The sequence below is a fragment of the Vidua chalybeata genome, chromosome 16, assembly GCF_026979565.1.
Source record: "Vidua chalybeata isolate OUT-0048 chromosome 16, bVidCha1 merged haplotype, whole genome shotgun sequence".
NCBI lineage: Eukaryota > Metazoa > Chordata > Aves > Passeriformes > Viduidae > Vidua > Vidua chalybeata.
In genome coordinates this window covers 14,638,390-14,707,287 of record NC_071545.1, presented here as the reverse complement: position 1 = coordinate 14,707,287, position 68,898 = coordinate 14,638,390, and the positions used below count along the sequence as shown (strand labels likewise).

The window sequence follows — 68,898 nt, the reverse complement described above, 5'->3', positions numbered from 1 at the left end:
CCTTGGATTTCTCAGACTTGTCAGTGGGTGGAGGCTCCGGAGGGAATTTCCCAGGATGGGGACTGGGGAATGGAGGGGCTGTGGGTGACCCCTGCCATGGCCATGGGAATGTCAAGATCATCCAGTGCCACCCCTGCCGTGGCAGGGACACCTCCCACTGTCCCAGGCTGCTCCAAGCCCCATCCAGCCTGGCCTGGGGCACTGCCAGGGATCCAGGGGCAGCCCCAGCTTCCCTGGGAATCTGTGCCAGGGCTCCCCACCCTCCCAGGGAACAATTCCTGCCCCACATCCCATCCAGCCCTGCTCTCTGGCAGTGGGAAGCCATTCCCTGTGTCCTGTCCCTCCATGCGTTGTCCCCAGTCCCTCTCCAGCTCTCCTGGAGCCCCTTTAGGCTCTGGAAAAGGGGCTCTGAGGTGTCCCTGGAGCCTTCCCTTCTCCAGGCTGGATAATCCCAGTTTTCCCAGCCTGGCTCTGGAGCAGAGGGGCTCCAATCCTCTCACCCCCTTCCCAGCTCCCACAGGGACTTTCCAGTGATGGAAGTGTTTCCATTTCCAGGGAAACGGCACCAATTCCTTAATTATTACTGCTCAGAGCTGGTTTCCACAGAAACATTTTGAACTCTGAACCTGGAGGATTTTCTTCCCTCAGCTCTCCCTTAGCCCATTCCTGATGGGAATTATCCCAACCCAGAGCAGCTCAGACCTTCCCAGTGTCCTGAACATTTCCCAACCAGGTAAATCAGGCTGGGAGAAGGCTCAGGATTTAAACCAAGAGGACACTTGTGCTTATTCCTCATCATTTTTTGTTGGAAAACCTCTCTGTGGTTGTCTGGGAAGGGAGAGACAACTGGAGATCAGGAAAAAACAACTTTCCTTTTCTCGGAGTGCCTGCAGCTGTCAGCTGAACCCATTCCTGTCCTCTCCAGAACAACAGCTGGAGCAGCCAAAAATGGGATGCTGGGCATGAAGCAGAGCTCCTGCAGGGATCATTTACAGCCAGCACCTCGCAGATGCCACTTCCGTTAAAAAACATAAACTGGGCAGGAAAAAAAACACCCCGCAGATGGAAAAATTATTTGCCTGACATTGGGAATTCTTGTTGTTACATGACCCCCACCATGTGTTGTGCTGGAAAAGGCGGGAGGGGAAGAAAAGGGAAACTGGAGGAAGGAAAAATTCTCCGTGAATTCGCTTTTCACCTGTTGTCTCAGGCTGGGGTGTCTGGGGATGTCTGCGCTGGTGGGGGCAAGATGGGGCCACTGGTTTGGCTCCAGGGATTCTCTTCCCCAGAAATATTTCCAAAAGGATGGAAATTTCTCGCCAGCAATTGGGGTTTTTTAATTGCTGCCTTGTGGAGTGATGAAACTGGGTGTTCTTCCCTAGAAAATCCCATTCCAGCTCAAGTTGGAGGGAAGGAAAATTTTGATAATGGGCTCTGATGTGTTTTCTCCTGGTTACCCAAGGAATGTGTGGCTGGAGAATGGGATGGAATAGAGGGATGGAACAGAAACCCTGGCACAGGGAGGTTCCTGTGGGCCACGCACACCTCACTCCATCCTTGCTGCATCCAAACCTGTGGAAGCACGGCGGGATCCCAAAATCCTGACACACGCAGAGCCGTGGAGCTGGGACAAGGATGTGGGGAGCCTGCATGGGTGAAGCATCAGGAAAAGCTTGGATATCAGGGAAAAGCTCTGTGGTGGGGCACTGAACACGGTTCCAGGGAATGGTCACATTCCCAAGGCTCCTGGAGCCTTTGGACAACACTCTCAGGCACAGGGTGGGATTGTTGGGATGTCCTGGGCAGGGCCAGGAGTTGGATTTGATTATTCCGATCCCTTCCAGCTCAGGATATTCTGTGATTCCATGAAAACATCCCTTCCACCAAAGGAATCATCAGCCTTTTTCCCTGCTGTGGAGATATCCATAAGATTTGGGGACATATCAATGTAATTTGTGAAGATATCAACACAATCTGTGAAAACATCGATGTAATTTGTGAATATATCAATGTATTTTGGAAAGATATCAATAGAATCTGTGAAAACATCGATGTAATTTGTGAATATATCAATGTACTTTGGGAAGATATCAATAGAATTGTGAAAATACCACTATGAATTGTCAATATCCTGGAGAAAACATTCCCAGGATTTCTCCTCCGATGCTTCCCAGGTCCAAAGTTCCTGCAAACACTGATTAGTTCCAGCCCTGCAGCTGATTAATCACTGCCTCCCCTCAGTGCTGCAGCTCTTGTCAACATTTCAGGCCTTTGTCCGGGGCTGATTTCCAGCATCATCCACTTAATCCGAGCCCTTCCCGCACACGGCTCATCCCCGGAGCTCCACCTTGGGCTGGAGCCTCTCCCAGCTCCAGGAGTGAGAACAGAGTGGCCAAAAAGTGGGGACAAAGCGGGGACAGGAGCACGGGTGGGACAGAGATGGGGAGGAAATGGGGGGGGGCTTTGAGGGGAGATGGAGGCAGACCCTTCCCAGGTAGGGTGAAATGGGAAGAGAGAGGGGAAAAGAGGGGGGAGGAAGGGAAAAGAGGGGAAAATAAGGGGAAAAGGGGGAAAATAAGGGTAAAGAGGGGAAAAGGGGGGAAAAGAAGGGTTAAGAGGGAAAATAGAGGTAAAGAGGGGGAAAGAAGGGAAAATAAGAGAAAAAAAGGGAAAAGAGGGGAAAATAAGAGGAAAGAAGGGAAAAGAGGGGGAAAGTCCTGGCACAGGAAAAGTGTGGATCCTCATCCTTGGTGCTTTTTGCTGCTTATCCAGGTGAAGCCCTGGAATTTCCTCCTCAGCTTGTGCCTCATTTGGGGCTGGATTAGGGAGCTGCGAGGTCTCTTCAGACCTGTCCTAGTGTGACACAGGGCTTTTCAATTTCCCACAACATTCCAAAACTCTGGGAGCTCCACAATGTGCATCCGAGCCACCAGGACCAGGATGACAACCCTGGAACAGGCGAGACTTCCCTCACCTCCTCCTTGTCCTCCCCTTCCATCCACAGGAGCCTGGCATCAACCCCCCTCCAATCTGGGGCTTTGTGGAATGAAATTTCAGCATCACAGACCTGGATTCACTCCCCAGATCCCATCCATCCCGTCTCCTCCTCACTCTGAATTTGGGAAGAAGCTGCACAGCCCCACATCCCCTCCCTCCAGAGCTTCCCGGAGCTCTGGGAAAAGGCGGCGAGCGCGAGGGAGGAGGGAGCTTCTGCTTGGAACTTCAGCCTCCCCGTTAGGAGCGAGCGGGAAGCATTTGCTGGTGGGAGAATGTTCCCGGTGACAGGTCCTAAAATAATTGTGGAGGTGACATGAGTGAGCGACACCGATAATGAACGCGAGTTGGTGGAGCTGCCATCATTTGCTGCACAGCTCTGTGGTCCCCAAGGAGGCTCTGCCGCCCCCGCCGCGCCTAATTTAAGGGAAAGTTTGGGAGTTCGACTTCACCCTGAGCGGAGCCGCGGTGCTCCAACTTTTCCCGTTCCTCTGGTGGGAGATAAACATTAACTCTTGGCTGCTTGAGGGTTGGGATTTGATTTCCAACTATTTTTCAGCCCTCCGTGGCGACTCAGCGTCCCAAAAAACAGTGCCCAGTGCGGTGTCCTCACCCATCGGGATGATCCCAAAGGAGTTCAGCCCTTTTTTAGCAGGAGATCAGGGATCATTTCCAGCACTGGAAGGAGCAAATGCCACTTCCAAAGGGTCCTTTTGCCTGTGGCTTTCAGGCAGTTATGGTACAAAGGTTGGGAAAAGGATTTAGGATCAGGACAGCTGATCGTGCCTGCAGGGCTGGAGTTTTGTCAGGATCTGGAGGCGTGTTTGCATACCCTTGGATTTTTTTTTCCAGCTCTGGAAATTTAGATTAAATGCTTCGGGAGGGACAAATCCCTCTGGATTTGGAGCAGAGCTGGACCCTCTCTGTGAATAAATGGAGACCTTTGGGGTGTGATGGTTTCATTTAGAGGTGGCATCTGACGTTGGGCTGAGATGATCCCAACCTCATCCAGTCTGGGAATGGCCCAGATTTTGGGCTGGGTGCTATGAAGGATTTGGGCTGTGGGTCCAAACTTCCACCCTGGAGCCTTTGGGAAGCTCAGGATACCAAGGGATGATTTGCTGCTTTATCACAAACCAAGGAGAGAGGAATTCAGCTCCAAGTTCCTCTTGCACCAAATCCAGGTGATCATTCTTGTTCCTCCCTTCAAATCTCCCAGCAAACTTCCACTTGTGCCTCCAGCAACAAGGATTTCCCATGATCCTGGGGAAAAAAAAAGCTGACATTTTGCTGGAGAAATCAGCTGGATCTTCAGGAGCATCCCTTTGGGGTTTTTCCATGATTTTTATATCCAGACAAGCACAGGGAGCTCCTGTTTGTGCCAATCCAGCAAGGACACCCCATTCCCTCCCTCCTGACATTCCATGGAGCAGGTTAAAGAGAGGAGGAAAAGTTGGGACGAAGGGTTGGGAAGCAGCTGGAGGAGGGACACCAGAATTGCAGGATTTGGAGAACATTTCTCCTGAGTTTTTCCTCTTCAATCCCTGAGATCCCTCGAACTCCAAATCCATTCCATGGGATGTATCCTCCCCTCTCCATACCCAAAATCTTCCCACCCATCACTCAAATCCCTGCCAAATCCCAATTTCTGCTGGGATTACCCATATTCCAACCGCTCCAGAAGTATTAAAACTTCCCAACATTATCATTCCAGATAATTTAAATCACGGATTTTCTGACCCTTTCCTTTTCATCTGGGAACTCACGTTCTGGAGACAATTCCAAACTCCCTCCTACTTTTCTTTCCTGCATGTTTCCTCCAGAGCATCCTTATTAATGATCGTCAGCTTCGACGCCTCCAGATTATTGCAAATGAGTGATGCTTCCCTAATTAATAACGTCTTAATCACGTTATCAACCTTTGCCTTTGCCAGACAGACTGCACGGAGAGGATTCCTCCATTTGGGAAGCTCTCCACGGAAATGATGGATGGTTTGGAAGGAATCCCTCTGTGTTTGACACGTGTTTTCCCCATGTTTATCCCAAACACCCCATTCCGAGATAATGTTATCAGCAAAGGCGTTATCAGGGCAGATTTCCTTCGTTTATCACCTGCTCTGGGTGTCAGGGTTAACAGGGTTGGGAATCCTTGGATTTGCTCTCCTTCACCTGGGATAATTGCAATTAAAACACTGATTGTTTTAATTCTGCTGCAGATAAAGAGCGACATCCACATGGGGCTGGCATCTCCAGGCCCCGCATTCCAGAAGGTTTTTTTCAGTGCAAATCTGGGAAATATTACAGATCTTTATTCCCCTCTAGTGGCACATCCACAAAAATCCAGCTGAATATCCAAACTGCTCCTTCCTCAGGGATCAGGTTTTTTTTATTGCTTTGCTTCCCAGTCCAAACATCCAGGTGGTGTTTGGTTATGAAATTGATTTTTGATACATCGAGGGAGGAGGAGGCATTTCCAGCTGCTGCTTTTTCCAGGATGGGAATGGGGATCACAACATGTTTTCCTGGAAGAGATTCACCTGTCACTCACCACAGGAGAAAATCAGGAATAATTTGGAGCTTGAGAAGAAGAATTGATGGGAAGAGGAGCATCTTGGGAGAGTCAGCATCACCTGCCTCGAAGGTGCTGGGAGAACAGCTCGATCCCAATCCCTGCATGGAAAAATGGGATTGAGGGGCTCCCGGGGAGGAATTTGGTAGAGGGGAACTACTCTGGGGTTGATGTGACTTTTTATCCTGCAGGAGAATGAGGCTGAGCCCATCTGGGTGTCCACACGGTGAGACTGGGATCCAGGGCTGGGAACACTCCTGGAATGCCCAGCTGGGCCACTTTGGATGGGTTCACCCTCTAAAGCAAACCTGGAAAATGAGAGAGATCTGTGAAATGTAAAATGTTCCTCTTTTTTAAGCTTTTGTGGCAATTTTTGTTGACTCCAGAATTCCCCAATTTCCAGCTTTGGATTTGATTCCTCCAGGCAAAGTGGAAGAGGGAATCTCATGACACCTCAATTGCCTTGGGAAGAAAAAAACCAAATAAAATCCACTTTTTCAGCTCCAGCACTCACTGAAAACTTCCTTTTAAAAATTAATAAACGATGGAATTAACGATAGAATTGCCTTCGGAATTGTTTTCCTAAAATGCAAGGGTGGCCTCTAGTGGTGTCATCTCCTGAGCTGGCCTTCCCAGGATATGAAAAAACAGTGATTTGACTTATTAATTAGTAGTAAATAATTAGCATCAGGCTTACTAATTAGTAACAAAACATAATTAGAAAATTTAAGAAATCTTTTGGGAACTCAGCCCTCTTTTCCCAATAGTTTTTCTGCTCCTTATCAATCCTGATCTTCCCAAGCCAACCTTATATCAAAAATTAGACTGAAATGAGGTGAATTTTAAATTGGTATTTTTTGAGACATTTGATGCTCTTACAGTGGGACATAAAGATAATGATGAATACTTTTTATAATAAATTAAGACTTGGAATAAAGTTTTTGTTTGGGGCCTGGTTTTGGCATGGTTTGGGGCCTGGTTTTGGGTTTGATTTGGGGTCTGGTTTTGGCCTGGTTTGGGGTTTGATTTGGGATTTGGTTTAGGGCCTGGTTTGGGGCCTGGTTTTGACCAGGTTTGGGTCTGGTTTTGGCCTGGTTTGGGGTTTGGTTTGGGGTCTGGTTTTGGCCTGGTTTGGGGTTTGGTTTTGGCCAGGTTTGGGGTTTGATTTGGGGTTTGGTTTGGGGTCTGGTTTTGGCCTGGTTTGGGGTTTGGTTTTGGCCAGGTTTGGGGTTTGATTTGGGGTCTAGTTTGGGGCCTGGTTTTGGCCTGGCTTTGGCCTCATTTGGGCCTGGTTAGGGGCCTGGTTTTGGCCTGGTTTGGGGTTTGGTTTGGGGCCTGGTTTTGGCCTGGTTTGGGGTCTGGCTTTGGCCTGGTTTGGGGTTTGGTTTGGGGTCTGGTTTTGGCCTGGTTTGGGGTTTGGTTTGGGGCCTGGTTTTGGTCTCGTTTGGGGTTTGGTTTGTGATCTGCTTTGGGGTCTGGATTGGGGCCTGGTTTAGGGCTTCGTTTGGGGCCTGATTTGGGGCTTGGTTTGAGATCTGGTTTAGGGTCTGGTTTTGGTCTGGTTTAGGGTTTGGTTTGGGGCCTGGTTTGGGATCATCTCCAGGGCCCTGCTGCAGAATTTTCATGCAGCACTTACTGAGAACAAAGTAAAACCATTTTTTCCCAGGTTAAATCCACACATCCCACATTTGCTGCCCCCTCAGGAACATTCCGAGCTGGGCTCTCCTTCACTCACCAGTGGCTTTTGATTCCCACCTGATCAGACAATGAATAAATGATTTTAAAGCATTGAGAAACCACTTTTGGGGGTGGTGATCAACACCAGCTCTCTCCAAAGCTGTGCCAATCACTCCGGGAGATTATTTGGATTATTCCAGGTTTATTTCCCTCTTTTTGCTGCCAACTTCAGCCCCTGCTTTGTGCAACTGCCTGGCAATTCTCAGGTTCAGCAGGAAGGGAAATGATGATAAATAACTGTGCCAAAAAACAAAAATGGTTTTGAGCTGCTCTGGAGGTTTGGGTAAAGCAGCAAATCCCACAAATTCCCTTTCAAAACTGAGGGGAAAGGGTTGGGTGAGGATGGTGCTTCCTGGCAAGGGTTTATCAGGAATAGACATTGCACAAAAAGCATCACTTATTTCCAGTGAGAGTCCTTCAATCACGGGGGAAAAAAATGTGGGAAGAGGAGTTGCATAGAAATCCTTTCTGGATTTCTGGAAATGTTTGGATCTGGCTTTCGGGGCTGAAAATTGGAACTTTTTGCCCTGAGGATGGATCTGTACAACGGAAAATCCAGTGGTTATGTTGTGCTGCTCCTTGTTCCTTGCATATTCCCGTGTCACAGGGAATTGCTCTGCCCAAAAGAGGGAAAAACTCCCCTTTCCCTCCTGGTGTTCCCAGGCTGATCCAAGATTCCCTTTTCCTTCTCATCCCTGCCAAAGGAATGATGCTGGAGCTGCCATGGGAAACCTGAATCTCTTCCACCCTGGCTGCAATTTATGGGAAAGTCAGGAAAAGGAAAAAGAAAGCCCAGCCATCTTCAGGAGAATCCTGGGAATGATGGCAAAACCTCCTGGGAATGATGGCAAAAACTTCCTGGGAGTTATGGCAAACACATCCTGGGAATGATGGCAAAATCCTTCTGGGAATGATGGCCAAAACCTCCTGAGAATTATGGCAAACACATCCTGGGAGTTATGGTAAAAATCTACTGAGAGTTTTGGTAAAAACCTACTGAGAGTTATGGTAAAAATCCTCCTGGGAATTACAGTAAAAATCCTCCTGAGAGTTATGGCAAAAACCTCCTGGAAATTATGCCAAAAACCTCCTGGGAGTGATGGTAAAAAACCTAAAAAACCCTGGGAATTATGACCAAAACCTCCCTAAACTGGTGGGGCTGAGGGAAGAGCAGTGGGAATTCATGGCCAAGCCCTGCTCCGGACCAGGCAGGAGGAGGAATTTCCCTTAGGAAAGCACAAGATTCCATTTTATATGGAATGGGAATGGTTTGGGTTGGGAGGGACCTTAAAGCCCATCCAGTTCCAACCCCAACACCTCCCAGGCTGCTCCAAGCCCCATCCAACCTGGCCTTGAACACTTCCAGGGATGAGGCAGCCACAGCTTCGCTGGGAATCTGTGCCAGGGCCTGCCCACCTCACTGTAAAAAAAAAAATCTCTTAATATCTCATCTAAATCAACCCATTTGAAGGTCAAACGCTGTTGTCCTGTCAAGAATTCCTATTTTTGGAGCTGCAGGACAAGGTGTCCGTGGCTGCCCGGCAGTGACTCGTGGCAGGGCAAGCTGTGCCCTCCCCGTGCTCCTCCAGGCGTGGCCCAGCTCCTTTTCCTCGGGAGCACAATGATCTTCCCTGACCTTCCAGCTCAAGCTGTTCCCACAAAAAAAAAAAAAAAAAAAAAAAAAAAGGAGCTCCAGCTGCTCCACAAAATCCCTTTTGCACCAAGCCTTGCAGTTGGTTTGGGAAACTTGCCCGGGAAAAGTTCCTTCACGAGCTCAGCTCAGAGTCTTCCAGAATTCTCGGTCCTCTCAGGAATTTCAAATAGCAAAAAATTAAATGTGAAATCCTTGGATTCTTGGTCCTTTCAGGAATTTAATGTAAAATCCTTGGGTTCTTGGTCCTCCCAGGAATTTAAAATAGCAAAAAATTAAATGTGAAATCCTTGGGTTCTTGGTCCTTTCAGGAATTTAATGTAAAATCCTTGGATTCTTGGTCCTTTCAGGAATTTAATCTAAAATCCTTGGGTTCTTGGTCCTCCCAGGAATTTAAAATAGCAAAAAATTAAATGTGAAATCCTTGGGTTCTTGGTCCTCTCAGGAATTTAAAATAGCAAAAAATTAAATGTGAAATCCTTGGGTTCTTGGTCCTTTCAGGAATTTAATCTAAAATCCTTGGATTCTTGGTCCTCTCAGGAATTTAAAATAGCAAAAAATGAAATGTAAAATCCAAGGATCTTTTGGGATGCTGGTGAAGGTCCTGTTTCAAACCTCCTTGAGATGGTGAAATCACATCAAAGTATTCCCAATAATTTTGAGGATCCAGGAGGCTGGATGGGAATGCAGCTCCTTGGGAATGAACCCAGCCTTGGGTGTGCCCGTCTGGAGGGACAGGGAATGAGGGACACAATTCCAACAGGACCAGTGGGATTATCCCAGGGAATGAGGGACACAATTCCAACAGGACCAGTGGGATTATCCCAGGGAATGAGGGACACAATTCCAACGGGAGCTGTGGGATTATCCCAAAGAATGAGGGAGACAATTCCAACGGGAGCTGTGGGATTCTCCCAAAGAATGAGGGACACAATTCCAGCCAGGAATTGTGGGATTTTCCCAAGGAATGAGAGACACAATTCCAACGGGAGCTGTGGGATTCTCCCAAGGAATGAGAGACACAATTCCAACGGGACCAGTGGGATTATCCCAGGGAATGAGGGACACAATTCCAATGGGAGCTGTGGGATTTTCCCAAGGAATGAGGGACACAATTCCAGCTGTGAACTGTGGGATTTTCCCAAAGAATGAGGGACACAATTCCAGCTGTGAGCTGTGGGATTTTCCCAAAGAATGAGGGACACAATTCCAGCTGTGAACTGTGGGATTTTCCCAGGGCACCTCCCGTGCTGCTGCCTGGCACTGAGCATCCAACAGCGCTCCAAATCCAGTTTGCAGGAATTCACTGGGATTCCAGGCTTTGGAAAGCACAAATATAAAGTCAGCCCCGTTGTTTTGTTGGGAACAGTGGGGATTGGAATATTTTAAATCCGTATGAAGCACGACCGGTGGTGCCCCCAATTCCGTATGAGGCTCAGCTCGGATAAAAAACTCCCATGGATTAAATCAAGCATTCCAAGAAACAACAGCAAATCCCACATTCCCATTGTTTGTGTTACAAATTTAGACCACGAGCTCCTTGGAGAAGCTCCTTGGTTAACCCTTTGTTTGCCTGGATTTCCCCTGGTTTTCCAAAGGCTGGGAAATCATGAGGAGGTTTTACAGCTGTGAAGCCATTCCCACTTTTCCTGCCTCTCCAGCTTCCCAAACCTTCCTTTCTCCAGGGGAACATTCCCAATTTTCTCAGCCTCTTCTCTCCTACCTGGATATTGTTGGATTCCCTCTTTTTTGACTCCCTATTCTTCATTTTCTGCTGATTTTTGTCTTTTTTTCTCCCATGTGGACAAAATCCAAGCTCTATAAATCCACTGTGTAAACAGGAATATCCTTCCCTGAATGGGATTATTATTCCCAAAAAGCAAGTTGTCATTCCAAGAGGCCAAATCCTGTTTATTCTGGAGACACCAGCACTGCTTACATAAAATCCAGACTAAATTAAAAGCTCCCATTTGGACCATCCCCGGACAGTTTGGGACCAGTTTTCCAGGTTTTCAGACCCCCAAATCCTCTTTTTTTCTCCAGTTTAGTCCCTGTTTTCCTGTCCACGTGTGGAAACTCCCAGCAGCAGCCTCAATCCCTGTGGAAGCAGAGCTGTGCCCACTGGAATTCCAGATTTTTTTGGCCTTGGAGAGCTTGGAAGAGCTGGGATCCAGAGGGTGCCCCGTGGAGAGCTGGATCCTGCTCGGGATCACACCAGGACAGCGGGAAAACTTTTTTTTAAATAAAAATATTTTCATTAATAAAAACCGTATTCTTTATAAAAATACTTTATTTATAAAACTATTCTATTCATAAAATATTTCACGCATAAAATATTTTCCTTGTAAAAATATTTTCCTTTTCAATTTTTGAATTTATTTCTACTCAGAAATCCTTTATTTAATTGAAAATATCATCACTTGCTCATTTCATTAAACTCCACCAATTCCAAACCATTCCTGACAAAACTCATCCACCAAGGATTTTTTTTTTCCCTTATTTATCCCAGCTCCACCCACGGATTTCAAGGTTGTTTTCCTTCTTTTATTTGGAAAAGCTGTTCCAGAGCTGTGTCAGCTTTTCCATGGAAACAGCCTCGCCTCTGCTGCAGGGCTCAGAGCTGTGGGAGCACTGGGAGCGCTGGGAATTGGGGCAGAACAGGAATTTTGGGGAGCTCTGATGGATCAGGAAAACTCCATGGAAGGGAATATTTAAACCTGGAACGGGAAAGGCAGAGAGGGAAAAACTCCCCTTTCCCTCCTGGTGTTCCCAGGCTGATCCAAGATTCCCTTTTCCTTCTCATCCCTGCTGAAGGAATGATGCTGGAGCTGCCATGGGAAACCTGGATCTTCCACCCTGGCTGCAATTTATGGGAAGCAGTCAGGAAAAGGAAAAGGAAAAGGAACAGGAAAAGGAAAAGGAAAAGGAAAAGGAAAAGGAAAAGGAAAAGGAAAAGGAAAAAGAAAAGGAAAAGGAAAAGGAAAAAGAAAAGGAAAAGGAAAAGAAAAAGAAAAGGAAAAGGAAAAGGAAACGAATGGGAAAGGAAAACAAATGGGAAAATTAAATTCAGAGCCCAAAGCGACTTTAAATAAATCCCCAAAGTGTTTTTCCCAAGGAAGTGACCAAGGGTAAAACAGTGTGGGCATGAAAATCATGGAATTCTGGAATAGTTTGGGTTGGGAGGGACCTTCAAGATGATCCAGGTCCATGGGCAGGGACAATTCCCACCATCCCAGGCTGCTCCAAACCCAATCCAGCCTGGCCTTGGACACTCCCAGGGATCCAGGGGCAGCCACAGCTTCTCTGGGAAACCCATTCCAGCCCCTCCCAGGGAAGAATTCCTTCCCAATATCCCATCTACATCTCCCCTCTTTCACCTCAAAGCCATTCCTGCTTTTCCAGCTCAGGCACAAATCCCAGAGATTTTATTGTGGCTTCGTTGTTTCCCTTTTTTCCTTTCTCCTGCTTAAAAAGATGCCGAAAACTCCCAAAGAAAAATTCTTTCCATGTGATCCCAGCACTTTCCCTCTTGGCTGGAACTCTGGATGTGGTTTTGGGTTCTGTGGTGGAGTTTTTTTCATCCTTTTTTTTTTTTTTTTTTCCTAAATCCCAATTTTTTTTCACTTTTTATTTCCATCCCTGGGAGAGGCCCTGCGGAATTCCAGACTGGCAGCGAATCCCGAGGAAACCGGAGCGGGACAAAGGCGCGGGAGCCCGGCACAAGTTGGTGCAAGCAAAGAAAACCAAGGAAAAAATTCCTTTTGCCAAGGTTTCCTAAGGATCCAGCCTGACTTTCCGTGTTTCTCTTGGATCCCAGCACGGAAGCTGCAGCCTGCCCGGAGAAGTGCAGCAGCAGCAGCAGCTGAGGAACAGCAGGGGAAGGAAAATCCAGGGATTCTGAGGGACCAGGTGAGTCACAGGGATCGGGATAAAGGGACGGGATCCCCTGTGGGAACACAGCATTCCCGCTCTGAGCAGATTCCTTGGGAAAAGCAGGAATGAGCGGCTTTGGAAGTGCTGGGCTGGCTTTAATTTGTCCCAGTTCAAATTCCCTGTCCCGTTTTCCACCCTGCACAGCCCAGGACGGAGCTTTTCCCAGCGGGATGCTGCTCCCAGCGGGATGGGGATGGATCCGCTGTGCCCGCGGGACGCGGGGCAGGAAGGAGCCGCTTCCCGGAGTCTCCACAGGCGTGGAAACTTCCAGGGAATTGCTCTTCTCCAGCCCTTTGGAATGTGCTGCTCGCTCCGGGATGGGAGCGTGGCCGGGCGGGATCCAGGCACCGCATCCTGGGGGGGGAAATCCCAAATTCTCGCTGAATTCCCAGCATTGGCAAACCCCGGGAAAGCCGCTTTTCCATCGGGAAGGGTGAAGGAGGGATCGGTGCCCGCCGCTTCCATCAGGGGCGTTTGTCCTGCGGGAGAAGCTGCCCTGGGAATGACTTTTACAGTAATTCCTGCTGAATCACCGCCTGGGCTGGCTCGGGAGCCGGGAATTCTGCCAGGGAGCCGCCCAGCCTGGAGCAGGGACAATTCCAGGACGCTGCAGGAGTCAGAGGTGCCGGCAGGGACACGGAGAAGGAGAGAGGGAAGAGCTGTTCCTTGGGAATGAGGAACATCCTCCTGCTCCCTGTCCCAGTGCAGGGTGGAATCCTGGGATAAAGAGAAGGAAAAAGGGAAAATCACGAACATCCTCCTGCTAGGGCAGGATGGAACCATGGGAATTTGCAGGAATCCAGGTGCACGGGAGCGTTTCCACCCAGGCACAGCCTCTCCTCCCGCAGCACCCCCATGGAATTGTGTTAAATCCATCCAATCCCCCACGGGTGCAGGGGTATTTTCCTTGGGAACCTCGTCTCTTCCCATTCCTGCTGAATTCCTGGTGAATTCCCAGCAGGTGAGCACCCCAGTGGTTGCTGCTCAGGGCTGGCTCCTCCCAGGATGGAGGAATTCAGGGAATCACCCCCACTGGAAGCAGACCCAGGCTCAAAAAAAAAAGCAGCAGAAAATGAAAAATAAACTGGATGATTGGAAAAGGAGCTGCACATTCCCAGACAAATGTTCACCCAGGCACTGCAAATCCAGCTGCAGCTCCACTCCTGGATCTCTCCATGGCTGGATCCTGTTTTTCCCTCCATTCCTGCCTCTCTCACAGCTCCAGCAGCACGTCCAGCCCCTCTTCTCCATCACCCCAGGGTTGGAAAAACACCCCGGACAAGGACCTTGCTCATCCTCCAACCACAGCACACAGTGGGAATTCCTAACCCACTTCCTTTTTGGGATGCAAATATTCCTGCCTGGGAGTTCTCAAACCCCTTCTGCCACAGCCCAGCTCCTGAAGGATCTCCGGGATATTTTGTCCGACAGGAGCTGCTGGATCTCGCCGCCGTAATCCCGCAGCATTTTCCTTGGAAAACGCACAAAATCCTCCAGTGGTTTGGGCTTTTCCACAAGGAGCTGCCCACTAAGAAATTTTAGATCCTCCTGGGGGAGAAGATAAAACAAATCCTGGGGAAATCCTTTCCAAGAGGAAGCGCAGTGTTGGACAATCCCAGCCCTGAGGATTCCTCGTTTCCTGCGGCTCCCGATCCAAGGAGCTCCGGAGCCGTGAGGAGCTTCAGGCTGGAGAGAAAATCAAAGGTAAAAAGGCACAGCTGGAATATTTTCCATATTTCTGGAATGGTGCCGAGCTTCGGGGCTGGCACACCCCTGAGTTTTCCATCGAGGTTTTGGGTTTAATTGTGGGGTTTTAATCAAGGTTTGTCCACAATTAAAAGGGGCGATGCCTGGTGTTGTCCATGAATTTAAAGCAAGGATATTCATGGATTTCTTTTCCAAGTGAAGCCCTAGGAATAACAGGAAGGAAAATATCAGCAGGAATTCAGAGCGTGGCTCAGGGTGCCCCAAAATTCCTGAGGTTGGAAAAGCCCTCCAAGAGCATCAAGTCCACCCTGGGCTGGTTTTTAGGATTTTCTGCCCATTTAATCTTCCTGTGTTTCCATTCCCGGCTGGAAACTCAAAGATGGCTTTAAAAAATGAATGGAAATTTAAAAGGATTTAATTACGTGGAATTCAAGCCATGAATGCTGATGGAAAAGGGGGATTGATCCCTCCTCCAGCTGCCACTGGAATGAGGTACAATTACAAATCCAAAGGTATTTCCAGTCCTGACGGATTTCAGGAAAGAACATTCCCCGCTTTCAGAGGGAAGTCATGATTTTCCTGCTAATAGGGATTTCTTGGATTTCCAGGAAGCTGGAAAGGTGTGACCGACACTTCTTTTGCAGCAGGGAAGAATGGGAAGAAAACATTTCCCAGGAATGCTGGTCCAATCCCACCCCTGACAGGTTTTTCCTCCTTTTTCCCCCCGCCCCCGGCTCATTTTGTTCCCAGGGAAGCAGCTCCAAGGCTGGAAGTTCTCCCTGTGGGTGTCCATGGAATGAAATCCATGAATCCTGGATTTCCAATGGAATCCAGGCCATCCAGCACCCCCTTCCCGACCTATTCCAGGAATTCCAGCTGGTGGAAGAGGAGCCATTCCCAGCCCAGGGTCAGCCCGAGTCCATCTCACTAATTGGACTTTGGAGAAGATCCACGGAGGCATCGATCCAAGAAATCTGTCCTGGATGAGGCTCCACGGCAATCAGGGGAATGACACTAATTACACATGGAATGGGAATGAGTGGCCAATCTCCAGCCCCAGTCCTTCCCTGGGAACAGGTCCGTGAGGAGCCAGAGAAAATTCCTCTTCTTTTCACCTGTTCCTACGGAGGAAACAAATTGGATTGGAGCTGGATTCTGGGAGAAATCCAGGGGAAAAATGCCTTAGATATGGAAAATAGAGGAATTTTCTCTGGCTCCTCACTGACCTGTTCCTAGGGAATGATTGAGCTGAATCTGGGAGAAATCCAGGGGAAAAAAAAATGCCTCAGATGGAGAAAAAAGAGGAATTTTCTCCCTGGATTTGTCCCAGAATCAGCTCAAATTTTCGTTAGGAACAGGTAAATGAGGAGCCAGAGAAAATTCCTCTTTTTTCCCCATGCAAGGCATTTTTTCCCCCCTGGATTTCTCCCAGTATCCGATGAAAATCAGACAGATGAAACTCTAACAAGGATTCCCAAACCCCAGGGTTTGTGCCAAGCAAATCCAGTTTGGTGCAGCTCTTTGGGTTTCAATTCCACACATGGAAAAATCAAAATGGAAAACACACACAGGAATTCCGACTGGAAGAGAATATGGGAATGGATAAAACATGGAAAGAAGTCCAAGCAAGAGGTTGCTGGATAACATTTAAAGATAAAAATGCTTTTGATTTCTTTTGGTTTTGTTTTTCTTCTGGGCTTTTCCTCCCTCCCCCCCTCCCAAAAAAAAAAAAAAATCAGGTTTTGGCTCCATACTTAAATAAAATTCCATATTTTACCCTTCATTTTGAATTTTTTTGGGATACTGAGGCACCAAACAAACCAACAGAGCATCACTTTTGTCTTTCCCCCAGAAATTTCCCGTGGCGGTTGTTCCAAGAACTTCTCCAGCAGAGCTTCTGCTCCCAGCAGGTTTTGTTTGGCTTGGGATTTTTTTTTTCCCCCATCCCTTTGTTGACCTGGTGTCTCTCGGCAGCTGTCACAGGTAACGCCAGCCAGGAATCGCCTTTTCCAGCGCTCCGAGGGGCACCATTCCCACCCGGAGTCTCCCGGAGCCGCTCCGGGATCCGTTAATAATTAACCCCAAGGAAAGCACTCGCCAGGTGGCCCTGATTGGGATCGCCCCGTTAATGGTTTGTGTTCCCTGTCCTCTCCAGCTGCTCCCGAGGATGAGCGCCGCGATCCTGCTGCTCCTGCTTTCCGCCGGGAACGCCGGATCCCAGCCGGAGAAGGCGCTGCCCAGGCGGCGCCTGGCGTGCGTGAGGTGCTGCGGGCCCTCGGAGCAGCCCGTCTCCATCCTCTCCCAAAGGTCGGCCAGGATGAGCGGCCACCCCGAATATTCCGTGCCCAAAATCCAGCCCACCATCGACATCACCATCCTCAAAGGTGGGTGCGGCTCGCTCCCGGCCTTCTCCTCGCCGCTCTTCCTTTGGTGCTTCCCTACAGCAAAGTTCAGCTCAAAATTCAGAACAATTGGTGCCCGAAAGTGCCCAAAATCAGCTCAAGGGGTGCCCGAAATGTGCTGGTGCCCAAAACGACGCCAAGGGGTGCCCAAAATGTGGTGGTGCCCAAAGGTGTGCAAAATAAGGTCAAGGGGTGCCCAAATGTGCCCCAAAGTGCCAAAACAAGGTCAAGGGGTGTCCAAAAATGTGCCCAAGCAAAGGTGGAGGGGTGCCCAAAATGTGTTTGTGCCCAAAATAAAATCAAGGGGTCCACATAATGTGGTCATGCCCAAAACAAGGTTAAGGGGTGCCACAAAGCTGGTTGTTCCCAAAACAGGGTCAAGGGGCACCCAAAACAAGGTCAAGATGTGCCCAAAATGTGCCCAAGGGTCAAAGGGTGTCCAGAAGGTTGTCATGGCCAAAATGTGTCCAAAACAAGGTCAAGGGGTGCCCAAAATGTGATGGTGCCCAAACATGGCCCCAAGTTAATCCTTCTGGGAATTGGGGAGCTGCTGATATCTGATTGATATTCCCGATTAATCCTTCTGGGAATTGGGAAACTGCTGATATCTGATAGATATTCCCAGATTAATCCTTCTGGGAATTGGGGCGCTGCTGATATCTGATTGATATTCCCAGATTAATCCTTCAGAGGAATGGGAAGCTGCTGATTTCTGATTGATATTCCCAGATTAATCCTTCTGGGAATTGGGAAACTGCTGATATCTGATAGATATTCCAGATTAATCCTTCTGGGAATTGGGGCACTGCTATTTGATATATATTCCCAGATTAATCCTTCTGGGAATTGGGGCGCTGCTGATATCTGATTGATATTCCCAGATTAATCCTTCTGGGAATTGGGAAGCTGCTGATATCTGATAGATATTCCAGATTAATCCTTCTGGGAATTGAGAAACTGCTGCTATCTGGTTGATATTCCCAGATTAATCCTTCTGGGAATTGGGAAGCTGCTGCTATCTGATCGATATTCCCAGATTAATCCTTCTTGGAATTGGGAAACTGCTGCTATCTGATTGATATTCCCAGATTAATCCTTCAGAGGAATGGGAAAGTGCTGATTTCTGATCGATATTCCCAGATTAATCCTTCTGGGAATTGGGAAGCTGCTGCTATCTGATAGATATTCCCAGATTAATCCTTCAGAGGAATGGGAAGCTGCTGCTATCTGATCGATATTCCCAGATTAATCCTTCTTGGAATTGGGAAACTGCTGCTATCTGATCGATATTCCCAGATTAATCCTTCAGAGGAATGGGAAGCTGCTGATTTCTGATCGATATTCCCAGATTAATCCTTCAGAGGAACGGGAAGCTGCTGATTTCTGATCGATATTCCCAGGCTGGGCAATCAGCAGCTCCTCTGCTGCTCGTCTCCAGGCCATTCCCGGAAGCTGAGCTTCCCATCCTTGCGTTTGACACGCTTCTCCCTCACCCCGGCAGGCGAGAAGGGCGAGATGGGCGAGAGGGGATTCCCTGGAGCCGCCGGGAAGGCGGGAGAGCGAGGATCCCGCGGCCTGAGTGGCCGGAAGGGCCAGAAGGGCCAGCCCGGCCCCCAGGGCCACTCCTGCAAGCAGCTCTTCGCCGCCTTCTCCGTGGGCCGCCGGAAGCCCCTGCACAGCTCCGACTACTTCCAGCACGTCACCTTCGACACGGAATTCGTCAACCTCTACCAGCACTTCAACATGTTCTCCGGGAAGTTCTTCTGCTACGTCCCGGGGATTTACTACTTCAGCCTCAACGTGCACACCTGGAATTTCAAGGAGACCTACGTGCACCTGATGAGGAACGAGCAGGCCGCGGCCATCCTGTACGCCCAGCCCAGCGACAGGAGCATCATGCAGAGCCAGAGCCTGATGCTGGATCTGCAGGAAGGCGACGAGGTCTGGATCCGGATGTTCAAGAGGGAGAGGGAAAACGCCATTTACAGCGAGGAGTCGGATGTTTACGTCATCTTCAACGGGCACCTGGTCAAACCCGCCCTGGAGTAGGAGCTCCTCAGCTCCAGGGCAAAGCTTTGGGCCATCCAGCAGTGTCTTCCCTCTAGAAGTGCATCTTGAATTCCCATCTGGAATGGTTGTAGCCCTGGAAGAGCTGTTTCGCCGCATCTGTGCGGATCCAAGCTGCGCAAGAATTCCGGAAGGTTCCCAGCTCCCTTTGTGGCCCCTCGGGAGCATCCCTGGGGTTTGTCCGTTTGACAGCAAAAAATTCCCCCTCTTTCCCTGCGTCTCCCGTTCCATTTGGGATATTTGCAGCCCTTGGAAGGGTGGTTTTTCCACTCATTTATGGATGGAGGGAACTGTTCCAACTGCACAAGAATTCCACAAGTTTTCCAACTCTCTGCGTAGCCCCTCAGGAACATCCCTGAAGAGTTGCCAAGTTGGCAACAAAAAATTTCCCTTCTTTCCCTGCATCTCCCATTCCGTGTGGAATATTTGTAGCCCTTGGAAGGGTGGTTTTCCACCCCCGTGTGGACAAAGGTGATTGTTCCACCTGCACAAAAATTCCAGAAGGTTCCCAGGTCCCTGTAAAGACCCTCAGGAACGTCCCGGAAGAGTTTGCCAAAAATTCCACCTTGCTGTGCATCTCCTGTCCCATTTGGAATATTTGAAGGGTGGTTTTCCACCCCTGTGTGGATGGAGGGAACTGTTCCACCTGCACAAAAATTCCAGAAGATTCCCAGCTCCCTGTGTAGCCCCTCAGGAACATCCCCAAAAATTTGCCAGCTTGGCAGAAGAATTTCCCTCCTTTGCTGTGCTTTAGAGAAGGAATTGTAATAATGAGGATATAATTATGATAAAATAATTATCCCTAAGGACCAGAGCAGTTATCCAGGTGCTAATTAAGGAATTTTGTTATTCCTGCAAAAAATCTCGGCTAATTAGAGCCACGCCCCTCAGCACCACTGGGCTGGCTCCTCTCAGGCAGGAATTTTGGCATTAAAATCAATATTTTGCACAGGAATGAATCCCAAATTCCGGTTTGGTTCCATTCTGTGTCCTATTCCATGATTCCAGCAGAATGGTGGAATTAGAGAAATAACAGCAGATGGATTCGGGAAAGCTTTTCCAGGGAAACAGAGCTCGGTACAACCACAAGCTCCGGAGAAAAACATCCCAGAAGAACATCCAAGGGATTGTGCTTCCCAGCTGAACAAAAGGGTGGGAATTTGGGATTTGCCCAGCTGGGATTTCGGGCTGTGCCCCCATCTGGACATTCCCGTTTTGGAGCACCATCATTTCTGGAAAATGCAGGAAAAACTGGAAAGAAAAAGGTTTTGCTTTTTTATTTTTAGGGATTTGGGTTTGTTTTTTTTTTTTTTTTTTTATCCCACAGAAATTGCCGTCTTGGAGCACCTTCATTTCTGGAAAATGGAGGAAAAATGGGAAAGAAAGATGAGGTTTTCTTCAAGCAGTGATTGTTAGGGATTTGGGGGTGTTTTTCCCAGAAATTTCCATCTTATGGCACCATCATTTATGGAAAGTGGAGGAAAAACTGGAAAGAAAAAAGAGCTTTTCTTCAAGCAGTGATTTTTAGGGATTTGGGGTTTTTTTCCTTAAAAAATTTTGGATAGAACCATGGTGCATGCAGCAAAACCCCATCACTTTATCCCATCCCTTCTTTTCCTTTCTCCCAGTCTCTCGTTTGCTTCCCAAACCTTTTGTACAAAGAATCCAGGGAAATTCTTGCCAGGAAAACGCTTCCATGGATTTCACCTTCCCCGGCTTTGGGAAAAGTAGCTGAAATAAAGATTTTGCTTTCAGTACCTGGGGTTGTTTCTCTCTTTTTCCAGAAGTTTTTCCAGAAGTTTTTCTGCATTCCCTAGCTAAAAGCACCACACTGACCCTGGAAAAAAATCTCTGGGGCAATTTTAGCTCCTTTAATCCAAAGAATTCCCAAAAGGAAGCTGCCACCCACTCCTTTTCCTCTAAATCAATGCCAGATCTTCAAGATCTCCCGATTCTCCTGAAAACTGGGAATTTTAAGTAGAAAATTCCACATAAAAATGGATCCCAAGCCTTGAAACCATGAGCGTGCTCCTGCTTCCCTCAACCTGCACCCTGAAAGGGAAACCTGGGAAATTTCCATGGTTTTAAAGCCACATTGGAGAGCTCCACATCTTTTCCTACTTCTAAATCCTCCCTGTCCCATCCCGAGGTCGGAAAAAGAATTCCCAGGCTGGCAGGAGCTCTGTGGTGGAGCAGAGCATCCCCAGCTGGTCTGGAATTCCTCATTCCTCACAGATCCAGCAGGTTTCCCACAATTTTGGTTCATTCCCATCTCCCGTTTGCTTCACTGATTAAAATTACAATTAAAAATTCCCTGATTATTGCCAGGGCTGGGACAAACCACCCCCAGAACTTTTTCAATCCGCAGAATTCCGGAGAAGTCTCTTTCTCCTGGAAAGCAGCAAAAATCCATCATTTTTATCCCTGAATAAACCCATCTCCAGAAGAGATATTTGGATTTTGGAGCTCTCATGACTCATCCCAGTGCCAGGAGCAGGGAAATCATGAAATCCACATCGATTCCTGGGGCACAACGACCTTCCCAAGCATCCAAAGGGATCCACAAGATCCAAATTGCCCCTGATGGCCTAAAAACCACCGGGAATCTCAACCTGCCGAGGTTTTGGGGGAAAAACTGGAATATGTCAAAGCTGAATGTTCCCACTGCCACATTTTAAAACACTTTTCCAGGGCTGGAAATTTCCTTTTGGGAAGGAAATTCCCCTAAAATCCAACTTAAACCTCCCCTGCTCTGCTTGTTGAGCTCCCTCTATCCCGGGAATTCCACAGCCCCTCATTCCCATCTCCTCCCAGCCTCTTTTGGGGATAAAGAGGGAAATAATGAAATCTGCATCAATTACAGGGGCAAAATCCAGAGGGTGCCCACAGGATCCAGCTGGTCTAAAACCCACCAGGAATCTCAGCCTGCTGAGGTTTTTTGGGAATTAATGGGAATCTCTCTAAAAGCTGAATGTCCAAAGATTTTTTCGCTGCCACCTTTTAAAATCCCCTTCCCAGGCTGGAATCCCTAAAATCCAAGTTAAACCTCCTCTGCTCTGTGCCGTTCCACTCCCTCTATCCCAGGAACGCCACAGCCCCTCACTCCCATCTCCTCCCAGCCTGTTTTGGGGATAAAGGGCCTGTTTGGGCGTGGTTCCATCCCTGTGGGGGGATTTTTCTCGGGAATAACAACAGGCACTGGTTTGCCTTGGGCAAACTCTCCCCTTCCTCTCCAGGAGGAAACTTTGGATTTACGACAGGAACGAGATAACATCGAGGCCGATAAGGAAACCAGGCAACAGCTCAGGCTAATGGATTGCCTCTGGATGCGTGGAATGGGATTTAATGACTCCAGCAGGGATCTATCCCACCCCAAGGATTGGGAGAAAATGCAGGAGATGGGAGGGGAAAGAGGGAAAACAAACAGAGAGGCTTCCAAGCCAGGGAGCAATCCTGGCTAAAAGCTCGGATGAGACTTTGGCCTTCCACACCCTCCCTGCAGGCTGGGAATGGCAATTCCCAATCCCTGCAGACTGGGAATGGCAATTCCCAAACCCTGCACAGGCTGGGAATGGCAATTCCCAAACCCAGGACAGGCTGGGAATGGCAATTCCCAAATCCTGCACAGGCTGGGAATGGCAATTCCCAAATCCTGCACAGGCTGGGAATGGCAATTTCCAAATCCTGCACAGGCTGGGAATGGCAATTCCCAAACCTTGGACAGCTGGGAATGGCAATTCCCAAACCCAGGATAGGCTGGGAATGGCAATTCCCAAACCCTGCACAGGCTGGGAATGGCAATTCCCAGACCCTGCACAGACTGGGAATGGCAATTCCCAAACCCTGCACAGGCTGAGAACCTCAATTCCCAATCCCAATTCCCAATTCCCTGGGAATCTCCATCCTTCCCTGGAATGAGAGGTGGGATTCATTTGGGTGTTCCCTGTTCTTGCTCCCTGCTCTGTTCCTGTAAATCCTGAGGATTCCTCATTCTCCTGATTTTCCTGAGTGGTTTTATTTTTCCTGGCAAGATCCAGGCAGCAGCACCCGGAAAATCCGTGTGTGCTCTCTGCCCTCAGCACCTTTCCCTTGCTTAATTTTGGGAGATTTCCTGTTCTCTCCCAGGTTTTCCAGGAAAAATCCCTGGGATTCTGATGGGGCAGGGCCTTCCTGTGGGGAAAACTCAGGATTTGTGTCCTTGCAGGGCTGGATTTGGCCCCAGCAGAGATGTGGGAAGAGATTCATCCCCTCAGGAATGGGCAAACAGGGAGGATGAGCTGGATCCCTGGGACGAGGAGGGATTTGCTTCCCTATTCCCAAACCTGTGGATGTTTCCTCCCCAGCTGCATTTGTATTCCAGCCAAAAGCTGCTGCAGAGATTTGGGCACCCAACAATTCCTGCCAGATATTGGGAACGACAGCCTAATGCTATTTCCAGGGAAAATCACATTTAAATCAGCTCTCCAGGGAATTGCTTCCTCTCTGGATCGTTCTGGAAGCAAATCCCTCTCTGCTGGCTCCAGGCTGGAATGCTGCAATCCCAAGGCCATTTCAGGAGTGAAATTCCATGTGCAGGAAACTGAGGAATTGCCACCGGATTTAGGGTTTTGCTGATCCAAAACCCTGCACAGAGCCTGTGAATTCCCAGGGGATCACACTGGAATTGTCTCCCTTTTTCCATGCAAGGAAGAATCCGAAACAATTCCTCCAGCAGATCATTTCCCCCTGTTTTTCTGTGTTTTCATCCCTTTTAAGTCAGAATCCTGAATTTTTCCAGGATGGAAAAGACACCTGGACAGGGATGGGCTCAGTGCTGTCAGAGATCTTTTCCCACCTCGGTGATCCTGTGATTCCAGGGATGCAGAGCCCTCCATTCCCATCTCCTGCCTCTGTGTGGCCCAGCTCAGCTCCCAGGTTTTCATCAGGTCAGAAATCCACGGATCTGCTTTTCCCTCCCTGAAAACGTGCTGGAAAAATCCAAACACCATCGAGTGCCACGAATTAATTCCATGGAAATGCCTCTGATTCCTGTCAGGAGCCAGGCACAGACACGTCAGGAAATAAAAGAACTCCAAGTGAGGGATGTGGGGCCGTCAGCCCTGTCTGGCACCCGGCATATGGGGCTGGAATCTGTGGAAAAACGGGACAGGGATGCAAACAGGATGCTCTCATTAATTCTGGGAATGCATAATTAATTAATTACCCTGCCCAGGGGAGCTGCTGTCACCACGGCTCCCGGAGCCAACGCTTCTCCTCCGGTGGAGCAGGAATTGTGTATGGGATTTGTGCTGCCTGGCCCTTGGAAGCAGGAATTGTGCAGGAATTGTGTATGGGATTTGTGCTGCCTGGCCCTTGGAAGCAGGATTTGTGCAGGAATTGTGTATGGGATTTGTGCTGCCTGGCCCTTGGAAGCAGGAATTGTGTATGGGATTGTGTATGGGATTTGTGCTGCCTGGCCCTTGGAAGCAGGAATTGTGTATGGGATTTGTGCTGCCTGGCCCTTGGAAGCAGGAATTGTGTATGGGATTTGTGCTGCCTGGCCCTTGGAATCAGGAATTGTGCAGGAATTGTGTATGGGATTTGTGGTGCCTGGCCCTTGGAAGCAGGAATTGTGCAGGAATTGTGTATGGGATTTGTGCTGCCTGGCTCTTGGAATCAGGAATTGTGTATGGGATTTGTGCTGCCTGGCCCTTGGAAGCAGGAATTGTGCAGGAATTGTGTATGGGATTTGTGCTGCCTGGCCCTTGGAAGCAGGAATTGTATATGGGATTTGTGGTGCCTGGCTCTGTTGTGCCTCCTGGGTGCAGGAATTGTGCCCAGGATTGCTGCCCCACCCCTGGAAGTGCCCAAGGCCAGAGCTTGGAGCTCCCTGGGATTGTGGAAATTGTTCCTGCCCATGTCAGGGGTTGGAATGGGATGAGCTCGAAGTCGCTCCCAGTCCAAAGCATTCCGTGATTCTTTGTTTTGCTGGGAAAAGCCAGGAATGCATAAATTCATTGAGGCCTTGGAGGGGGTTTTATCCTTTATTTTTTTCCACCAGATTCTCCAGAGAAAGCCGTGGTGGGATTCACCTCTGGAGCAGGGAGAGGAAAAGGCCCAAATCTCCCTCTGGAATATGAAATAGGGATCCTCTGGAGCAGTGGGGGCTGCAGTCCTGGATCTCCCATCCCAGAGGGATTAAACCAGGATTATAAACCCCAAATCCAGCCAGCAGAGGTGCTCCATGGAAGGCGAAGGGAAAACTCTTCCCTGATAATTCCCAGGTCACTGCACTTCCAGGCCTGGGCTGTGTTTGCATCCAGGGTGAAATCCCCACGGAAATTCCTGTGTTACCTCCCACCCCCACGGGCCAGGATTGCTCATTCCCAGCTTTTCCCAAGGGCTGCTGCTTTTCCTGTTGGGAAAAGCGGGTTCATCCCAGGCTGGGGGAATGGGATACATCCAATATTTGGGATGACTCCCGGCTCGAGGTCAGGAACGGGATCCAGGGCTTAAAGGCTCAGGAGCAGGGAGCCAGCGGGGACAGCTTCACCTTCCGTGACTTTCCAGGGAATGATGGGCAGATAGGGAGGATTAAGTGTTAAAGGGAGAGGGAACACAGAAACCCCGGAGCGCCGCCCATCCCATGGCAACAGCGCCGGATTTCCATGGAGCTCTCCAAACAACACCCAAACGGGCGGGAATGAACGGCCCGGGAAAACCAGGAGCGGGGTGAGGAGAGCAGCTGAGGCATTCCAGGTGAGCGAGGGGCTGGAGCTGGATAAAATATCCTGGGAATAAATCAGGGAATGAAATCAGCCGCTCCTGCCTCGGCTGCAGTTCCAAGGAGCAGGGAAAGGCACTGGAAACTGGGATTTGTAGGATTTAAGGATGCTGCTGATGGATCAAGGACTTTGTGGCACAGGGAATGTTTGGATGCCAGGGATAATCCCATCCCTGGAACCTGGAACCCTGGGAGTTTAACTGGGAGTTAAAGAGGGAAGGCGCAAAAATTCCATGCCCTGCTCTTACTCCAACATCAATCCATTGATAAATCCCGGGATAAATTCCACACTCCAGGCACTTCCCTGGGTCTTTCCTCCCTTGGGGAGCAGCCAGGAGAGATCCCAAAGCCCGAGGATTCCATGGTGACCCTGCTGAAACCCGGGAAGTGCCCAGTGAAGCCCATTAATCCCAGTTCCTCCGGGATGCCCACCTGGAATCTGCCCTTTGGAGTTGCTGTCTCCCAATGCCACTTGTCCAAACCGAATCCATGATTTCCCTCCCTCAGTCAAACCCATTTTTTCATGGAATAAAAAATGAATCCCTGAAGGAAGCTGCTCCTGTATCCCAAAGGTTGCTTGGTGGATTTTTCCACACACCCTTCCCTCACATCCTTTGGTATCCAGCAGCTGGAATTCCCTTTATTCCATGGATCTCACTGAATATTCATAGCTGGAGCCTGAACCAGAAATTCCAGTTTATTTTTTATTTATTATTTTATTTAAATTTTATTTTATCCAAATGATTTTTCCACCTCCTGAAGGTCAGATGGGCACCAGGCAAATTTTCCATGATCTTCCCGTGGGTGGGTTTGTTTTTTTGTTTTTTTTTTTTTTCCAGCAGAGCAGAGCCATCATTCGGAATCCTTGGATGAATCAAAGGAAAAGCTGAATAAGCTGGAATTTGGAAGGATTGTCTGTCGAGGTATTAAAAATGTCACTCAATCCCTGGGGCTGAGGGATTGGGGTTGGAACGTGTGGAAAAAAAAGGGATCTGGGGAGTGTCGATGCTGTCTGGAGCTTCCTGGGAAGGGCTGGCTGGGAGGACAGATTTTCCCGGGAATTTGTCAGTCTTTGTGGAAGGATGACATGTTTTGATGGAATGTGTGCAGGGACGTTGGCAGCTCAGCTGGCTCCTCAAAATTCCACTGCCAAGCTGCCAGGAGAAGCCCAGGAACGGCGTTTGGGATTCAGGGAAAAGCCAGCGGAGCTTCCTAAGGCACAGGGCAGGTCTGAGGAAAGATTTTTCCTCAGGGTGGAGCAAAGGCTGAGTGGCACTGGGAGAGATGATCTGCAGGAGCTGCTCCCAGAACAAAATTCCTTGGGCCAGGAAAAAGAAACAACTCTTCCAAAGCAGCATTCCCATGGCACCGAATTCCCCAGGGAGCTGCTGGTTGGAAAGGGAATTGTCCTGGGAAATGGGGCATTCAGAGCTTTCCTAAATTTGCTCCTTAAACATGATGGATTGCAGCAATACCAAGGGGAATGTTGGATGGGCTGGCTGGAATTTCTGTTTTCTGGGAATTGGGATCCCCATCCTGATCCGAGGGGGCAGGAAAAGAGGTGGGATCGGTCCAAGGTTCACCCACCTCTTTTCCAGGGTCTGTTCCCTCCGGATAAAACCTCCCTTGGTTAATTCCAAGGATTTGATCAAACCCCATGGAAAGAGGGGAGAAATGCTCTTTGCTCTGCCCAAGTCAGGGTTTAGCTCCTTCCCAGAAATCTGAATTTTTTAAAGTCCTTTTTCTTTCCAAGGCAGATTTTCCTGCCCCGACCTTGAGCTTTCCAGTGATTTCCCACTCGGGAGCTTCCAGGACGAATCATTTCAGGTGGAAAACTGAGGGAATCACAGCCCAGCTCACACCAAACCTACGGGAAAAGTTAATTTTATTAATTAATCAGTTTAACCTGGCTGTGCTGGGATTTGGAATGTGCTGTAGGGCAGGTGAGCACTGCCTGCTACTGGGAGAAACCTGGGAGTAAATTACTCGTGGTCCCAGCCAGGCTCCGGGTGCATCCTGTGCTTGTGTCTCGGTGTGTCCAGTGAGTTCCTGACTTTGGGAGTGTCACATCCAAGAGAATAAATGGAATTATGGAATCATTAAGGTTGGGAAAAACCTCCAGGATCGAGGCGCAAACAACCCCTGGCAACTGCACCAGTCAGGAGGGGATTGAGCTGGGTTTAATTTCTGAAAACGCAGTTTTGAATCCAGATTTACACTCAGAGGGGACTGAGCTGGGTTTAATTTCTGGAAATGGAGTTTTGAATCCAGATTTACACTCAGAGGGGACTGAGCTGGGTTTAATTTCCGGAAACGCAGTTTTGAATCCAGATTTACACTCAGAGGGGACTGAGCTGGGTTTAATTTCTGGAAACGGAGTTTTGAGTCCAGATTTACACTCAGAGGGGACTGAGCTGGGTTTAATTTCTGGAAATGGAGTGTTGAGTCCAGAGTTACACTCAGAACCAAGGAATGGACACAAAGTCTCCCCAGGAGCCCACGGCCATCAGCACTGACATCACAACAACGGGGTCACGGCACATTTCGTGGGGTGGGAAGGTGGAAGTCTCATGGCTACATTCATTCCTTTCCAGAATGTTTTCCTGATCTGGAAAAAATCCTTTTCCTAATCTCCAGAAAATCCTTTCTGGCTGTGTGTGAAGGGTTCCTGGCTGTTCTGGCTCCCTGGGATGGGTTAATGACAGGAAAACAAAGCAAAGGCAGCACCCAGCACATCAGATCCCATTCCCAGAGCGGTGCTGGTGCCTTTTTTTGCATGAAACTCTGAAGAAATCTCATTTTCCTTTCAGAAATCCCCTTGAAGAATTCCCAAAGATCCAAACAGCTGAGCTGGTTGCTGCTCGGAGCTGATCCCAGCAGTGCAAAGCAGCCTTAAACCAAGCTTAACAAGGGAATTAGAGCTGGCTTAGTGTTGGCTTGCATCACTAGAGGGGTACAAAGCCTGGAAACCATTCCCCGAAGGACCCAAAGTGGTCCCAGACGTCGGATCCAGCAGGACGCCACGAGAGCTTGGCACCTCCAGCTGGGAAAAGCAGGGAAGAGCCCTCTGTGGACATTTCTTGGAGCTTCTGGGGCTCCCACGTTTCCCTTCCGCGTGACCCTTGAAGTCCCCCAAGTCCTCCAGGGGACTCCGCAGTGCCGGGCCACGCCCTCAGACCTTGCTGGTCTGCATGTGCCCGTTGAACTCCGCGTTCCTGTGGGTCAGCATGGACTCCTGCAGGCGGCTGCTGTTCTCCTGCCTGTGCTCCACGGGGTCTCCATCCTCCGCCCCATCGCCCTTGCGGAGGCAGAGAACCTTCTGGAAGCTCTGCTTGAAGTTGTCGGAGAGGAAGCCGTAGAGGATGGGGTTGGCGCAGCTGTTGGCGTAGGACAGCACCACCATGAAGAAGTAGAGCCCCTCCAGGACGGGGTCGGCGGGCAGGATGAGGATCAGGTTGACGATGTTCATGGTGTAGAAGGGCAGCCAGCAGAACACGAAGACCACCACGATGATCACCACCATCCTGGTGACCTTCCGCTCCGACCGGCGGCGCCGCGTGGAGCCCACGCGGATCCCCGAGGACTTGACCTTGACCACGATCAGCAGGTAGCACAGGCAGATGACCAGCAAGGGGCCGAAGAAGCCCAGCACCGAGGTGTAGATGATGAACGCCGCCGACCAGACGTTGACCGGCTCCGGCCAGTTCATGTTGCACGTCTGGAAGTCCTCCTGCACGTCCGAGAAGATGATCACGGGCAGCACCACCAAGAAGGAGAAGGTCCAGACGGTGGCACTGATGAGCTTGGCCACCCTGGGGCGTCTCCACTTGGTGGATTTGATGGGGTGCACCACGGCCAGGTAGCGGTCCATGCTCATCACCGTCAGGCAGAAGATGCTGGTGAACTGGTTGATGCCGTCCACGGTCATCACCAGGCGGCAGAGGAAGGAGCCGAAGGGCCAGTAGGAGATGGCGTTTTGGGTGGCCAGGAAGGGCAGGCCCAGCATGAAGAGCACGTCGGCCACGGCCAGGTTGAGGATGTAGATGTTGGTGACCGTTTTCATCTTGGCGTGGCGCAGCACCACGTAGATGACCAGGGCGTTGCCGCTCAGCCCCACGGCGCACACCAGCAGGTAGCAGACGGGGATGAGCACCTTGTGGATGTACTGGAACGGGGGCGGCTCCGGGAGCGTCCCGTTCTCCGTCGCGTTGGGCAGCAGGGAGGAGTTCACCTCGCCGGGAGCGGCTTCCATGCTGAACGTGCTGGGAAAGTACAGAGGATCCATGGGGGCTTTTGTTTTCTCTCCGTGGTGTTTTTTTTTTTTTTTAATCTCTTAAGCGAGATTAAACTTCACGGGCATCTTGCTCCTAGAAGGAAAAATCAAAATTGGAAAGTTCAAACGTTAGAAAATTTTGAAAATTCAAAAATTCAGAAGTTTCAAAATTTGAAAGTTCAAAAATTCAAAACCTCAAAAATTCAAAAATTTAAAAATTCAAAAATTCAAGGAAAAGGGAGACAGGAAGAGTGAATTCAAAGCAGACATCTACAATCACTTCCATTTTCTCTTCTATTCGGGATTTGGGATTGGATTATTCAGCCAAGGAATGGGATCAATTCCAAACAAAGGATTTGCACAATGGGAGGATCCCCGTGCTCATCCCAGCAGATCCCAGGTTCTGTTTCATTTTCACAGGATCCAGGGCTGGGTGTGGCTGTGATGGATTTTTCCCTGTGAGGGTGGAGAGGCTCTGGAATAGAATTCCCAGAGAAGCTGTGGCTGCCCCATCCCTGGAAGTGTCCAAGGCTGGGCTGGACGGGGCTTGGAGCAACCTGGGATAGTGGAAGGTGTTGGGGTTGGAACTGGGATCAGGGGAGGAAGTAAAACTTTCCATAACCATGGAAAACCCTTGGAAAAAAAGCCCTGAGCTCCAAGACAGAAAGGATCATGTCTGAGATCTTCCCCACCAGGTCAGGGTGTGTGCACAGAGAGGGGAAGGAATAAATCCCTTTTTTTTTTCCCATCTCTCAAGATTAGTTTTTGTATTCCTGCATCCTCTCCTCTCACCCTGAACTGCTTTTTATCCCAAAAATCCCTTTTTCCTGCAGGAAATCCAAGCTGCAGTGGGCAGCTCCAGGACAGCTGAGCAGATTTGAAGCTGGAATAAATTTTACCAGCCATTCTGAAAAAGGTGGAGAATTTCCAACGCCCCTTTCCTGTGGCGAGCTTGATTCCCAGGAATATTTTTCCACCTTTTTTTGTCGGAGTGGGGTTCAATTTATCAGGTGGAGAAACTTGGAAACGTCACCTATTTAAAACGGAGACTTAAAGCACCAAATCCCACAGCAAATCCTGGTGAAGGTGGAAGAAAAACCCAGCGATTTTTGCTGCCATCACCTGTCGATCAGATTCCCACAACAATCCGGGGGTTTGGGTGTGGAATCACAAACAGCCAGCCCACGGCGCTGGAAAAGCTCCTTGTCTCCAGGAGCAATCCGAAGCCACCTCCATCGTGGCTGGGCTTTCTCCTGGGGTGAGAAAACCTGGGGGAGAGGAGGAGCCCCTGCAGCTCCCGGGAGGAATCACAAATGTGCCGAGCTGCTTTGGGAACGTGCAGATGGGGAGTAGGTGTCTCACGTGGCTGGGTGGAGATGCACCAGAGGGGGGAAAATCAGGAGTGCAGGGAGAGCTGAGGGAGCTGCCGGAGCTCCGGGGGCGTGGGGATGGGGCAGGAGGAGCTGGATGTGCTGCTGCTGGAATATTTGGGGTTTAGGTGTTGGGAGCATCCCTGCAATTCCCAACATCCCGCTGCAGGCAGAGCTCAGCCGAGCTCCTTATAAATTAAACAGGAGTGGGTCAGAGCCTGGAGAAAATAACACAGGAAAACTCCAGTGCTTGGACAGAATAACACAGGAAAAGTCCAGTTCTGGCTGAAAAAGTGGAATTTTAAATACTGAGCCTCGATTTATTTTGAAATGCTGAGTTGTAGCAAACCTCAGGTTATTTATGGGGGAATCCTGGGAGAAGCCAAAGCTGGGACCCCTCATTCTCAGCTTGGACGGGTCTGGAAATTCCCATTTTCCTGCTGTGACCCCACTGGGATCACTGGAGGGAAGAATAGGAAGGAAAAATACTCAGGATGGGGCAGGCAGGGTTTATAGACTCATATCCACGGAGCTGCATCCTTGGGATTGGGAATGTTCTTCCCAGACAAGCTCAGCACATCCAGGCTGGGCCCAAAAAGCCCAAAATTCCATCTGAGCCTGGAAAAAATGGGAAGGCATGGAAAGAAGCAGGGCTGGAGCTCAGCGGGGAAGGTCAGGAGGTGGCTTATCCTCAAAAAAAAATGGCCAAGGACACATTTTCCAAAGTCCCTTTTCCCACAGTGCAAATCCTTGGATTCGGGACTGGAGGAATTACACAACAACGTCACTCCTGGTCCTTCCACCAGCGCTGGAGTTCAGGCCTTGGGAAGAGGAGCTCTTTTCTTTGGATACTTCCAATTTCTTCTCCCCCTGGAGGAATCCTCCAGCCCCAAATCCCTGTTTGCAGAGGGCCTCGGGCTCTCCCAGCCATCCATTGGCGTTCCCGAGGTTTTCCATGAAGGACTTGGGTGTGCTTTCCATGGAGAGGTGCGGATTTTTGGGGTTTTTTTTGGTGGATTTTTGGATTTTTTTGGATTTTCCAACAGAGAGGAACTTCCAGGTTCCCTCACCAGCCGGACTTTTCCTGGAGTCAGGGACACTTTGTCACCTCAGCGTTTTGGGGCTGTTCCCGTGGGTTTGTGGGAATATTCACCTTCCCCTCGGGATTTCTGTTCTGTGGGATGAACTGTGCAACATTCCCTGTCACCCCCAGCGGATTGGGAAGGGAATCCCAGAACCCTGGAATGCTTTGGGTTGGCAGGGACCTCCAAGCTCATCCATGAGCACCTCCCTTTATCCCGGATTTCTCCAGCCTGGATGTGGACAATTCCAGGGATGTCCCAGTGCATTTCCTGAGGGGAAATCCCTTTCCTAAGGCTCTGGTGCAAATCCTTCCAACTCTTCCCTGACTTTTCCAGCACCAGGAAGGAATTTTCTCCATCTGGACATTCCCCATTCCCAGGATTTGACATCCCAAAGTCCCCCAGATCTGCAAACCAAACCCAGAGCCCCATTCCACCTTTGCTTCCCTCAGCCTTTTCCTTGCAGACACCAGAATTCCGGGATTTTTCCTGGAAAAAAAAAAAAAAAAAAACAAAAACCCTGACCAGCTGCAAATCCATGTTTTCCTGGCTGCCTTGGAGGAGCACAGGGAATTTTTCCCCCCATCCCAATTTGTCCATCACCGGCACAATTTGGCCTCAGCTCCTTTTGTCACCACGACCCTGAACCTCCACAAAGGGTGATTAAAGATGATGATTAAAGGTAATTAAGAAGCGCTGATTGATCCCTCATAGCCTTGTTTGGTGTTCTTAATTAAGGGATTAGTAACAAACACGCCTCCAGGGGTTTTTCTCTGATCCAGCTTTTTTTTTTTTTCCCCTTTGATTTCCAAGCCCCCACCCTGGGATTGTCCATAAATTCTGGGTTTTCTGCTTAAAATCGAGGAGCTGGGAATGTAGACCTGGAATAATCACTGATAGAATTCCAAGTTTTAACAGAGCAGCATCCAGGAAAAAAAATCTGCATCCACAGCAGCTGAATATATCTCTGTCCCTGCTTCCCAAAAAAATTCAGGGAATAAATAGCAGAGGTGTTATGGTGCTAGAATTTCACATTTGTGAAAACTCCTAAATAAACCTGGGTGAAAAAAAAACCCCAAGGATTAACAGAACAGCGACTGAAAAATCATCCCAACCTAAGGAAAAACAAACGTTTAAAATCGAATTAAAATTTTTAATTTCAAATTAAAAATGCCCAGACAGATCAAGGCTGAAGTTTTCCCTGGCTCTGGTCACTGCAGGAAAGCAAAAATAACTCCATGGAGAACATTGCATGAGAGTGGGGCAGGGATCAGGCAGGAATTGCAGGAATTAAACCTGATTTTCCAAGCTGGATTGGATCCTGCTGCCTGTTTGCCTCTGGAATCGTCGCTCTCTCATCCAACAATAATTGCTGGGAATGGAATTACAGCACCAGCAGGGCAGCACCAGCACAGCAGGATAATGAGGGATAACACAGCCAGTGGGAATCCAGCCTTTTCAAACTGTCCTGGGAGGAAAAACCCCCGGAGAACTCTCCAGGAATTGTCTCCCGGCAGCAGAACTCCCATCCCGTGGAGCTGGCTGCAATAAATCCCTGGGGGTTTGGTAATTTTTCCCTTTTGGAGCTGAGTGTCCATCACCTGCTGCTTCCCAGAGAGCCCCTGGGGCCTCGTTCCTTGGGTTTGGGCGGATGGAGCAGGCGGGAGAGGGAGGGAGCTGGGGACACCAGGCAGAGCAGCTCTGGGATAACTCAAAAATCCCTGGAAAGCTGGGTGGGAGCAGCAGGGAAAGGCAGCATCGCCCTGAGAGCTGCCTCAGCTCTGAGGGGTGAAAATGTTCTGTACAATGCAGCAGGGACACCTCGCTTTTCCCATTCCCACCGCCCGGAGTCAAAAACGCCCAAGGAACCCGTTCAGATTCTCCTGAAAAGGAACTTTCAACAAATCTGCCTTTGAGGCTTCTCAGGGGGCGTCTGTTGCCCCGAAAAACCAAATTATGGATTTTTCTCTGCTGAAAACAAAACTTTCTCACATGAAATTGCTCCTCTGCTTCCACTCTCTGAACTGGGACTAAGCACCCATCAGCTGAATTCCAAGTTCAACGACTTCTTCCAGCTTTTAACCCCAAAAAAATCTTTTTAAATTGTATATTTGCACCACCTTGTTACCCCTCAGCTCATCCCAGGGTTTCCCAGAGCACCTTGAGAAGCTGCTCCTATTTTTGAGGAGCAAACAACTCCTGAAACAACCCATAAACCCAAATCTTGGCTGAATCGGTTTTTTTTTTTCTCTCCCCAAACACGTTTAAGTCGTGCTTGGGGATTACTCACTAGGGCTCAGCTGCTCCTGCCTCACCAACACTCGTGGAAGGCAAATGCTGCTGGGTTTAGTCCCAGGTTTAAGATGGGTTTCCTCCGGGATTTAAACTGGGTTTCCTCCGGGATTTAAACTGGGTTTGGTCCCAGATTTAAACTGGATTTGCTCCTGGATTTAAGCTGGGTTTGGTCCCAGATTTAAACTGGGTTTTCTCCCAGATTTAAACTGGGTTTGCTCCTGGATTTAAACTGGGTTTTCTCCCAGATTTAAACTGGGTTTGCTCCTGGATTTAAACTGGGTTTGCTCCCAGATTTAAGATGGGTTTGGTCCCAGATTTAAGATGGGTTTGCTCCCTAATTTAAGGTGGGATTGGTCCCAGATTTAAACTGGGTTTGGTCCTAGATTTAAGGCTGGGTTTGCTTCCTGATCTAAGATGGATTTGCTTCCTGATTTAAGATGGGTTTGCTCCCAGATTTAAGATGGGTTTGCTCCCAGATTTAAGATGGGTTTGCTCCTGGATTTAAGGTGGATTTCATTCCAGACTTAAGCTGGGTTTGGTCCCAGATTTAAGGCTGGGTTTGCTCCAGGCAGAGCAAGGTGTGGAGCTCCATCTCTGTTCCCCCACCGGGCAGTGGGGCTGGGGTGGAGCTCCCAAGCCCAGCTCCAGCTCCAGCACAGCCCCAAACCCAGGGGTTTCCCCAAAGGTTTCTGTTCTGCCCTTCCTCTCTGCAGTCCAGGGAAACGCAGAGATTCCAGGGATGTTCCAGATCGGTGCAGGAGCGCTAATTCCAGCCTGGGGCTGCTCCCAGGCTGAGGGAGAGCAGGAACAGCCCCAGGCCCCGCGGTGGAAGGAGCTCAGGAACAGCAGCTCCAGGTGGGAAATTCCAGGATTTGGGGTGTCTGGCTTGGATCCGTCCCACTCCAGCAGTGCAGCTCCACTGCAGCCACCGAGCCCTGGTGGCTGTCCCCAGGAGCTGGGGGGTCCCTCAAGCACCCCCAGACTGGTCCCAGCACCCTGGGGGCGGCTGTGGGGTTTCACCGGGGGGTCCCCTCCTCCCCAGAGCTACAAAAGTCTCTGCTTGAGCCCAAAGCGCCTGAGCCCGGCTGTTCCTGCCCTGCTCTTCCATGCCAGGCTCTGGGCTCCGGGGCTGGGAGCTGCAGGGAGCCAGCCCAGGGACAGCCAGAGCTGCTCCCAGGCCCCATCCTGACCCCCCCAATGTCACCTTGGCCTGACCCCCCCCCATGTCACCTTGACCTTGACATCTGTGCTCGCTGCCCCCCCCCCCCCCCGGAGCAGCTCGCACCCCCTGCGCTCCGTGCCGTGCTTTATCCCAGGGCTCTGCTCGCTCCCTGAGCCCCGTCCGGGGCTCTGCCACATCCCCGGGGTGACAGCGGCCCCGGGCTGTGCCCGCTGGTGCCTCTCGCGTCCCTTCCCAGCTCCAAAGCCGCGCTCAGGCTGCTCCTGCTTCAAACGCGGCATCGTCCCCACGGCCGGGGGTCCCTCCCGGGCACCCCCAGCCAGGATTGTCACCCCACTGCCCAGAGGGTCCTTCCCGGGCACCCCCAGCCAGGACAGGGTCACATCACTGCCCAGAGGGTCCCCCTCGCCACCCCCCACCCAGGATGGAGTCGCTCCAGCACCAAACCCCCCCCTCAGAAGGGCAAATTCGGTGTCTCCACAAGCGGGACCGACGGCTCCGCTGCCTCCTTCACCCCAGCCAGCCCCCCCAAGCGGGGTTTGCGGATCCCCCCCCCGCCCCGTGCCCATCCTCCCTGCCCGCAGCGATCGCTCCCGTTCCCCGCATCCCGGCTCGGCGTTCCCGGCTCCCGGCCGTGGTTACCTGCGGCTCCAGGGCTGCTCTCCCGCTGGAGCAGGAGCCTGCCGCTCCCGCAGCCGCGCCGGGAGCGCTCCCCGCGCTGGCCGCTCCCCCGGGAGGAGCCACGGGGCTCGGAGGGGCCGGGGGTGCCGCAGCCCTGGGGCCGCCCCCTGCTCGGCAACTTGGGCTGGGGCTGGCAGCGGCTGCTGCGGGGAGCGGGAGCGCAGGGAGGCTGTGCCCGCCGGTGCCCCCGCGAGTGCGTGTGTGCCGCCTCCCCATGTGTGTGCCACCCGCTCGCGTGTGTGCCACCTCTTCCTGTCTGTCCCCTTTCCCACGTCTGTGCCGCCTCCCCATGCCTGTGTCCCCCTCCCCATGTCTGTCCCCTTTTCCATGCCTCTGCCCCACTCCCCGTCCCTGTTCCCCTCTCCCCACCCCTGTCTACCCATCCCTATCCCCACTCCCTCATCCCTGTTCCCCAGCCCTATTCCTCTTCCCCCATCCCTGTCCCTCCATCCCTGTTCCCCTATCCCCATCCCCATTCCCCATCCCTGTTCTCCCACCCCCATCCCCATCCCTGTTCCCCCATTCCTGTTCCCCCCATCCCTATCCCCGTTCTCCCATCCCCGTTCCCCGTCCCCATCCCGGCTCTGCCGCTCCCGCGGCCCCGGGGCTTGAGCCGGGAGGGGAAGAGCCGCATTTCCCCCTGCTCCAGCTCCTGTCCAGCCCCGAGAAATCCTCCAAATCCCCCCGCAGGCTGCCAGCGAGCCCCTCCCGACCCCCAAAGGCGGCAGCCGAGCCCGGGGTGCGGTTGGGGGCAGCGGGAGCGCTCCGACACCCGCGGGGCTCCGGCTTCGCGCCCCTGTCCCTGGCAGAAGGGGAGCCCGAGTGCCGAGGTCGCATCGCGCCTCTCCCCGCAGAGCGGGATCCCATGCGGGGAGGTTTTCCTCCAGCTGGCTCCGAGTCAGGCCCGAAAATCGCTCCCTGGTGGGAAGATGGGGGCTGAAAATCCAGGCTGCGACGGGAGCCCGGCATTGGGTTCGCTCCCTCCTCAGCTCCCCGGGGTGCTGCTGGGCAGGAAGGGGCTGAAGTGTTTGGGGTTTTGAGTATTTTGCGATGCAACAAGTGCGATAAAAGTGAGGCAGAGCTCTCCCCACTCCTTCCCCGCACCCTCCCTGTGCTGTCACACGCTCAAACATCACTCCCAGCGCCACCTCAAGCGTTTTCTCCCCAATTTCTGGGCAGCTTGGGGGGCTCAGAGCAGCTCCGAGCTCAGCCCCTCCTCATCAGCATGCACAGAGCATCGCGCTCATAATAATGGATCTGATCTTAATCCTCTGTTGAGGCTTTTCAATTAGAGCTGGTGCTTGAGTCAGACGTGTGAACACGGGGTGGGGGAAAAACAGCGAGGCAGAGCTGCTGCTGGCATGTCAGGCTGGAATTCAATCTGCTGATGTATTTATGGGCATGGGTTGCTAAATGCGAGTGAGACTCCAGCCTGCTCTCGCCATGACAATGGGAAGAGTCATCTGATAAAAATAGAGTTTGGCATGACAAACAGCCAAGGAGAGGAGCTTCGGATCACCTGCTCGGCAAAGACGCCCAGAAAATGCCCACAATTTATTGCCCAGCAGTGATCCCGCCGGGAACGGCAGCTTGAAGCCAAATGGGGTTAATTTAAAGGAATTACCTTTATTTTATTAGAATTTATTGGCGGTTTGTGCTAGGGAAAATGTTGCTGGATAAACACGGTGGTGCCTAAGTTGCCCTGAAGAAAGCAGCGCTTTTCCTGTAAATAAACACTCTGGGAAAAAAGGAATTTTACCGGGATCTGTGCTGGGAGACAGGCAGGATATTCAAAAGCTCTCAAGGCTGGTTCAATTCTTTACCCACTCGAGCCAACAGCGCCGTGTTGGGGCTGAATGGAGGGAACACAAAGCCCGGGAGAGCATTCCCTGCAATCCTGATTTCAGTGCCCGATTCCCCCGGGCAGAGGGCAAAGAGCACAGGGAAAAGAGCTCCTGGCACCCATGGGTGGCACAGAGACCTTTGGTGGCACGGGGACAGCACCCCACAGGGATGGGAGAGTTTCTTCTCCTTTGAATTTTTCTGTGCCTCTCCTTTTGCTGGATGCAATATTTGACGCTCCGTGCGCTTGTGACATTTTTTTACGTTGACGCAGCGGAGAGGAAGGGGAGCTGAGATGGAGATAAAAGCCTCAAAATGAGGGATTCGGGCTGGTTCTGCTCTTTGTGCGTGTCCTCCTGGCCGGGAAGGACAATGGGATGGTGGGGTGGGCTGGGAAGAGCATTCCCAGCAGGACAAGGAGTGACCTCGGGCTGCTGTGTCCAGCTCTGGCTCCCAGCACAGCAGGGACAGGAGCTCCTGGGGGGACGTGAGGATGAGGAAGGGCTGGAGCAGCTCCGTGCCCGGGAGAGGCTGAGGGAGCTGGGGCTGTTCTGCCTTGAGAGGAGCCCCAGCTGAGAGGGGCCTTCAGCCCTGGTGTCCCTGGGTGTCCCTGGGTGTCCCTGGGTGTCCCTGGGTGTCCCCATTGATCCCTGGGTGTCCCTGGGTGTCCCTGGGTGTCCCTGGGTGTCCCCATTGATCCCTGGGTGTCCCTGGGTGTCCCTGGGTGTCCCTGGGTGTCCCCATTGATCCCTGGGTGTCCCTGGGTGTCCCTGGGTGTCCCCGTGGATCTCTGGGTGTCCCTGGTTGTCCCTGGGTGTCCCTGGGTGTCCCTGGGTGTCCCCGTGGATCTCTGGGTGTCCCTGGGTGTCCCTGGGTGTCCCCAGGTGTCCCTATCTGTCATGGTTGTCCCTGGGTGTCTCTGGGTGTCCTCATGGGTTCCTGGGTGCCCCTGGGTGCCCCTGGATGTCCCTGTCTGTCCCCGCCTATCCCTGGTTGTCCCTGTCTGTCCCTGTGTGTCCCTGGGTGTCCCTGTCTGTCCCTGAATGTCTCTGGGTGTCCCCATGGGTTCCTGGGTGCCCCTGGATGTCCCTGGGTGTCCCTGGATGTCCCTGTGTGTCCCTGTGTGTCCCTGTTTGTCCCTGCCTGTCCCTGTCTGTCCCTGTCTGTCCCTGTGTGTCCCTGCCTATCCCTGGTTGTCCCTGTCTGTCCCTGTCTGTCCCTGGTTGTCCCTGTTTGTCCCTGGGTGTCCCTGGGTGTCCCTGTGTGTCCCTGTGTGTCCCTGTGTGTCCCTGTCTGTCCCTGTGTGTCCCTGTGTGTCCCTGTCCTGCAGGGAGGGCTCTGCTCCAGAGGAACGTGCAGGGGCTGACCCCAGGAATTCGCCCTGAACTGCTGCCCTGGGCAGTGCCCAGCCCTGAGCAGATCCCACAGAGGGTGTGGAGTCTCTCTCCTGGGGATATTCCCAAATTTCAGGATGCAATCCCACTCTGGGATGACCCCTGAGCTCCCTTCCAACCCGCCCCACCCCAGGATTCCATGATCCGTGTCCAAACCCCTCCCAGATCCCCCTAATTCGGCTCCAAGCCTCCTTCTTCTGCCCCACCCAGCAATTCCAGATCCCGGCACGATCCCTGGATGGGTTTTCCCCCGGGAATGCTGAGGGTGGGGAAATGCTGCCACACGTCCTGGCACCAGCCCAGCTCAACTCCTGCGAGTGTGACACGGGGGGGCTTCGGGGACAGGAGCTCGGGAGGCTCCTCCTGCCTTTGGAATCTGCCTGAGGCAGCAGGGACGAGCTGGATCCGTATTTTTAGAAGGAGAAACTCCTGGAGAACTTTGGCAGCAGCTTTTCCCAGTGGAGGTTGGCATTAAGGAGGAGGAATGAGGGGTGTGGAATCATCTCCAGGAGAGATTTGGGTCCAAGCCTGGCTGGAATTGGATGGGAATGTTGGAATTGGAGCTTACCCTGATTAAGGACTGGAACAGGACAATCGAGATCCCTTTAAGCCTCAGACCAGCAGAGACACAGAGGAGCAGAAGATCCTTGGGCTGCTCCCAGGTTCTGGAATCGTTGATCTAAAAATTCACTGTGGGCAAATCCATAATTTTAGAGGGAAGAACTCCTGGAGAACCCATGGCAGGAGCTTTTCCCAGTGGAGTTGGCATTAAGGAGCTGGTGGGGAGGAACGAGGGGTGTGGAATCACCTCCAGGAGAGACTCGGGCCCAAGCCTGCCTGGAACTGGGTGGGAATGCTGGAATTGAATCCTTAGGGCTGGATTGATTCTGATTAAGGACTGGAGTAATTAAATCAAGATCCCTTTAAACCTCAGAACAGCAGAGGGTCCGAGGAGCAGAAGGTCCTTGGCTTGCTCCCAGTTCTGGGAGCCTTTGCTCCGAAAATGGATTGGATGGGAAGGGTTTGACACGGAATTTTCACATCCAGCAGAGGAATAAGGTCAAACCCAATGGAAGCAGCGTGGAAATGAGGAGAAATCTGCAGAGCCTGGCCAGGCTGGGAATGGACGGAATCAAAACCATCCCAAGTGGTGAAGGAGCAGCTTTATATTAAAAAAAAAAAAAAAAAAAAAAAATCGAGTTGGAGGCTTTGGAAAAGAGGGAAGCAGTTCCTGGTTACACAGAGGGTTGGGGCTGGAGATTTGTCCATTCCTCATTCCCACAGAATTCCCCAAAGTGCAGGATGGCCTTGGGAAGATCCCAATCCCTGCCAGACACAGCATTTCAGTCAATGAGTGACTCAATCCCAGCTCCTAAAATCCAACCCCAGCTCCTAAAATCCAATCCCAGCTCCTGAGATCCAATCCCAGCTCCTAAAATCCAATCCCAGCTCCTGAGATCCAATCCCAGCTCCTAAAATCCAATCCCAGCTCCTGAGATCCAATCCCAGCTCCTGAGACTCAATCCCAGCTCCTGAGATCCAATCCCAGCTCCTAAAATCCAATCCCAGCTCCTAAAGGATCCAATCCCAGCTCCTAAAATCCAACCCCAGCTCCTGAGATCCAATCCCAGATCCTAAAATCCAATCCCAGCTCCTGAGACTCAATCCCAGCTCCTGAGATCCAATCCCAGCTCCTGAGATCCAATCCCAGCTCCTGAGGGATCCAATCCCAGCTCCTAAAATCCAATCCCAGCTCCTGAGGGATCCAACCCCAGCTCCTAAAATCCAATCCCAGCTCCTGAGATCCAATCCCAGCTCCTGAGACTCAATCCCAGCCTTTGCCTGGAATTCCCACCACGTTTTCCTCTAAGGATTTTAAACACTGATTTTTAACTCGACCGGCCTGAGGAAAAGGAGATGAACGGGCTGAGAGCTCTGGGAATTGCTGGGAAAATCAGGGATCAGAGTGGGAATCATCCCTTGGAGTTTCCAGGGCCAGCTGAGATTTGGGCTCTGCTGAGCCCTGAGTTATTCTGTTGCCATAGAAATAAATGGATGTGTTTGCTGCTGCTCCCTGCTCCGGAGATATCCACAGATTTCCATCACCACCTCCAGCCACGGCCCTTGGATCCCAGCTTTTCCTTCTCCCAGGAATTCCATCTCCAACAGAAAGATTTATTTTTATTTTTATTTTTATTTTTATTTTTATTTTTATTTTTATTTTTATTTTTATTTTTATATTTTTATTTGTGGTTTTTTTTTTTATTTGTGGTTTTATTTTTATTTTTATTTTTATTCTTATTTTTATTCTTATTTTTATTCTTATTTTTATGTTTGCTTTTTTAGCTTGATTTTGATCTTGATTTTTGTTTTATTTTTATTTTTATTTTAATTCTTATTCTTATTCTTATTCTTATTCTTATTCTTTTTTATTTTTGCTTTTTTATTTTTATTTTTATTTTTATTTTTATTTTTATTTTTATTTTATTTTATTAATTTTTATTTTTCTGGGAAGATATTCCCAGCTGGATTGTTCCCCTCGGAGAAGGAAGCCAAAAGCTTGGATTCAGCGCCTGGAGGGAAGCTGGGCTTGGAATTTGCAGCTTGGTTGGGAATTCGGTTTTCTTTCCGTGACTTCCCAGCTGTTCCCCACGGAGCAAAAATCGGGATGAGCAACAGGGAAGGGCTGGGAGAGCCGGGAATGTTCAGCCTGGGCAGGAGGAGCTCTGGGCTGAGCTCAGAGTGGCCTTGCAGGGCCTGAGGGAGCTCCAGGAAAGGTGGAGAGGAACATTCCCGAGGGATGGAGGGACAGGACACAGGGAACGGCTCCCACCGCCGGAGTCAGGCATGGATGGGATTTTGGGAGGGAATTCCTGGCTGGAATGGAATTCCCAGAGCAGCTGTGGCTGCCCTGGATCCCTGCCAGTGGATCCTCTGGCCTCATATCAGTTAAACTCAGAGTCGAGCTTTAAATGAGTGCTCAGAGCCAAGCCTAAAATACGGATTAAATCCACTTTGGGATGGATGAGCCTCTGGAAAAGGATTTATCTTGTGCTCAACCCTTATCAGCTTTGTTCTCCTGTTCCTTCAGCCTTACATGAGTTAAAGTCGAGCCTTAAATGAGTGCTCAGAGCCAAGCCTAAAATACGGATTAAATCCACTTTGGGATGGGTGAGGCTCTAGAAAAGGATTTATCTTGTGCTCAACCCTTACCAGCTTTATTTTCCTGTTCCTTCAGCCTTACATGAGTTAAACTCAAAGTCGAGCCTTAAATGAATGCTCAAAAGTTGAGCCTTAAACAAGAATTAAATCCACTTTGGGATGGGTGAATCTCTGGATAAGGATTTCTCTCATCTGTGACCTTTTTAAAGCCTTTTCAGCTTTATTTTCCCGTCCCTCCAGCCTCATATGAGCTAAACTCGGAGTCAAGCCTTAAACAGGAATTAAATCCACTTTGGGATGGATGAGCCTCTGGAAAAGGATTTATCTTGTCTTCAACCCTTATCAGCTTTATTCTCCTGTTCCTCCACCTCTTATCAGTTAAAGTCAAGCCTTAAAAGAGCGTTCAAAACCAAGCCTAAAACAAGAATTAAATCCGCTTTAGGGTGGAAGAGCCTCTAGAAAAGGATTTCCCTTATCTGTGACCCTTATCAGCTTTATTTTCCTGTTCCTCCCACCCGCCCAAATTCCCCGTCCTTGGAGGGGACGGGTTCGTGGTTTGCCGCTCTCCGTGGTGCTGCACGGGCTCGCAACGCACCAAAAATTCCTTTTTTTTTGGGCCTCATTTCCCCCCGCAGCTCCCACTCCCAGCGGGGATTTATTCCAGCCTGAATTCCGTGGTTTCCAATCCCCAGAATTCCGCGGGGAAAGCTGATCCCGAAACACAGCAGTGCCTTATTCCTGCTCCGTTCCCACTGAACCCACTTTAAAATCCCATTAAAATTCCCCACCTCCAGACAAGCCCGACACTTCTAATTGCTTCCAGTGAGTCATTCCCGGGTGGAATTGTCCCCTAAAAATCGTGGATTGTGGCTGAGGTGCCAACCACCAGCACTGAAATGGTTTTTCACACCAGGTTTGAATAAATCCATTCAAATCCTGACAATTCCTGATATCCTTGGATTGTTCTCCCAGACAAAGCCGAACTGGAACTTGTGAAAAATCTCATTATTTTTTTTTTTTTCTTCTTTCCAGCACCTCCAAAAGGTGGTGAAATCCCTGGAAATACATTTTCTACCATGCCAGACTCTGAATAAAGTTAAGGAAAGGGTCAGGAAGGGAAAGGGGCTCCCAGAATTCCCTGGAGGAAAAGGATTCCTGCTTTTCTCCTCAGGAATTGCAAATGCTGATTTTTGGGAATATTTTCTCTGGTGAACATTCCTGCCTTGGGAAGACAACAATGCCCAGGTTTTATCAAAATCATTTATGGAAATAAAAACCCTCCAAAATGAATAAAAATTGTTTTATCCATAAGGACCCAAAGCTCTTGGGATCAGAATTCTGGGAATATCAGCCTTTTCCTAATGATCCCTGTGGAATGCACTTGGGAAAGATCTGCTGGAAGAAAGAATTCCAGGAGCAAACCCCTCTCCTGCTTCTTCCCAGGGCACAAAAAAATGAGATTTTTTTGTATTTTGGGAGCTCTGATATGACTCTGCTTCCCCCATTCCCAATTTTTGGGAAACATCCTTGAAATCCCTCTTGGAAATAAAGAAAGATGGAATTCTCCAACCAAATCCACCCCTGGGTACTAAAAATAACATTTTAATGCTTCCTTTTTACCCCCCAAAAAAGGGTCTTTTACCCCACATTTTTGAAATGAGGGAGATTAAAAATAGACCCAGCCCAGCCTCTGGAATCTTGTGGAATTTGTTCTGCTCCGCTGGCAAATCCCAGATTTTCCCCTCGTGTGAAGGAGTTTGGGGTGAGTGGAAGAATTTTTAGGGTGAAAAAAAAAGGCTTTTTTTGGGGGGGGGTGGATTCGTTTCAGTTGTGGCAAAATCAGGGAATTTTCTCCACTAAAAGAGAAAGGAAAGCTGGGAAAATCCACCAAAATCCCGGGTGATTCTGGGGAGATCCATCCATCTTCCCTGGGTTCTGTTTCCCATCATCAAAAAGCAGAAAACTTTACAAAATCCCAGGAATCCCATGGAAATAATCCCATGGAAATAACCCTGAAGTGGCTGAAGGACGATCTGGTTGGGAAAATCCAAGAGCCATGAAAGCTTCTGGACATTCCTGATTTCAATTCCAGAAAATAAAGCAGAATTGGGAGTGGCTTGGAGCAAAAATTTGGAAAAGAGGCAGGAATTCTGCTCATTCCTGTCCTGATTTCCAGGAAATTGTTGATCCCAAAGCTGCAGCTCCAAGATTCTCCTGGTTCTGGGGAAAGCAGGGATCCCATGGGAAATAATTCCATGGAAATAATTCCATGGAAATAACCCTGAAGTGGCTGCAGGATGGGAAAACCCAAGGAAGCTTCTGGGTATTCCTGACTTAAATTCCAGAAAATAAACAAAATTAGGACGGGCTTGGAGCAAAAACTGGGAGAAGAGGCAGGAATTCTGCCTTCATTTTTTTTCTGGAAAATTGTTGATCCCAAAGCTGCAGCTCCAAGATTCTCCTGGTTCTGGAAACCCGGGATTGGGAAGGCAAAGCAGGGAAGTGGGTGAAGAAAAATCCAGGAATAAATCCTTTGCCACCTGCTGGAAAGATCTGCTAAAGCTTGCAAACACCGAGGTATTTAAGGAAAACACCAGAAATTCCTGCCCTGCCTGCGTGGGAATTCCTGAAAAAGCTGGCAGCTCCTTCCTGCCGTTTGTTCTGGGGTGGGAATTTAAAAATCTGTTAAAAATCCACACGGAAATAAAATTCCCAACCTGTGATTCCTCCAAAAAAAAAACGTTGGGATGGGAGGGGAACAAGGAGAGAGGAGAAATTCTGGATATAAATGGTGAATCCCTGGCGTGGTGAATCCCCGGCCCCACGTGAATCCTCTTGGACATCAAGTCCTAATTCCAAGAGGAATTTTGGTTTTTTCAGAGGAAAACTCCTTCACTTCTCCTTGCAGAGCAGCAAAACCAGCTGGAATTTTCTTCCACAGGGGACTCTGGCATTGCTAAACCTGAGATCAAAAAAGAGTTGGGAAATTGGGGATTTATGGCTCAGTTTGGGAATTTTGGGAGTGGAATTGCATCGTCCCAGTTTTCTTTTTGTTTTTCCTATTCCTGCAGCTCCAAACCCTTCCCGTTGCCCTGCTCCCATTTTTATTAAAAGTTTAATTTATGACTGAATTGCTCCCTAAAGTGATCACAGCAAATCCTTTTTTCCAGCCTGGGATGTGGGAATGCCTCAGTTCCCAATCCCACGGAGGGAAATGGGATCCCTCAGGCTCTGATCCCTGCACTTCCCAGATTTAGGATCCCATTTTCCCTCTGGCAAATCCCACCAGGAAAACATGATGGGAACACCGTGTTTACCTCCCTGGCAGATTTCTGCCATTCCATTTTTATTCATTCCCTGTGGGACATCATCCCAAATGAGGTTTAATTTATTCCCAGCTGCTGGTGTTTATTTAATTCCCACCTTTTTCCACCCGGGGAATAGCTCCATCCCAGCAGATGTTCCCTGAAATTTGAGGATGCTGCAGGAGCAGGAAAAGCTGCTCAGAGGGAGGGGTTGGGGTTGGGGTGGGAAGGTGAGACCTGTCCTGGAGCTGGGGAAGGGAAGGGAAAAAGGGAAAAGGGAAAAAGGGGAAGGAAATGGGAAAATGGGGAAGGAGGAGAAAGGGAAAAGGGAAAAAAAGGGGGGAAAGGGAAGAAAGGGAGAAAGGAGAAGGAAAGGGGAAGAAAAAAAGAGGAAAGGAAAGGAAAGGAAAGGAAAGGAAAGGAAAGGAAAGGAAAGGAAAGGAAAGGAAAGGAAAGGAAAGGAAAGGAAAGGAAAGGAAAGGAAAGGAAAGGAAAGGAAAGGAAAGGAAAGGAAAGGAAAGGAAAGGAAAGGAAAGGAAAGGAAAGGAAAGGAAAGGAAAGGAAAGGAAAGAAAGGAAAGGAAAGGAAAGGAAAGGAAAGGAAAGGAAAGGAAAGGAAAGGAAAGGAAAGGAAAGGAAAGGAAAGGAAAGGAAAGGAAAGGAAAGGAAAGGGAAAAGGAAGGGAAGGGAGAAGGGAAGGGGAAAGGAAAGGGGAAAGAGGAAAGGAAAAAGGAAAGGAAAGGGGAAAGGAAAGGGAAAGGAAAAGGAAAAGGGAAAGGAAAGGGGAAAGGGAAAGGAAATATTGACCCATGGATGCAAAATTTGGGATGAAGAGAAGCCGGGAGCCCGGGCCCCACAACCCCATCCCAAAGCTGCTCATCCCTGGGGTTGTGCAGCTTTCCCAGCCCAGTTCCTCACTGCTTTTCCAGAATTTTTATTATCCCAGCCTCCCTCTCTCCAGCAGATCCGGTCTAAAGCAATTACAATAATCTGCCAAATTGGCTCTGATTTCCCAGGAATGAAACATTTCCACTGCAGCCAAATGGGCCCTGCCCGTTCCTCGGGAACATCCGTGCGCTCCGGTGGCACAGGCAGTTAAATGGAGCCTGGAAAATAATCTCATTTCTGCCTCCTCTGCTTTTCATTCCATTTGCCCTCCAGAGCAATTATGCCCAGGAATTGAATCACAGGGATTGGCACCGCCGCTCCCTGCGGGAAAAGTGGGAAAACAAGCGGAACCACCAGAGGGAAAGGAGGGGAATGGTTTGGGATGGAAGGGAAAGGGGCTGGGAATTCTCCCTGAGAGGCACAACTGCTCTGAGATCCTTCTCCCAACATTTTCCTGCCCTTGGTATGGTGGGAATGGGATCAACACCCCCAGCAGGGGAGATGCTCCTAAAAACCACAACTCCGGTGATTTTTAAAGTCCTTTCCAACCCAAACCATTTGGATTTTATAGAAAATAAAAGGAATTCCATTTCACCAGAATTTCCCAACCCTTCCCCCTCCAACTTTCAAACAGGCTGGGAAGAAAATCCCTCTTATCAGCAGCGGGTGATAAATGTTGGGATATTTGATAAATGTGTCAGGGAATTGGATAAATGTGTTGGAACATTTGTTTAAATGCCTTGGGATGTTTGGATTTGTTTTTCCCAGCTCATTTTTTCACTTTTTATGGATTAAAGGCTGAGGTTTCCCACGCTGAGGTTTCCCTTTTTCCAAGTGCTGCTGGTTGGGAGGGGTGGGAGCAAAACTTTGCTGCGTGGAATCCTGGGAAAAGCGGGATAAAAGCTGCTCCAGGGTTTTCCCTTCAGTCGTAATCCTATAAAATAGAATAATTCTATATTATAAATATATTTAGCAATAAAAAGAGGGAAGGTTTAGATGGGATTTTGGGAAGGAATTCCAGGCTGGGATGGAATTCCCAGTGGAGCTCTGGCTTCCCCATCCCTGGAATGTTCAAGGTTGGACAGAGTTTGGAAAAATCTGGGATGGTGGAAGGTGTTGGAGTTGGAATGGGATGGGCTTTAAGGTCTCTTCCAACCCCAGTCATTCCAGGATTCCCTGATTTCCCCCTCAGGATCCAACATCTGGGCTATCAAACACAATCATGAGGAGAAATCCATGAAAAACCCCAAAGGACAACCCAAACTCTTGGATTCCAAACCCTCGTGGACATTCCCAAAGGAATGGGAGCAGCTTTTAGCAGGAATAGCAAATCCTGGATAATCCTGAATTCAGGTAACACCAAATCCCGGGAATTCAACACCACACCCCATCCATGGGCTCTGCAAATGTCCCTGGCCAGGGTTTTTTGTGGGAATTTTGCCTTTAAGGATTTTTTTTTTTCCCCCTTTGAGCAGCTGCTTTTTAAAGGTTAAAAATCCCTGTAAAACAGGAAACGATGGAATTTTGGTCTGGTGATTTTTCCCTGGTTTTGGACACGTCACATATTTAACAAGTGCCCAATAATGGCTCCATGGCATTTGCTGGGGGAGCTGATGTGGATAATTATGGAAAAAAAACCGATGGATAACAGCTCATCCACAGGCTTTGCTTCCAGGGAAAAGCCAGAACACAGCACCAGCTCCACATCCCAGTGCTGCACTGGAAATTCAGGATTGCATTCCCAAGCTTGTTACATTTCCTTTGATTTTATTGAAAAAAAAAATTAAAATTAAAAATCCTTGGATTCATCTCAGCTGGTGCCATGGATCGGGAGTGGTTTTCCAAAGGGCAGATTGGCATCAAACCTGGAAAATTTGTGGAAAATTTTGGGATTTTACTAATAATCTTAAATTCCTTGCTGAGTGGGTGATCCTCAGTTTTACTGCTCTCATTTCAAGCTATAAATATTTTATTTCCACCTGGATATTATTATAATTCCTAAGAAATATTCATTCCTGTTCCTTATTATTCCTAATAAATGTTCACTCCTATTTAATTATTAGGATGAAATCGCCCAAAATAGGCACACGTGCTATAGTTAGATTGCAGATTAAATAAATTGATTTTAAGGTGGTTTAAACTCTGGTTTATGGCTTTTATAGGAGGAAATGAAGGGGGAAAAGGGGGAAAAGGGGGGGAAAGGGGGGAAAAGGGAAGGGAAGGGAAGGGAAGGGAAGGGAAGGGAAGGGAAGGGAAGGGAAGGGAAGGGAAGGGAAGGGAAGGGAAGGGAAGGGAAGGGAAGGGAAGGGAAGGGAAGGGAAGGGAAAAGGGAAAAGGGAAAAGGGAAAGGAAAAAGGGAAAGGGAAAAGGGAAAGGGAAAAGGGAAAAGGGAAAAGGAAAAGGAAAAAGGAAAAGGAAAAAGGAGAAAGGAAAAAGGAAAAGGAAAAGGAAAAAGGAAAGGGGAAAGGAAAGGGGAAAGGAAAGGACTTAAAGCATTTTAACCCAAATAGAAGAAAACTGAGTGAACACAACACTTTAATCTATCATTTCTCAATTTATTTCATATGAAAGTTCCCAGATTTTTTTTTCCACACTTGCCAATGGCTCAATAGAAAAGAAGGAATCGTTTTTCTCCCGGGTTTTGCAGGCTGAGTAGAGAAATCACTGTTTGTAACTGGCCACCTCCAGGTCCACGGGGTAGCGAGCTCGGTAGCTCATGCACTTCTGCCTGTCAATAAAAATGCTGTTGGCTTTGACAGCGATCTCCTTCTCCAGCTTCATCCTGGTCTCCTCCAAATTCTTCAGGTTCTGCTCCGACTCCATCAGTTTCCTCTTCAGGGCCTCCAGGAATACTGTGAGTTCTTCCACTTCGCTCACCAGCCTGGAAGGAGTTGGGTTAAGTCGTGAAAAATCAGGGGGTGGTGATCCAAGAGATTGGATTTGGGGTGGAAATTAACTACGGAATCTAAAATTCAACAAGAAAAAGCTCAGAAAAATCCAAGGTTGGATTTGGGATAAAGATCAACTACAGAATCTGAAATTCATCAGGGAAAAACCTCAAGAAAATCCAAGATTGGATTTGGGATAAAAATCAACACAGAATCTGAAATTCATCAGGAAAAAACCTCAGAGAAATTGCTCAAAAAGATAAGATTTGGGATGAAGATCAACTACAGAATCTAAAATTTATCAGGAAAAAAACTTATCAAAATCCAAGATTGGATTTGGGATAAAGATCAACTACAGAATCTGAAATTCATCAAGAAAAAACCTCTGAAAAATCCAAGATTGGATTTGGGATAAAAATCAACTACAGAATCTGAAATTCATCAGGAAAAAACATCAGAAAAATCCAAGATTGGATTTGGGATAAAGATCATCTACAGAATCTGAAATTCATCAGGAAAAAACATCAGAAAAATCCAAGATTGGATTTGGGATAAAGATCAACACAGAATCTAAAATTTATCAAGAAAAAACATCAGAAAAATCCAAGATTGGATTTGGGATAAAGATCAACACAGAATCTGAAATTCATCAGGAAAAAAACTCTGAAAACGCCAAGATTGGATTTGGGATAAAAATCAACTACAGAATCAAAAATTTATGAAGAAAAAACCTCTGAAAAATCCAAGATTGGATTTGGGATAAAGATCAACTTTATCCCAGAAATTGAAAACTAATTTTTAGAATTGAAAACTAATTTCTGACTTTGAGTAAAAAAATTAAAAGTCATGAGGCAAAAAAAAAAAAAAAAAAAAAGAAACGTTGTGAGGTAAAAAAAAAAATTTAAACCTTCCCCAAATCACTTTGGGATGGCACAGGAGGAGATGATGAATTAGCTGAGTCGGGGTTAATTGCCTAAGTTGGGGTTGATTGAACGACCTGAACTGGGGCTCATCCCTGCAGAGCTCGACGTTGGGCCGGGAGGATCTGTCGTAGAGCCTGCTGTGAGCCACCTTCAGGTGAGCTTCCTTGGCCCTGATGGCTTCTTTCAGGTTCACTATGTTGGCTTCCTCCTCCCCAATATCCTTCAGGATCTGGAGAGGAAATCCAAGGAAAAAAAAAAAAAAACAAAAAAAAAAAAAAAAAAAAAAAAAAAAATTCTTCAAACAATGATAAATTTCATCCCTCAAAATAGTGGTGAAGCGGTAAAGTTTCCACCACCAGTCTGGTGAGTTAAGTACAACAAGAATCATTTTTATTTTAGATGAAAATACGGTTAGTTTTATTTGATTTAAGATGAAATGCAAGAATTAAGGTTAAATACAAGAGTGTGCCCTGCTTATTTTTAATGTTACACTGAGAATCACAGCTTTAGTTTAAATAAACCAGAAAATATTCTGCAGCTTCTCCCATGTCCCAAAACCATGGGAGAGATCCCAAACCTCTCCCATGTCTCCTATGGGATGAAAACAAATCCCATCTCCATGGAGTGCTTTGAATTGTAAATTTTAATTGGAAATTCAAGAAAAAAATCGATTTAATTTGAAGGAGAGCTGCTGATCAGCTTGGAAATATCTGGTTTTCTCAAGAAAATGGAAAAAACAGGAAATCCTGGAATTCTTCCCCTCATAACCATTGATACACATGCAAAAAATAAAGATATCCAGCTGTCATTCCCAGATCCTAAGGAATTATTTCTTTTTCCACTTCTTCAGCCAATGGCTGAAAGAGAAAAAAGGAGCTGCTCCATATTGGAAAAGGGGAAGAGCCCAAAGCCACCCCTTGTTCATAGGAAAAATAAAAGTACTGTGGTGGTTTTGACCTCTTTATTTTTATTATTATATGGAAAAATCCCATTTTCAGTCAAAAAAGAAGCAGGAAATATTCCCTCAAAACCTCTTCCATGTGTTCTGGGGGATGACAACACATCCCCAGCCCAGGAATTGCAACCAGGGGCTAAGGGATGACTTTTCCCCCACATTTCCAATGGCCTCGCTCCAGAGATGAGGAAAATCTTTACTCCCAAAGTTTTTAAAGAAAGAGCAGGATATAATTAAAAAAAAAAAAAACAAAACAGTAAATAACTTTTAAAGTGCACAGAATTCCACATAAAATCCAGTAAAATCCACAGGAGGAGCTGCTCCGCGTTGGAGGAGGGTGAAGTCACCTGCCAGGTTGACTTGACTGCCATTCCAGAAAAATCTGGGAATCCCGGATCAACCAGAGCTCCCTGGGGAGCCAGTTTAGGGTTTAATTCAGGACTGAGGTGTTTTATTCAGGATTGAGGTGTTTAATTCAGGATTAAGGTGTTTTATTCAAGATTAAGGTGTTTTATTCAGGATTAAGGTGTTTTATTCAGGATTGAGGTGTTTTATTCAAGATTAAGGTGTTTTATTCAGGATTAAAGTGTTTAATTCAGGATTAAGGTGTTTTATTCAGGATTAAGGTGTTTTATTCAGGATTAAGGTGTTTTATTCAAGATTAAGGTGTTTTATTCAGGATTAAAGTGTTTAATTCAGGATTAAGGTGTTTTATTCAGGATTAAGGTGTTTTATTCAGGATTAAGGTGTTTTATTCAGGATTAAAGTGTTTAATTCAGGATTAAGGTGTTTAATTCAGGATTAAGGTGTTTAATTCGGAATTAAAGTGTTTAATTCAGAATTAAAGTGTTTAATTCGAGATTAAGGTGTTTAATTCGGGATTTAGGTGTTTATTCAGGATTAAAGTGTTTTATTCAACATTAAGGTGTCTAATTCAGAATTAAAGTGTTTAATTCAGAATTAAAGCGTTTAATTCAGGATTAAGGTGTTTAATTTGGAATTAAAGTGTTTAATTCAGGTTTAAGGTGCTTAATTCAGGATTAAGGTGTTTAATTCAGGATTAAGGGGTTTAATTCGGAATTAAAGTGTTTAATTCAGGTTTAAGGTGTTTAATTCAGGATTAAGGTGTTTAATTCAGGATTAAGGTGTTTAATTTGGAATTAAAGTGTTTAATTCAGGTTTAAGGTGTTTAATTCAGGATTAAGGTGTTTAATTCAGGATTAAGGTGTTTAATTCGGAATTAAAGTGTTTAATTCAGGTTTAAGGTGTTTAATTCAGGATTAAGGTGTTTAATTTGGAATTAAAGTGTTTAATTCAGGATTAAGGTGTTTAATTCAGGACTAAGGCGTTTAACTCAGGATTAAGGTGTTTAATTCAGGATTAAAGTGTTTAATTCAGGATTAAGGTGTTTTATTCAGGATTAAGGTGTTTAATTTGGAATTAAAGTGTTTAATTCAGGTTTAAGGTGTTTAATTCAGGTTTAAGGTGTTTAATTTAGGATTAAGGTGTTTAACTCAGGATTAAGGTATTTAATTCAGGATTAAGGTGTTTAATTCAGGATTAAAGTGTTTAATTCAGGTTTAAGGTGTTTAATTTGGAATTAAGGTGTTTAATTCAGGATTAAGGTGTTTAATTCAGGTTTAAGGTGTTTAATTCAGGACTAAGGCGTTTATCTGACCTCCATCCCGCCCAAAAAGCGCCAAGACCACAACCAAACCCGCGGAACTCCCGCAGCATCGCCGCGGCGATGCCGGCGAGCCCCCATTTTCCTGCGGATGACCCCGCCGGGCTGGCAGGATCCCGGGGATGCCCCGCACCTGCTGCAGGCGCTGCTCCAGGCGCAGCTTGGCATCCCCCAGCTCCCTGCAGCGGCTCTCCAGGGCCTCGTCGCCCGCCGCCCGCTGCCTGCGCAGCTCCTCGGACGCGTCGCGGATGATGCTGTGGATCAGGGATCGGAGCTGCACCGACGCCAATTTTTCCTGTTCCGCCCTGGAAATGTTGTCGTGGCTGAACTGGGCCCAGGATTTCGGTGTGGAGGCGCTGGAGGGATAAAGAATGGGAAGAATCGGGGGGGGTTTTGTGCTTAAAATTTATTTTTTCGCCGGAAAAGCGGGATCGGCTTCTGGTTGGTTTGGATCTTGTGGGTTTCTAGTGAGGGATAGGATTAAACCTTTAATGAGTTAATAAAAATTGGCAAGTAAATAAAGAAAAATTCTTGGAGGAATAAAATATTGGGATAAATCAATTGAAATCTTTGAGTAAATCAGTTAAATCCGCCAATAAATTAATAAAAAAGTTTTGGAGAAATTAATAGAATATTCTAATAAATCAATAAAAATCCTCCAATGAATTAATAAAAAAGTTTTGGAGAGATTAATAGAATATTCTAATAAATCAATAAAAATCCTCCAATGAATTAATAAAGAAATTTTGGAGAGATTAATAGAATATTCTAATAAATCAATAAAAATCCTCCAATGAATTAATAAAAAAGTTTTGGAGAGATTAATAGAATATTCTAATAAATCAATAAAAATCCCCCAATGAATTAATAAAAATTCTTGAATAAAATAAGAAAAATCTTCTAATAGATCAATAAAAATCCTCAAATAATAAAAAGTCTCGAATAAATCAGTTAAAATCCTTGAATAAATTAATAACAATTCTTGGATAAATTAATAAAATGTTCTAATAAATCAATACAAATCCCCCAATACAGTAATAAAAATCCTCAAAGAAGTCAATAAAAATTCCTAAATAAATGAATAAAAAGTCCCCAAATGAATAAACTCTCACTCCTGTGGCTTCAGAGCAACTAAAGCCTGAGATAAAATCACTCCAAGTGCTTCCATCTTGAGCTAAAGCTGCTCAAAACGTTCACACACGTTTTTTGTCCAGTCTTGGCAAATAAACTCGGGAATATATCCAGGCTGGAAATAAAAAACCAGGATCTTGACAGGCTGGAGAGGGGAAGGATCCAGGGATACCTCAGAGCCCTTCCAGAGCCTAAAGGGGCTCCAGGAGAGGAACTGGGACAAGGGATGGAGGGACAGCACCCAGGGAATGGAGAGATGGGATATTGGGAAAGAATTCCCTGCGAGGGTGGGGAGAGGCTGAAATACAATTCCCAGAGAAGCTGTGGCTGCCCCATCCCTTGGAAGAAGCCAAGGATGGAGTTTGGAGCAAGCTGAGATGGTGGAAGGTGTTGGGATTGGAACCGGATGAGCTTCGGTATGAGCTCGGGAATATATCCAGGATTTACAGGCTGGAAATAAAAAACCAGGATCTTGACAGGCTGGAGAGGGGAAGGATCCAGGGATACCTCAGAGCCCTTCCAGAGCCTAAAGGGGCTCCAGGAGAGGAACTGGGACAAGGGATGGAGGGACAGCACCCAGGGAATGGAGGGATGGGATATTGGGAAAAAATTCCCTGCGAGGGTGGGGAGAGGCTGAAATACAATTCCCAGAGAAGCTGTGGCTGCCCCATCCCTTGGAAGAAGCCAAGGATGGAGTTTGGAGCAAGCTGAGATGGTGGAAGGCGTTGGGATTGGAACCGGATGAGCTTCGGTATGAGCTCGGGAATATATCCAGGATTTACAGGCTGGAAATAAAAAACGAGGATCTTGACAGGCTGGAGAAGGGAAGGATCCAGGGATACCTCAGAGCCCTTCCAGAGCCTCAAGGGGCTCCAGGAGAGGAACTGGGACAAGGGATGGAGGGACAGCACCCAGGGAATGGAGGGATGGGATATTGGGAAAAAATTCCCTGCGAGGGTGGGGAGAGGCTGAAATACAATTCCCAAAGAAGCTGTGGCTGCCCCATCCCTTGGAAGAAGCCAAGGATGGAGTTTGGAGCAAGCTGAGATGGTGGAAGGTGTTGGGATTGGAACCGGATGAGCTTCCAGGAACTTCCAACCCAAATATTCCACGCAGGACACGCAGCACGACCTTTCCATCCACGGAGCCGCCTCGAAGCTCTTTCCAAGCCCAATCCCAGCAGGGATTGAGCGTTCCAGGGGTGCTGTGCCAGGGGGATCCTGGGAATTACTCACTTCTCCTCGAACTTGACGGAGCTGGGGTGGAACTGGACGTTGGTGCTGTCGCTGCAGTAGCCGGCGCATTTGTCGTCGATGTGATACGTCTCCACCTTATCCGACCAGTCCAGCTCGCAGTTCTCCTTCTGGATCCGGTTGGATCTGGAAAATTGGGATCACAGCTCAGAGGGAAGCAAGAGGATTCCCAACCCATCCCTCTTGGGGAAGCGCAGCTCCAGCTTTTGTGTTCCACAGGGAAATAAGGCCACGAAATTCCCTGCGGGCTGGAAAATCCCAAACTCTCCCTTCCCACCGCTGTCTCCTGGAAGAGGAGCCTGACTGAGCTGGGATTTTGGGAAAAAATTCCAGTGTGGGGGTGCCTGGAAGAGGAGCCTGACTGAGATGGGATTTTGGGAAAAAATTCCAGTGTGGGGGTGCCAGGAAGAGGAGCCTGAGATGGGATTTTGGGAAAAAATTCCAATGTGGGGGTGCCAGGAAGAGGAGCCTGACTGAGCTGGGATTTTGGGAAAAAATTCCAACGTGAGGGTGCCAGGAAGAGGAGCCTGACTGAGATGGGATTTTGGGAAAAAATTCCAACATGAGGGTGCCAGGAAGAGGAGCCTGAGATGGGATTTTGGGAAAAAATTCCAACATGAGGGTGCCAGGAAGAGGAGCCTGAGATGGGATTTTGGGAAAAAATTCCAATGTGGGGGTGCCTGGAAGAGGAGCCTGAGATGGGATTTTGGGAAAAAATTCCAGTGTGAGGGTGCCTGGAAGAGGAGCCTGACTGAGATGGGATTTTGGGAAAAAATTCCAGTGTGGGGGTGCCAGGAAGAGGAGCCTGACTGAGATGGGATTTTGGGAAAAAATCCAGTGTGAGGGTGAGGAGGCCCTGGAATAGAATTCCCAGAGAAGCTGTGGCTGCCCCTGGATCCCTGGAAATGTCCAAGGCCAGGTTGGAGCACCCTGGGATTGTGGAATGTCTCTGCCCATGGAAGTGGATGATCTTTAATGATTTTTAGATTAAAATTGCTGCTTTGTTGTTAATTAGAGTCGCTCGGTTAATTATAATGAGAACGATTCTAATTACAAAAGCCTGTGGGTTGTTATCAGCTGGTAACACCAGGTGTCACTCTCAGCCAAGGAATTGGGAATTCTCTTGGAAAATGGGAATAAAATTAAGTTAAAATGGGACTAAAACTAGACTAAAATGGGGCTAAAATGATCTTTAAACAATTAAAACCCCCAAATTAAACTCATTAGACTCCTCTCATGCTCTAATTAATATAACAGAGCTACTTTATATTCATTGGCATTTACAGCCATTTTTTAAAAATCAGTATTTCTTTTATCAGGTGGAACAGGAGCAGATTAAAGGATTTTTTAAACTAAAATATCAGGTTTCCAGCAGTTAATTCCTTTATATTGATAGATTTTAGGATACAACAACGTCTTTCCAAAGGGTTTGTTAGAAATTCCAAGGAAATAATCCTTTGGAATGGCAAGGAACACCCGGCCTGGCACAGAAATTCCAGATTTAAAGTTCACACTGACATCTGGTGGCAAAAAACTTCCTCTTGGAAAGCTCCTTTGATCCCAAAAATCCCTTTAATAATACAAAGATATTCCCAAGAAGATACCCAGAGAATATTTTTATAGCCCTGGAATTTCGTGTTGGAAAACAAATCCAACACAACTGTGGAAAGCAGGAAAATTTAAATCTACCTGAAAATCCGGAGGTTTCCAGGTTTAAATGGAATTCCCACAGCTCCTAAGCCTGGCCTGGCTGAGATCTGTGTCCACCTTTATCCCAGGAATTATTTGGCTGAAGAATCCTGGGAGATGTTTTACCTTATCTGGGTGGTGGCTTGGATGATGGTTCTTTTCAGAAGATCCCGGATATCCCGGATCAGATCCGCTTCCTAAAGAAAAACAGGGATACTCCCATGGATCCAGAGCAGGAAACACAATCCTGAGGAGCAACTTGTGGAAAAATCCTTAAATTTCCTTGTCTACTCTCACTTTGCTATGGTAAAACTTGGAATTTTGGAGTCGCCAGATCCTGAGGGAACTCAGCTCTAAACCTGTGGAGGCTGAAAAACCTGGAATACTTCAAAAGCCTGGGAATTCTGTGGATTCCATGAGAAAGTCTGAGTGTTACCCTGTTATGGAAGGAATTCTTCCCTGGCACAGATTCCCAGAGAAGCTGTGGCTGCTCCATCCCTGGAATGTCCAAGGTCGGGTTGGACAGGGCTTGGAGCAGCCTGGGACAGTGGGAGAGGGTGGGAATAGTGGGAAGAGGTGGGAACTGATGATTTTTAAGGTCCCATCCATCCCAAACCCTTCCAGGATTCCATGATCCCATCAGATTAAACGGAATAAATTAATTCCTTGCTCAGTTTTGAGATAGGGAAAAATCAGGGAATATCCCCAGGCCTGGAACCAGATTAATCAGGGTGGACTTGATGAGCTTTAAAGTCTTTTCCAACCTAAACATTTCCCTGATTCCCTGAATTTTGTAACAATTCCCACACGGAAATATCCTACACCAACTCTTCCCTGTTTATATTTTTAACTGGAAAAACCTCTTAAATATTGATTATAAATCAGAAATGACACTCAATTCCCATTCAAAATATTCCTAAATCCTATCATGCCCTCTATGTGGAATCCTAGAACATCCTGAGTTGGGAAGGATCCACAGGGATCCAGAAATTCCTGGTTCTTCCCAGGATAATCCCCAAAACTCCACCAGGTTTAAACATTTCAGCCTGATCCATATTTTTTGAATATTAATCCTCTGGTTTAATGAGTAACTGATCATGAACCGACTCTGATTGGAGGCTGCAGGTGAGTAATTATTAATTAATTTATGGGACATTGGAATAGGTGTAATTCCAGGATGGAAAATACCCCAGCAAATGTGGGTTTTGTAACATCCAGCACAAGAATGACACTGGGATTTGACAGGAATCTCGGTGACAGGGTTGGATCATCACCTTGGCAAAACTCGGGGAGAATTAATGTCAGAAACTGCCAAAATTTGGTCAATTTGAGCATGGGAACAGCCGAGGACTATCCCAGCGTTCCTGAGCTTTTGGATTGTGGAGTTTTAAAGTGGAACCTGCAGAGAGGAGGGGATTTCAAGGCGAGCAGAGCAGGAATTTATGTCAGAACAGGGTTTTTGTGTTGGTGCAGGAAAACTCCAGGTTGGTTTTGCTGGGGTCTCGGCTGAGGGAGGGATCTGCTCTCCTCCAGCCACACTTCTCAAAGTGATTTGAAACACTTTTTAAACACAGCAAGGACTCGAAAAATTCCCTTGGAGTGACGCCGGGAGCGCAGGAAGGCGCACCAGACCGCGGATCGCGGGAGACACTTCCAGCAGCCGCAGCTTCACCTCCTCATCGCTGCTCCTCATTTCAGCGCCGGCAGCAGCAGGGCCAGGGCTGTCACCACCCTCGGGTGCTGCTCACCTTCAGCAGCTGCCTCTCCACCTCATCGATCACCAGGTCCGGGGGCTGCCGCCGCTCCCGGCACTCCAGGTTATCCACGACAACCGCGTAGGGCACCTCGGTGGCATCGAGCGCCCGCTCCAGCCGCAGCTTCTGGGCCGCCAGCAGCTTGGTCTCGGCGTCCAGCTCCATGATCTCCTTCTGCAGCTCCATCCTCCAGAAGTGGACGTCCTGCAGCCGCTGGCCCAGGGTGGCCTTGGAGCATTGCTGGGCTCGCTGCGCGCTGGCGGCCGCATGCTTGACCAGGTGCTTGGCCTCGGCGCGGCCGCGCTCCGCCTGCTCGCCCGCCGTGAACGCCTCGTAGCAGACGCCCGCGTTGCGGCGGTGCCACTCGGGCAGCTGGTATTTGGCGGTGCGGAAGCCGGCCATGGCCATGCCGCAGCAGGAGCGCGGCCTCTCGCTGCGGGCCACATCGCAGGTCTTGCTGGGCAGCGGGCAGGAGGGAACGGCCGCGGGCTGCGGCTCCTCGGGCTGCGCCATGGCGGAGCCTCCGCCGCTCCCGCCCGAGCGTCCTCCCCTCACCGCGGCAACCAACGACAAGGCGGCCCCGCGAGTTGATGGGCAGCCGCGCGCACCAATCAGAGAGCGGATCCGCCTCGAGGGCGGTGCTGATTGGCGGCTGAGCTGCCTGTGCCCGCCCCCCACGCGGCTCGTTGCCGTGGTAACGGGAAGGCGGTTGCAGTTAAACGGGGAAGGCCGCGGTGGCGGCCCCGAGCTGCGGAGGGCTGAGGGGGAATGCCGGGGATTTTGGGAGGGTGAGGGCACCTCGTTCCAGGAAGGAAGGAAGGGAGGTGCTCAGATCCGGTGCTTACCAGCACCTGGAGCCTGAAATCTGGTGTTTGCTGCCACCGCCAGATCCCAGATCCAGAAATTTCTCGGTTGCGGCACAGCCCAAGTCCAGCAATTTGCTGGCACGGAAAGGCAAAATCCGGCAATTTCCCGGCCACCGCCCAGGTCTGGTAATTTGCCGGTGCCAGGACTCCAGATCCAGCAAATTGCTGGCACTTGCACCGCCCAGGTCTGGCACTTTCCAGCACCGGTACCGCCCAGATGCGGCAATTTCCTGCTGCTGGGGCACTCGGGGCTCTGGCTGAGCAGCAAAGGTGACCCTGAGCCAGGAGCTTTCCTCGGCTGCAGCAAAGCCCTTCCCGGCACTGTGCCCTGCGCCAGGAGGGATTGTGCCAGCGGAGCTGACCCCAAAATTTCTTCTCTCAAGCAGCTTTAAGACACGCAACATGGAGAAGCCAGAGCCCACTCTCAGCTTTCTGGAGTCTTCCAGAAGAATCCTGTGTGGGAAGCAGCCTGGGAGCAGGGTTTATGTGCCAGAGGAGGGTAATTCAGAGCCTTTTTTTCCCCTCTGTGGGCTGAGGGCCTGGCCTTGCCCTTTCCAAGGGCCCTACAAGGGCCATGGTGAGGGCGGCTCGTTGCCATGGTGACGGGAAAAGGCGGGAAGGTGCCTGAGGGAGGTGTCATGGCGGCCGGGGCCGCCCTCATGAACCGTAGGAAGGACGTTGGGAATGAACGTGTCCAGAGGAGAGCAACGAGGTGAAGGGTTTGGAACATTTGGAAGAATGGCTGAGGGAGCTGGGATTGTTTAGCCCAGGGTGACAGGATTTCATCCCAGTTCCAGCCCCTCTGGTTTCCCCTGGAAAATCCCAGAGAATCACAGAATGAAAAGGTTGGAAGAGATCTTCAAGATCAAGTCCAACCCATGCCCTAAACACCTTAACTGACCCAGGGACCAAGTGCCACATCCAGTCTTTCTTTGAACACATCCAGGGATGGTGACTCCACCACCTCCCCAGGCAGGCCATTCCAATATTTTATCACTCTTTCTGTGAAAAACTTCCTAATATCCAACCTATATTTCCCATGACGCAGCTTGAGGCTGTGTCCTCTCGTTCTGACATTTGTTGCCTGGAGAAGAGGCCAAGCCCCACCTGAGCACAGCCACCTTTCAGGGAGTTGTAGAGTGATAAGGTCACCTTTTCTCCAGGCTGAACAACCCCAGCTCCCTCAAACGTTCCTCACAGGGTTTGTGTTCCCAGCCCCTCTCCAGCCTCGTTGCCTCCTCTGGACGCGCTTGAGCATCCCAACGTCCTTCCCAACCTGAGGGGCCAGAGCTGGGCACGGCACTCGAGGTGTGCCCTCAGCAGTGCTGAGTACAGGGGGACAGTGACCTCCCTGCTCCTGCTGGCCACACCATTCCTCATCCAGGCCAGGAGCCGTTGGCCTTTTTGGCCACCTGGGCACGCTGCTGGCTCGTGTCCAGCCGGCTGTCCAGTGCCCCCAGGTGCCTTTCTGCCTGGGCACTGTGCAGCCACACCATCCCCAGCCCATGGCAGTGCAGGGGGTTATTGTGGCCAAAACGCAGGACTTGGCACTTGGATTTATTCAACTTCACCTTGTTAGACTCTGCCCATCCCTCCAACCATTCCAGGTCTCTCTGCAGAGCCATCCTACCTTCCAGCAGATCAACACATGTCCCAACCTTGGTGTCATCTCCAAACTCACTAATGAAGGACTCAATCCCCTCATCCGTGGGATCAGTGAAGGCATTGGACAGAGCTGGCCCCAGCGCAGAGCCCTGAGGGCCAGCACTGGTGAGTGTCCCCAGCTGGGTGCAGCTCCGCTCCCCACCACTCTCTGGGCCCCTCTGCTTTTAGGCTGCTCAACTGAGCACATTTGTGCTCTTTGTTCTGGTTTTATTCCCACATATTCGTTGTTGAGGCCTTTCCTGTGACTCTGGTCCTGTTGGGGAACAGGGGAATAAAAGAGGAAGGGAGGTTTGGCTCTCCTGCAGGAGATGTGGATCTTGATGAGATTTGGGGAATTCTCTGCCTTGGGAAAGGTGCTTTTTCCAGCTGGCAGAACTTCGGGATGGACCTGGCAGGTGTGGGCAGAATTCCCAGAGTTTCACAGGGAATCCCATGCTCCAGGTGGATTTTGAAAGCGCCTCCCCATTCCTGCAGAGCTTGGGGGATCACTCCTGTTTTGGAAAACTGAGAATGTACAAAAAAAAAAACAGGATTTGGAGGGAATTATTGCTCGGATTCTGGCTTCTCCCAACACTTCAGAGCTTCGGGGGCAATTTTGGGAAGGATTATGGAAATCCCTGCTGGACTACAACAGCTGGGAGAATTCCAGCCTCCAATCCCCCTCATGCTCTGGAGCTCATTAGTTCTTGGAATAATCCCTGGAATGCAAATAATCCCAGGTCTGTTCCGGGGTTTTGGATCTTTTCCAAGGATAAATGGGATCTGATGGAATTTATGGGATTTACTGTGTAGAAAAGTGCTGATGTCATTCATTTAATTCCTTCATGGAAAAGAGGGATAGAGGATTTTTTGGGATGCTGGCAGCAATTTGGGAAGGGTGGATGAGGGATAAACCTGGATCCAAAAATCATCCCTGGGACAGCTCAAGGAAAGGGAAAAGAGCCCGCCCCTCCCATCTTTCCCAGTTTTCCAGCCTAATAAAAGGATCAGGGATGGGCTGATCCTCCTGGGGAGGGACACAAGTGTCCCCTCATCCCGGTGTTCCCATGCCCCTAATCCCGGTGTTCCCCCTCTCCCGCTTTTCCCGGCACACATTCCTCCATGTGCCTGCGGCGCTGCCGCCGTGCAGGAGCCGCTCGCCCACGCAGCTCCAATTCCGCGTCTGGAGCAGGGAAAAAAACCTGGAGCGATCCCAATCCCAACATTCCCGGCTGGCTGCTCCCGGTGTGGGGGAACGGGAGGCGGGGGGCACTTCCAAGGGAATTTTGGGATTAAGGAATGTGGCTGTGCCAGAGGGAGGGATTTTTATCCAGGCTGGAGGAGGGATTCGAACACAGGGATTTTATTCCCGGTGTTTGAAGCAGGAGATTCTCTGGGATAAAGGGAAAAGTCGGATGTGCTGGGATTTGGGGTGAGGCCAGGAAATTTAGGATTTGGGGAAGGAAAGAGGGGGGAGGGGGGTTTGAATATTCCAGGTGTTGCTGGCTCTGATCCCAGCGCTGTGCCTGGAGTTTTGTGGGATTCCTTGTTTTTCCACTCAGGGAACATCCCTTGTTTTCCATACATGGAACATTCTTTGTTTTCCAAAGCAAATCCCTCTTTTGGGAGAGGCCACACAGAAAAGCAGGAAAGAAACAGGAGCTTCCCTATAAAATATTCACCGGCTCAGCTCTGCTGGAGCCTCCTGAGGAATTTTGGGATCTGGGATAATGAGGCTCCACTGCTCTTCCTGCATTTCTGCCTCCTCCTGGCTCATCCCTTATTAATGTGCCCTTTCCATGACTTTTCGGGATGGCTTTTCCTGCAGGAGCTTTTGATCCCTTTGTTCCTTCTCCAGGAAGGGAAAGCACCGCTGGAAAAATGGGAGAAGGGAATTTCCTTCACGGAGTTTGTTTGGATTGATGGGATTTTCTGGAGCATTCCATTGCAGCCCTGCCATGGATGGATGGAGACACTGGAATTTTTTCATCCCAGCCTGGAAAACATTTTTATGGGAAAGAAGGAGGAATTCTTTTCCTCCTGGGATAATCTGGAGCACAAGAGGAGCTTCCTGGAAAAGCTTTCCCATTCCAGGAGGAACCTGGAGGCTCCTGCTGCTCGGACCATTCCCAGGATGGATCATTTATCCCATTTCCATCTTCTTTTTTATCCTAAAATCCCACTTTTTTTTTTTGTGGGATTGACTCTGGAATGGTCAGGCCGGGATGATCCTGGATTGCTCCTGGAATGATTTGAATTGGGAAGGGATCTTAAAGCTCATCCCATTCCAACCCAACGCTTCCCATCATCCCAATCCTCTTCCAACCTTTCCTAGGACACTCCCAGGGATCCAGGGGCAGCCACAGCTTTTCTGGGAATTCCATCCCAGCCCAGAATTCCTTCCCAATATCCCATTTATCCTCTGGCAGTTGGAAGCTTTTCCCTCTTTTCCCATCATTCCATACCCTTGGGAATATTCCCTCTCCATCTTTCCTGAAGATTTCAATCATTCCCACCCAGCTGAGGGGATTTTCTTGGGAAAACCAGGAAAGGTGGTTTTATCCCACTTTTTAAATGCCGGGAATTCTCCGTGCTTAGAATGGAAAGAGGGAAATCCAGGAGAGTGGGAACACCGGGAATTCAAACCGAGGGAAAACCGGGAGTGGGAGCGATTCCAGCAGGAGTGAGGTCAGCGGGAATCCTCGGCGGGAAAACCCGGCTGGTTCCCATGGAAACGCCCAGCCAGGATTTCACACTCCACAAGTTTAAAGTTGGCATTCCATAAAAAAAAAACAAAAACGGGAAAAACCCAGGGAGGGAATCCTGAGGGAACCCCTCCAGCACCTTTATTTTTCCTTCATAGAATGCGTGGATAAATAGGAATATTTGGGAGTGGAGCACAATTCCAGGGAGCTGCTCCCAGTTCAGACACTTCCAGGTGATTTTCCAAGATTCCAGAGGGTTTGGAATAATTTTGCCGTGGGATAATCAGTGGCACAAGGAGCTCGTTGGAAACTAAAGGAATTTTAAGGGATAAATTAAATAAAATGAAGGAAAAAAGGGAATAAGAGGAGCTTGGAAGTCAAGAATCCATAAATTCCTGATTTTCTTCTTGGGAAAAATATGGAATTACTGGATTTGAGAGGAAAAAGGAATTTTAAGCAATTCCAGCCCCAAGGTGGGAATTCAGGAATTCCTGAGTGGAGCAGGGATTCCCTTCCAGCAGCAAAGCCCATGGAAGAGGGAAAATCAAAGGATGCAGCTGGAAAATCCAATTAAAAAGAATAAAAAAGGCAAAATTCCCAAGTTGGAGCTGTTGTGGATCCTGAAGGGTTGGAATTGTGGGAGAAAATGGGAAGGGGTTTTCTGGGATGAAGTGGGATGGGCGGGAATGGGAATTGACAAAAATATTCCATAATTGATCCTGGAAAAGTCAAATAATCTGAATTTTTGGGGATGATTCCCAAACTTCAGTAGCAGTGCTGTGGTGGACAAGTTTGGGAATTCCCTCCCCAGAGAGAATTCCAAAAGAAATCCATGGATTTAGCCATAAACCAGGAGTAATGATGAAACTGGATTGGGAATTTTTTATTCTTTATCTCCTTTGGGATACACCAGATCGATTTATTGGAGCCAAAATATCCCAAAAATCCCCTTTAAACTGGAAATAAACCAGGAATGAACCCCAAGGAGAGCCTGGAATCTTGGGAAGCTGCTCCAGCTTTCCCTGGGAATCCTGCTGGAATGAAAGCCCCCCGCAGGGCAATCCCAAACCTTTGGAATCATGGAATTAGGGAATGGTTTGGGATGCAAAGCTCAGCCAGCTCCATCCCAACACCTCCCACAATTCCAGGTTGCTCCAGGCTCCATCCAGCCTGGCCTTGGACATTCCCAGGATGAGGCAGCCACGGATTCTTTGGGAATGCTGGGATTTTAGGGAAGCTGTGCATTCCCATCATGGAAAACACACTTCCCGAGGGAATTCCGGGCTGGACATTGGGAAGAGGAGGAGAGCGAAGCAGATAAAAGGAAAATTCCCAAATTATCCTTGGAATGTGGGATGGGAATGGGAAGAACCTCCCGGGCCCTGGAGGGAGCTCATTCCTGCCTTTCCCAATCCCACATGACCCCCTGTTATCCCACTTTTCCCTGGCTAAAACTCCCTCTGGAGAGGCTCCTTTCAGCCTCTGGATCATTCCCAAAGATTTGTTCTTATCCAGGCTTTTAGAGCCAAACCCGGCTTTACAAAGCCAGGCCTTAGAGCCAAAGCCAGGCCATGCCTAAGCCGGGCTTTTAGAGGCCTCCCATGAATATTTTAGGCCAGAGCAGCACAGGGATGAGGCCAGTGAGAGCTGCAAGGATGGGAGATGCTCCAGGGGGAATTTTCCGGAATCTTCCAGCTGGATTTGCTGGGATGAGCTCGGATCCTCCTTCCCTGAGGGTCTGGAGCAGCCAGGGAAAGCTCTGGAATGGGAAATGTTTTGTCTTCTGGAGTCAGCTGTGATTTCATTGCCCTGTGGGCTGGAGGCTCTCGGTTTTCCTGGGTTTTTGTGGATTTGGGAGGGAATTCCCAGCTCTGCAACCCCTCTGCACCAGGAATTCCAGGGGTCCTCAGTGCTGGGGCTGCGTCTCCTCATTTCTATCCCAAAAAATCCCCAGGATGATTTGGCCGAAAACGGAGCTTCCGGAGCTCTCACCTCATTTTTTGGGATCACCAAATCATTTGGGCTCGTTTGACCCCTCCCGCTCCCGGTTTTTAGAGGCCAGATAAGGAGCTCATCCCAATTATCCGTGGAAAAGATGATTTCCCTTTTTTCCAGCTTCATTCCTTCCTTGTTATCCCAGAGAAATGAACATCCAGGCCAGGAGGCCAAGGAATTTCCCAGATAACAAAGAGAAATTAAATTACTTTATTCCCCCCTGGCCCAAGGAGGTGAATTCCTCCCTGAACTCATCCCTGAGGATTATCAGGAATAAACTCCGACTTTTCCAAGGTTTTTAACCTGGCCCAAAGGTTCCCTGACCTCATTCTGGGCTGAAAATTCCGATTGGAGAAGTGCTGAGCTTCCCAAAAAATAATCATGGCTTGGAAGTGGAATTCTGGGAATTGGAGGTGCCGACCTGAATTTCGGGAATGCAAAGTTTGGATGAGGGAAGGAACTTTGTAGGGAATATTTAGGAAGTGCAGGTGGCTTGATTCTGGTTATTCCCAATATCCAAAATTCCTTTAAAAATGGATTTCCTGGAAAACACCAGCGTTGCCTTCAAATTTCCATCTCCTGGTTTTCCCACGTTTCATGAAATCCCTGGAATGGTTTGGGTGGGAAAGGGATAAAGCTGATCCCATTCCAAATCCCAGGTTGCTCCAAATCCCATCTAACCTGACTGGGATTTTTTCCAGGGATGGGGCATCCCAGCTTCTCTGGAAAACAGGGAATTCCTGCCATGGCTCTCCCACTGATTTTGGATATCAGCCGGGATAAATCCCATAAATCCCTGTTTTTTCCTCATTTATTTCAAGGATAGGGTGATACTGAGGGCTCTTGAAGCAGAGAATTCCCGGGATTTGGATGCCCGGGAATAAGGGGCTCCTGCAGGATCCAACGGGCTCCAAAGGAAATCCACGAGCTCACTCCCTGCTCCTGGAAATTCCCGTGGGGCTCAGATCGTATCCAAGGATTTTCCCATATTTGAAGGGCAGCCCCAAATCCTTCCCGGCCGGGTTTTCCCGGTTTTCCCTGGAAAAGAGGCTGCCAGCAGAGGGCACACAATGGATAGAGATGGGATCCTGCTCCCAGCTCTTCCCGAACCCCTTCTCTAAGAGGACAAATGGAGGCAGGAAGCGACATTCCCGAGGTGGAGAGGGTCGGGAATGCGATCTGGGATCCACCAGAACTTCCAGGAGTTTGGGATGCGATTATGGATCAGAAATCCTTGGCTGCTCCTTCCCAGGAATCTCGGATCCCTCAGAACTTCCAGGACTTTGGGATGTGATTAAGGATCATCAAACCCCGGCTCTTCCCTCCCAGGCCGGGTGGGAATGCCGTAAATCCCAATAAAACCAGCGGAGCATTAAAGGAGTCGGGAGTGATCCATAAAAAACCATGAAAAGAGCCAGATGTGACTCCCAGAGCAGGAGCAAATCCCGGCTGTTGTTCCCTGGCAGCTTTGGAATGTGGTTTGTCCTTCCTGATCCATCCTCAGCCAGAACATTCCCTGCTCCATCCCAAACTTTAGCAGGGATGCAAATTCCCCTCTGGATGCGCTCCCTGATCTTGCATTTGACTTTGAGGCTGGAAGGGAAAAGCCAAACAATTTCTGGGATGGAAAAGGGATTGGGAGGCTCCACAGATCCCAAATTCAATGATTCCTCCTAAAACATCCTGAATTTATTCATCCCGACATTTCCTGGGTGGATCCCTGGCTGGATGAACTCCTCCAACACATCCAGCTCTCCATCAGCATCCTGGATAATTAATTGCAGGAATTAGCAGCAATTCCCTTGGATTTGGGAAAGGGAAAGGAAAGGAGAAAAGGTGCAAAGTAGGGATTGCATCAGAAATTCCACACTTTGCTCCCAGCTAATTTGGACAAATCCTAAATTCCAGAGGGAAGATGTGGCTGGGAGTTGGTGGAGCTCTTCTGGAGTTTCCCACTCCAGCTCAGGACAAAGACTTTTAGAGGGAAACACGAGGTGGAGTCAAGTGGGAAAGGGGAGAAGAAGGGGCCAAGCAATGCCTCGACCCCATCCCAAAGGCAAGCAATAAAATTCCCAACTTTCCAGAGGGGTATCAGGAGAGCAGGATGCTCCCGGGAA

At 49.0% G+C, this 68,898-nt stretch overlaps 4 protein-coding genes across 4 annotated transcripts; 2 read left to right on the top strand and 2 right to left on the bottom strand.

Annotated features, from left to right (window-relative positions):
• Positions 1-14,515: 14,515 nt before the first annotated feature.
• On the top strand, positions 14,516-19,514 carry C1QTNF8 (C1q and TNF related 8). The gene is made up of 3 exons (XM_053957787.1): positions 14,516-14,588; positions 16,747-16,975; positions 18,495-19,514. Exons 2-3 carry the CDS (start codon positions 16,759-16,761, stop codon positions 19,040-19,042), a joined length of 765 nt encoding a protein of 254 aa, XP_053813762.1. The 5' UTR covers positions 14,516-14,588; positions 16,747-16,758; the 3' UTR covers positions 19,043-19,514.
• A 6,999-nt stretch (positions 19,515-26,513) lies between these two features.
• Positions 26,514-36,749, bottom strand: SSTR5 (somatostatin receptor 5). The gene is made up of 2 exons (XM_053957690.1): positions 36,666-36,749; positions 26,514-30,190 (listed from the first exon to the last, which is right to left on the bottom strand). The coding sequence occupies exon 2, from the start codon at positions 30,106-30,108 to the stop codon at positions 28,996-28,998; it is 1,113 nt and encodes a 370-aa protein (XP_053813665.1). The 5' UTR covers positions 30,109-30,190; positions 36,666-36,749; the 3' UTR covers positions 26,514-28,995.
• A 13,079-nt stretch (positions 36,750-49,828) lies between these two features.
• Positions 49,829-60,155, bottom strand: TEKT4 (tektin 4). Its single transcript, XM_053957284.1, has 6 exons — positions 59,566-60,155; positions 57,944-58,014; positions 56,111-56,254; positions 53,878-54,100; positions 51,180-51,334; positions 49,829-50,175 (listed from the first exon to the last, which is right to left on the bottom strand). Exons 1-6 carry the CDS (start codon positions 60,082-60,084, stop codon positions 49,956-49,958), a joined length of 1,332 nt encoding a protein of 443 aa, XP_053813259.1. The 5' UTR covers positions 60,085-60,155; the 3' UTR covers positions 49,829-49,955.
• LOC128796344 (uncharacterized) lies at positions 60,083-68,288 on the top strand. Its single transcript, XM_053957881.1, has 4 exons — positions 60,083-60,359; positions 60,824-60,936; positions 62,045-62,207; positions 68,034-68,288. Exons 1-4 carry the CDS (start codon positions 60,083-60,085, stop codon positions 68,138-68,140), a joined length of 660 nt encoding a protein of 219 aa, XP_053813856.1. The 3' UTR covers positions 68,141-68,288.
• Positions 68,289-68,898: the final 610 nt, after the last annotated feature.

Excerpts from the sequence above, each read along its gene's own strand:
- SSTR5 (XM_053957690.1), bottom strand. The coding sequence starts at position 30,108 with ATGGATCCTCTGTACTTTCCCAGCACGTTCAGCATGGAAGCCGCTCCC.
- LOC128796344 (XM_053957881.1), top strand. The coding sequence starts at position 60,083 with ATGGCGGAGCCTCCGCCGCTCCCGCCCGAGCGTCCTCCCCTCACCGCG. Across the intron at positions 60,360-60,823 it reads ATGCCGGGGATTTTGGGAGG|CTTTAAGACACGCAACATGG; the intron begins GTGAGGGCACCT and ends TCTCTCAAGCAG. Across the intron at positions 60,937-62,044 it reads GGTTTATGTGCCAGAGGAGG|GTCTCTCTGCAGAGCCATCC; the intron begins GTAATTCAGAGC and ends CAACCATTCCAG.
- C1QTNF8 (XM_053957787.1), top strand. The coding sequence starts at position 16,759 with ATGAGCGCCGCGATCCTGCTGCTCCTGCTTTCCGCCGGGAACGCCGGA. Across the intron at positions 16,976-18,494 it reads CGACATCACCATCCTCAAAG|GCGAGAAGGGCGAGATGGGC; the intron begins GTGGGTGCGGCT and ends TCACCCCGGCAG.
- TEKT4 (XM_053957284.1), bottom strand. The coding sequence starts at position 60,084 with ATGGCGCAGCCCGAGGAGCCGCAGCCCGCGGCCGTTCCCTCCTGCCCG. Across the intron at positions 58,015-59,565 it reads TGGAGAGGCAGCTGCTGAAG|GAAGCGGATCTGATCCGGGA; the intron begins GTGAGCAGCACC and ends GTTTTTCTTTAG. Across the intron at positions 51,335-53,877 it reads TGGAGCAGCGCCTGCAGCAG|ATCCTGAAGGATATTGGGGA; the intron begins GTGCGGGGCATC and ends TTTCCTCTCCAG.